The 71,193-nt window shown below is 38.4% G+C and overlaps 5 protein-coding genes, 2 non-coding genes and 1 pseudogene across 8 annotated transcripts in view; 5 read left to right on the top strand and 3 right to left on the bottom strand.

The window, feature by feature from the left end:
• Positions 1-11,561: 11,561 nt before the first annotated feature.
• On the top strand, positions 11,562-15,390 carry LOC145049592 (prefoldin subunit 6-like). Its single transcript, XM_078997978.1, has 5 exons — positions 11,562-11,637; positions 14,663-14,733; positions 14,811-14,935; positions 15,145-15,205; positions 15,319-15,390. The coding sequence occupies exons 1-5, from the start codon at positions 11,562-11,564 to the stop codon at positions 15,373-15,375; spliced, it is 390 nt and encodes a 129-aa protein (XP_078854104.1). The 3' UTR covers positions 15,376-15,390.
• A 5,513-nt stretch (positions 15,391-20,903) lies between these two features.
• TRNAR-CCU (transfer RNA arginine (anticodon CCU)) lies at positions 20,904-20,976 on the top strand. The gene has a single exon. It is a non-coding gene; the product is annotated as a tRNA-Arg (tRNA).
• Positions 20,977-22,857: 1,881 nt separating this feature from the next.
• On the top strand, positions 22,858-23,807 carry LOC145052599 (putative carboxylesterase 6 pseudogene; annotated as a pseudogene).
• A 23-nt stretch (positions 23,808-23,830) lies between these two features.
• LOC145052600 (protein BUNDLE SHEATH DEFECTIVE 2, chloroplastic-like) lies at positions 23,831-25,622 on the bottom strand. Its single transcript, XM_079000440.1, has 5 exons — positions 25,460-25,622; positions 25,266-25,336; positions 25,058-25,124; positions 24,495-24,591; positions 23,831-24,004 (listed from the first exon to the last, which is right to left on the bottom strand). The coding sequence occupies exons 1-5, from the start codon at positions 25,512-25,514 to the stop codon at positions 23,926-23,928; spliced, it is 369 nt and encodes a 122-aa protein (XP_078856566.1). The 5' UTR covers positions 25,515-25,622; the 3' UTR covers positions 23,831-23,925.
• A 7,946-nt stretch (positions 25,623-33,568) lies between these two features.
• On the bottom strand, positions 33,569-33,675 carry LOC145055840 (small nucleolar RNA R71). Its single transcript, XR_013685390.1, has one exon. It is a non-coding gene; the product is annotated as a small nucleolar RNA R71 (small nucleolar RNA).
• A 214-nt stretch (positions 33,676-33,889) lies between these two features.
• LOC145049591 (uncharacterized) lies at positions 33,890-38,485 on the top strand. Its single transcript, XM_078997977.1, has 3 exons — positions 33,890-35,923; positions 37,004-37,947; positions 38,023-38,485. The coding sequence occupies exons 1-3, from the start codon at positions 33,890-33,892 to the stop codon at positions 38,483-38,485; spliced, it is 3,441 nt and encodes a 1,146-aa protein (XP_078854103.1).
• Positions 38,486-49,277: 10,792 nt separating this feature from the next.
• On the top strand, positions 49,278-53,040 carry LOC145052598 (DEAD-box ATP-dependent RNA helicase 15). 2 transcript variants are annotated; one of them, XM_079000437.1, is made up of 12 exons: positions 49,278-49,413; positions 49,541-49,664; positions 50,478-50,578; positions 50,798-50,970; positions 51,049-51,280; positions 51,375-51,493; positions 51,815-51,871; positions 51,967-52,151; positions 52,232-52,376; positions 52,461-52,544; positions 52,631-52,694; positions 52,898-53,040. In XM_079000437.1, the coding sequence occupies exons 2-12, from the start codon at positions 49,543-49,545 to the stop codon at positions 52,906-52,908; spliced, it is 1,293 nt and encodes a 430-aa protein (XP_078856563.1). In that variant the 5' UTR covers positions 49,278-49,413; positions 49,541-49,542; the 3' UTR covers positions 52,909-53,040. The 2 variants fall into 2 exon arrangements, with proteins under 2 accessions (XP_078856563.1, XP_078856564.1); XM_079000438.1 differs by having other exon boundaries at positions 49,328-49,413; positions 50,705-50,970.
• A 14,786-nt stretch (positions 53,041-67,826) lies between these two features.
• Positions 67,827-71,193, bottom strand: part of LOC145052597 (RNA polymerase I specific transcription initiation factor RRN3 protein) — a 4,745-nt gene continuing 1,378 nt past the window's right edge. Inside the window, exons 6-16 of the mRNA XM_079000436.1 lie at positions 70,895-71,131; positions 70,550-70,660; positions 70,342-70,455; positions 70,089-70,214; positions 69,759-69,827; positions 69,557-69,663; positions 69,205-69,288; positions 69,012-69,102; positions 68,751-68,870; positions 68,472-68,656; positions 67,827-68,388 (exon numbers count right to left, since the gene is read on the bottom strand). Of these exons, the coding sequence (XP_078856562.1) occupies positions 68,094-68,388; positions 68,472-68,656; positions 68,751-68,870; positions 69,012-69,102; positions 69,205-69,288; positions 69,557-69,663; positions 69,759-69,827; positions 70,089-70,214; positions 70,342-70,455; positions 70,550-70,660; positions 70,895-71,131 (1,539 nt within the window). The 3' untranslated portion in view covers positions 67,827-68,093. The remainder of the gene's footprint in view (positions 68,389-68,471; positions 68,657-68,750; positions 68,871-69,011; positions 69,103-69,204; positions 69,289-69,556; positions 69,664-69,758; positions 69,828-70,088; positions 70,215-70,341; positions 70,456-70,549; positions 70,661-70,894; positions 71,132-71,193) is intronic.

The raw sequence follows: 71,193 nt of genomic DNA, 5'->3' as shown, positions 1-71,193 counted from the left end.
AGTGATGATCGATAAGGTTTATTTGATTTGTTTTTGAACCTTTTCAAACCATTAAAACTCCCACTGACTCCTTGACATATAAGATTCTCTTGTCAAAACATTTCTTGACAACCAAATATTCAAGAGTTAGTGTAGCTTTTATCAAAACACTTCATAAATTGGTCCTAGTTGGTCTTTGTCTTATCCAAGACATCACAACTTTCCACATTTGATGAATGTTATAAACCTTTCTTAATACTTTTCACTCAATGTCGCAATCTTAACTTTAAGACTTGTTTTGGAACTAAGTATGACTGACTTATTGATTTAACCATTTCTTCAATTCTTGATTCCTCTTCTTAGACATACAATTGTACTAAGACTCACTTAGAGGATCAATTGAGATATGGTTCTTAATCATTAAGACCCATCATAAAGCATAAAAGGTACTCTCCCTTCTTCTTAGAATGGAGAAACTTTTATCTTTCTGCCTACTTGATTCTTTTTATTCGTTCTACTATTGATTTAAACCTTTTTCAATCAATCTAGAATTACACTTAATCTTGTAAGTATAATCACATTTACTAAACCTTTAGTAAATCATGACGAATATCATTGTTACTCTTATGGTGGACTTGATTAACACGCAACTTTGTGTGCTCGATCTCCTAGTCCTTCACTTGACACTTTGTCAATGAATTAGTCTAATTTCCAAAATATGAAATTTCTCATTCATCGTGCAACCAAGTTGCATGATTCCAAGTTTCTGTCCAATTGAAACTTGGGCGATGAGAAACTCTCCCTATTTGGTAAATTCTCGACTTTCCATAAATAACATAATAAGAACCAAATCCATTATAGAAACATTTTAACATCAATTTTTCATACACGCCATTGCAAGGATAAATAAATAAAATTTAAAATCAAAATTTATTTTATTGCGGAAAAAATTTGTCCTTATAATGCAATTCATTGAAAAACTATGCTAGTACATCTTTCTTAGTAATCTAATTCTAACTCTAAGTAGTAGCTCAAGAATCTAATCTTCTAGAAATGCGATCGAAATCCATTCCTTCACGGTTAGATTTTGCTCACTTCTTCCCTTAAGCTTCCTTTCTTTTCTTCGATCCTACAAAACATCAATCGTAATCTTATCACATTATGTATTAAGAATCTAGAATAGAAGCTTAAAAGAGTTAGTTAATGGATTTTACCTAAATTAGAGCCATACGTTTCCACTCTCCCATCTCTTAGATCTCTTAGGTAAATGGGGCAACTTCATCTCTAATGCCCCTTCTATTGGCAATAAAAGCAAATTGACTCTATTGGAACAGGACATGAAACTACTTCAGACATCGCCTTTCTCTTATGATCAAACTTTTCGATCATTGCATGTCTTTCGTTTCCATTGTCTACATCCATAGAACTCTCGAAGGCAGATTCACCAATCAACATTGTTTTTCTATTGCGCCAAACCATTGCTGATTCAACAGCAATAAGCATATAGGTGAGATCTATAAGAGTCACGTCGCGGTTCATCATATAGTACTCTCTTACGAACTCACTATATGAGTTAGGAAGTGACTGAAGAACCCAATCAACAGCTATTTCCTCACAGACAACGGATCCCAACATTCTTAACCTATCAATGTGTGACTTCGTCCCTAGGACGTGTGCACACACCGGCTTTCCTTCTTTATGTTTACTTGCCAAAAGGGCTTGAGTGATCTTGAACTTTTCAAGCCTTTGAACTTGTGGGTTAGGGAGAATAATTGGAGGAGGAGGAGGAGGAAGTGAAGCATGATTTCTTGTTCCTCGATCGAATCGTGGAATATCATCTTTATGTGGAATGCTTGTTCCACGGGATTTGGGAAGACCATACTTGTCGAACTTTGACATCTACAAAATGGGAGAAAACAAATTCAAGTTAGTTGATTGATTGAGTCCTTAGTAAATCACCCAAATGAGATACTAAGGCTAGGACCCAAAACAATATTCTACAACTCGGGAGAGGGATGCCGTAACCCAAATTGCAGAACATTTGAAGGTAAGTGAATGACGATTCACTAATTTCCACCACGAAAAACGAAAAAGAAATTTAAGTTTTAAATCTATGAAAACTCCTAGATCCTTTGAGATTCATTGAACATTTCAATGGCATGTTTAAATCTCGATATGTCCCTCTTGTTTGTGACTGGGATGCCGAGGATCACAAAGCGGGTGTGAATAACCATGCAAACTTACATGGTGCCCTCACATGTTACAGTCACCTATTCGATGTGCTGGTAAACCACACACGCTCCACCAAACTATGACAAACATTGAGTCACCCTTTGCTACCTTTGCTTAGAACCATTTAGTGTGTCGGTAAACCACACACGCTCCACTAACATCTTTGCAAGGGCACAAAGTGTAATTTCATGGAATTGCATCAATTCACTTTGCCTAAGTAACTAAGATTGGGAATTTTTAAAACATTTAGTTACTTTTGTACTTTATTATACTTATAATGAAAGGTTTTGTCTTATCCTACCCGTTCGGCTAACGACCCTCCACTAGTCAAGAGTGCGGTGGGTAAGAGTGGATACCCATTCAATCGCCATTTTATAGGCAATTTCCTTAACACCCCTTATAGACCAGCTTCGTGAATGAGGCCTACTAACGGTAAGACTGACTTTTACTCATACATATATATATATATATATATATATATATATATATATATATATATAATGTTAGACTTTTAATGTTATATATAGTATAGGGTGTATTTTATACTTTCAAAATACTAGGTGGTCTAATTTAACAATTATACTTTTAATTCAATTAAATTGTAAACCTAAACTTTTATGGATCTATTAAACCTCTTTTAATTATACACCTTAATTAATTAATAAAACCATAAGGGTGTGATTTGAACGTTTCAAAACAATACTAGAGTTTTAGAATTTAACATTCCTAATTAAACTTTTAATCAACTTTTAAATTCCAAAACTTGAGGGCAAGTTTTGAAACATTTCAAAACATTAGGGTTTAGAATTTAAATATGCATCAAAATTAAACTATTAATCAAAATTTAAATTCCAAAACTTGAGGGCAAGTTTTGAAACCTTTTTCAAAACATTAGGGTTTTAACTATTTAAATTTCAAAACAACAAAATTATTGGGTTCAAATTTAAACTATAAAACCTAAAGGGGAAAATATGAAACATTTCATAACACAAGGATCAAATAACAAATAATATAAAATTAACATTTAATCACATAATTATCCATATTTGATTTATTTAATGATTTCTTGAAAAACAATTTATCAATTTAATCAAAATAATTAATCAATTATCACATAAGGAAACAATTATCTTATTAATTGATAAAAATCTTCCATTAGATCAAGAATATACTCATATATATCAAAAAATCGGATTTATATTGATCTCATGTGATAAGGTAACAATCCATAAGCAAAAACAACAAGAAATCCCGAACATTGCTCCATCTGACGCTCGAACTCGCCGAGTACCCCCATGGACTCGCCGAGTAGGGGCAACTCGCCGAGTCCACAGTGGGACTCGCCGAGTCCATCAAGCAGAACACCAAAAAACGAATTTTTTAAACATATCAAGCATCAATACAATAGAAACCAAACCAGGCTCTGATACCACTGATGGGTTTTGGTCCTAAGAACATTCTATGTGCTCATACTGTAACACCCCCCTCTGGCACGTATCACAATATTGTCCGCTTTGGGCTACTCGGCACGAGGACTTCCCAGGGGGTCACCCATCCTGGTACTACTCCCGCCCGAGCACGCTTAACTGCAGAGTTCTTATGGGATCTGCTGCCCTCACGGCTTTAAAACGCGTTGTGACAAGGAAGGTATCCACACCCCTTTTATGGAGATCTTTCGTTCTCCTTATAAGGGGTGTGGATACCTTCCCTAACACAACGCGTTTTAAAGCCGTGAGGGCAGCAGATCCCATAAGAACTCTGTAGTTAAGCGTGCTCGGGCGGGAGTAGTACCAGGATGGGTGACCCCCTGGGAAGTCCTCGTGCCGAGTGGCCCAAAGCGGACAATATTGTGATACATGCCAGAGGGGGGTGTTACAAATGGTATCAGAGCTAGGGCACGGGTCGATGTGTTCGACGGGGACGTCGAACCCTATAATGGGGGGTGAAAGTGGGTTAGATCTGATCCCACATCGGCTGGGAAGGAGAACTAAGCATTCCTTATAAGGGGTGTGGATACCTTCCCTATCACAACGCGTTTTAAATGCCGTGAGGGCAGCAGATCCCATAAGAACTCTACAGTTAAGCGTGCTCGGGCGGGAGTAGTACCAGGATGGGTGACCCCCTGGGAAGTCCTCGTGCCGAGTGGCCTAAAGCGGACAATATTGTGATACGTGCCAGAGGGGGATGTTACACATACAAACCCTAATGCTTGGATCTAGGTTTCTCTATTGTACATGCAAGTTATCCAAGACTATAAACCCTAATTCTAGCATTCAAATAATCATATTAACATGAGAATAAGTTTATAATGTTACCTTGATTGTTATGTAGCAATACCTTGATTGTTATGTAGCAATAACAATACCAAAACTCGTGTGAAACCCTAGCAAGAAGCTTGTCCACGTTTTTGGTCCTTAAGGGATCTATATATAGTGAGGCAATTAGGGTTATCTAACAAGAAAACCCTAATTTGGTTGCTTAAGCACTAAGCAACCCATGGAGTCCTTTAATCAAGCCCTTGGACGATTTCCTTATGGGTTTTCCATTAGAATTCGTCCACCCCTTGATTCAAGACAATCCATGGCCCAAATTGCAATTATCTTATAATTACAATTCCAATCCCTTAAGTTTAATTAATCTCTTTTAGTCACAAAACTATTTACCAATTAATTATTGACTAATATTAATTAAACAATATGATTTCTCCTTTAATATATTATTCCCATAATATATTAATAAATCATATTTAATCCTTTCTCTCCATAATTCATCATATCAAGTTGCTTTGGTGAAGGTAACCCAAAAGGACCATGCACCATCGAGTCAAGTACTTACAAAAATAGTTATGGACTTAGACACTAATCCAACAGGAACAAGAGCTGTGGAATCTCACTGTCCAAAATTCCGACATTGACGCATACATATCAAGGTTTAGCGAATTGTCTCTGTTGTGCCCTGGCATGATCACTTCGGAGGGAAAGAAAATCGAACATGTAGAACCCATGACTCTTCCCGTATCCAACTCTATGCCATGGGCAGAGATGAAAGAAATGTTGATGGCCGAGTACTGCCCGCGAGGCAAAATCCAGAAGATGGAACAATAGCTGTGGAATCTCACTGTCCAAAATTCCGACATTGACGCATACATATCAAGGTTTAGCGAACTGTCTCTGTTGTGCCCTGGCATGATCACTTCGGAGGGAAAGAAAATCGAACGATTCATCTGGGGACTAACCTCCCCAATCCAAGGAAATATGATAGATGCAAATCCCGAAACCTTCGACGGTGCCAAGAGATTGGCCAAGAAACTGTACGACCATAACAACAAGAAGGGTGAGAAGCGGGGAAGGAAAGTGACAACAAGAAAGGAAAGAACAACAAGAGGAAGGGACGTCAAGGCTCGAAATCGTCCAAGAAGCAACAAACAGTGACAGTCAATGTTGCAACCACCCAAGTTCCATCCACACCACATGCTCTAGCCTCAGCTGCTCCAAGTGCTCCTAGGCAGTATTCTGGAACTCTTCCAAAGTGCAACAAGTGCAGTCTCCAGCATAATGGAGAATGCAGAGAGATGCATTGCACTAGCTGCAATCGGAAGGGTCACACGTCAAGGTATTGCAGAACCTATCCTCTCCAGAATCAGCAACAAGGAAACAACAACAACAGCAACAATAACCGCAATAACAACAACAACAACCACAACACCAACAACAACGACAACAATGCAGGACTGAGCCACACCTGCTATGGATGTGGAAGGACTGGGAATTTCCGTCAAAATGCCCTAACAACAACAACCTTGAGAATGGAGGAACAGGAAGAGTGCTGACCATGGGTCAGGGAGAAGCGGTTCAGGATCCTGATGTTGTCACCGGTACGTTTCTCCTAAACCACACTTATGCATGCATCCTATTTGATACTGGAGCAGAACAAAGGTTTGTGAGCAATAAATTCAAGAACTTGTTAAAACTAGGGTTGTGCACTATTCGGATAAAACTAAATTATCCAATTGGACAATTTGGATTGGATTATTTGGTTCGGATTTTTGGATTGGTTTTCAACGAAACCGAATTATTATTTTGGATTTCGGATTGGTTTTGGTTTATAAAGTAAGAATCGAATAGTCCAAAAAAACCGAATAAACATTTGTTATTTATCTATTTATAATATATATCTATAATTATTTATTAATTTTGTAATTTATTTTTCAAATAGGTTCAAAACGTTTCACCCGATAAAAAAAAACATTAATATGCATTTTCTCTCAAAAGTTTTGTATCTATAAAATATTTATCTTTAATATATCTTCTTATTAGTTTTTTATACATTTCAAATCACAACTAAATTATTTGTTTTTGCTTCTTGTGTAAAGTTGGGTAATATTATAAGTATATGTCGTTTTAAAATGTTTTGGTTTTTGAAAACTTTAGGAATTACATTAATCGTTCTATCACCCCGCCAATCAAATGTGTACATTCAGATGTACCGTACTTCTCTAGACGTATTGCTATTTTATCAGACGTATTCTAAAGGCAAGATACCTCTCTTATGATATCTTCCGATAGGTATCCTTCACTATCGTAAGCAATCTCATTTCCTCTATTTTCTCAGTCTATCTTGGTTCGCATCACTTTCTGAACTTCTGCCATTGTGATAGGTTCGGGTGCAGGCGCAACGACCGATGCATGACCCATCACATTCTTAGGCTCAGGTTGTCATCTTCCTCGGATATTTCCTAGTCTGTCTTCACCATGACGTTTTGTACACCCAAGCAGACATTCGGTGTACCGAGGCGAGAATTTTAAGATAGGAAAGATTTTATTTACGATAGACGTATATATCTCCTTGTCACACCGAAAAGTTATATGTCAGTTCTAATACCGTAATCATAAGTTTAGAAATCTAAACACATAAAATTTCCAGATCCGGTCGGCAACAGACCATAGATCCGAACAAATAATAGCATATAAGGCATCTTTATAGCTATAACATAAAACATTTAGCACATAAAACATTTTAGGCATCTTTCCTAAAATAAACTAGTGATTGTGTCTAAAATATAGCAGACACTCATCTCACAATCATCGCTTAGCATTCTAAGTTTAAGTCTATAAATTTCCTATAAATTCCTAGTTCGCTTAAACTAATGCTCTAATACCAACTGTGACATCCCCATTTTCACGGCCAGAAAAAGACCGATTTTGTTTATGCTTTATAAAAATCAGAGTATCTCTTTTAATCAAAATGTTGCAGAATTTGTTCCCAGTAAAACATGATAAATACGTTATCAAAGCATTTCCGAAGAAAAGTATTTTTATTCGTTTTAAAACATTTGGGATGTCATTGTCAATACATAAACATAAGCATAAACATAACTTACATTCATTATCACTAGTGATATATATCTCCTTAATCTTTCAGTGTAATGTGACTTCATATCAACACTTGTGATATAAATAAACTGAGTGGGTCAGGTTGGGAAACCTGGTGAGTACATAGGGTTTTCAACCCACAATAATATAATTATTATGTTTAAACAATCAAACAATCAACCCAATTACCCATCCCCATTATATTCCTTACTCTTAAGAGTCTACCCTAAAAGTCATCTATCCTGCATTCTTTCATTCTGAAGTCCTTCGCTTCCAGGGTTATAGGACTGGCACTAAGTCTATAGCTGCCAATGCTCATTCGTAAAGCACTAATTCCATAGCTGCTAAAGTTCATTCATCAGGTACTAAATACATAGCTACCAGTGTCTAGGTACTAAGTCCATTGCTACCAACGTTTATCTATCAGGTACTAAGTCCATAGCTACCAACATTTATTCAATAGGCATTAAGTCCATAGCTGCCAATGATCATTCATATCATCTTTTATCTCTCATCATTCATCTACCCATGTTATACCCAACTTATTTGTAGATATAAAATACGTATATAGTTTAAATAATTTAAAACTTGTATAAAATCGTTCGTCCAACATAGATAGCAAGTATACAGATAATATGCACACATAGCACGTAGTTTATATAAAATACTTCATATCTATGTGTAAGATGAAAGTAACTATGCACTCACCTGATAAGGTGATGACTTGGTACTCGGACAACACTTTGCTACTGTTAAAACAATTTCCCTCGGACAAAACCTAGTATTATTACCACTAGAGTTTAGTCTAACGTTAACCGCGACTAATTAATAGTCTAGATATTATTATTATTATATAATCATTAAGAAACACTCTTATATAACTCATAATAATATCCAAAGTACTTATTATAAGTTCCTAATAACGTTATTATATTAAAACATAAGTTATACTAAAGATAGGGTAGGTATAGCTCACTTACAGCGGGTCTTTCTCAAAACCGGGATCCGATGGAGCAACGTTCTCGAGCCGAAAGGCTCTTCTTCTTGGAGTCGTCGGGCGCTCCGGGGCTTCCGCCTCATGCTAGGGAGTTACCCTAGGCTTTGGGGGGGGGGGGGGGGTTTGGGGCTTAGAGAGATGTTCTAGAGAGAGAAAGAAGTGGGTAAAGATGTGAGGAAAAGAGGAAGCCTTGAGCCTCTATTTATAGGCCTCCAGGAGCGTCATCATGTCGTGGTGGCCCTCACCACGTCGTGGTGTTGCGTAGGCTCCAAGTTTTCACCTGGTGCTGACACGTGGCATCGCATACAGGGTGGAATTAGCCGATTTTCAAAAATTAATAACTTTTGCATACGAACTCCGTTTTCGACGTTATTTATATCCACACGTAGGTAAAAATAATATCTACAACTCTCATTTAGACTCTGTCGGCTAATTCTTGACCGATCTTAAATTTAATAGTAGGAGGAGATTATATTGTTAAATGTCTGTGTAAAATTCATAACTTCTACATACGGACTCCGTTTTCGTCTATATTTTTACCGTTGAGTTCCTATTAATGAGATCTTCAACTCTCATTAAGGTTGCATAAACCAAAAATCGCTCGAACTAAAATTCGAGTTTCGGGCTGTACACTGCTAAGCCGAATCTTAGAAAAATCATAACTTCCTCATACGAAGTCAGATTTGGGCGTTCTTTTTATGGATGTTCTCGGTTTAATTTATACTACAACTTTGGTTTAGATCACTAAGGCTAAAAAGTCCTCCATCGTAAATTCACTATTTACGTCTCCCAGTGTTGTGCCGGTTTTGCCGTAAAACTTTGACGGGCCATAACTTCTTTGCTATAAGTCGGATTTCGGCATTCTTTATATGTACGGAACCCTTGAGAAATATTATACAACTTGGTTAAGATTATTTATTCTAAATAATCTTTTGTCGAAAAGTCATTTTTGACCCCTATTATCTCTAAATTAACTAGCCCGGATCTACGGACGTTACAATTTTGTTGTTGCTATATGTATTATGTGTTGTTTCTTTAGGGGAAAGCTTACTAAGAGTTGGCTTACAATTTTGGGTTATGTTTCAGGTACCTCTGATGATCGCGAGAAGGCGAAGGCGTGATCGTGCACATCCTCGTGTTTTGATTTATGATTATGGGGAAAAACTTTGATATTAAACATGTTTTGAAAACTAAATTATAACCAATGATGAGTTGTTGATTGGTTTTAAAAGTTTAAATTTTTCATGAATTTTGTGGATGTTGCATGTGGGGTGGGTGGTATGAGAGGCCTCACATCAAATTTAGACTAAACTTATAAACAAATGCCAGAAAAGCAAAAATATAGGATATGTTTTATGGGTTTTTTAGGTTACAAAAAAAAAGCACAATGAATTTTACACATAAACTCTTATGGGTACATGCAACCTGGAACATACTATGACATTTTCACTATTATAACAACATACTTTATGAACCAACATTTAAGATACTAAATCCAAAAATTGCAAGGATTAGAATCATACCTTTAGCAAAATTCCAGAAGATGCACCAAGGAATGGAGATCAGTTTAAAACCTAGATCTACAAAAGATGAACCATAAATGTGAGAACTTTAAGACTTAAAAAAGTCCAGAAGATGCACAAAGGAATGGATATGAGTTTGCTAGTTGATCATTGGCTTAACAAAGCCTTCCTTCAACCTTCAATTGACCAAAACACCATCAAAGAGCTTGAAGGACAAGAGAAGAGGCTAGGGTTCGAAATAGGAGAATGGATGCTGGAGAGGGTGCCCTAATCTTGGAGTTAATGTCTTTAAATATGGAAGAAACCCTAAAAATCGTGGGTTTGGGATGCAGCAGCCACCACGTCCTGGCCTCCCTCTTTCCACATCGTGGTGTTTACCAAAACACATGATCTATAAATGTAATGCAATGTCGTGGTCTTCCATACACCACGTCATGGCATAAGGTATTCCATAAAAACCTTATCCTTGACCCCTTTAAGTCTTTAACTGATCCGTTATGGAAAACGGATGTTACACATCAGGTGGAGCCACTTTATTTAAACTGTTTTTTTAATTAAGAACAATACATAAATAATAACAAAAAACTTTAAAAAAATATAGATAAGGGCAATTTTCAAATCAAGAAAAAACTGAAAGCATAACAAAATCAAATCATAAAGATGGTCCGAGTGAAAAAATAAACGATTGTGAATAAACATGCAATTTTACTCTAATAAATTATTATAAATTGTAGTTATGTAATAGATAAATGACAAAACTACAAAAATGGCCCCTATAGTTTTCGAAGTTTAGTCCAAACCTCGACTTTTTTGGCTTCATGATCATTTTGAGGCAGTTTGTTTGTGGTTTTGGTCCCTCGGCAAACTGAAATGACTATAATGCCCTTATGATTTTTTTATGTTTTTTCTATTTAATTTAAGTGAAAAAGAAAGTAATTAATTAATTTGGGCCCACATATCTCTCTCTCTCTCTCTCTCCTTTGTAAACTCACCAGCAATCCAAACATCGTTCATAATCCATTTCAATATCAGATTCTAACAACGTGGATTAACCTACAAAAAACTTAAAGATCTTCACCCACTTTCACTATGAACACCCATACACACACTAGATCGAGGTGAAGAAGACCCATTTCAATGACTATCAAGAAGTCCCTCTCCATTCCCTCTGCTGGTGACCCTCCTCCTTTTCCAAAATCAATTTCAGCACTTTAACTGAAAGGAAAAATTTAAAGCTGAATATCAAAACCCGATTTAAGAGTTTAGTTCCTAATATCCCCGATAGAAATCTCCTTTAAATAAAACTTTTCCAGGAAGGATTATTAGAAATGATTGGGCTAGCGGAGGACTTTTAGGGTGCGATGGATATGGAATGCGAGTAATGGTATTCTGGTTCAGTCTTCCAACAACAATCCTCATCAGTAATCCCTTATCTGTTGATTTAAATTCCAAGCCGCTATGAGGGCATCCAAGACTTTCTTCTCAATGTTCAAAGATTTGATTCCTCACCACCACCTCCAACAAACTGAAAAAGGTAAGGGTTTCTATCAAGATGGCGCTAGTTGGTTGCTTTCTATGTCCAATTTCACCTGGGTTTTCATTGATTTCATCTGGGTTACATTGAGTTTAGTGGTAGATGGGTTATATCAAGCTTTTTGATTTCGTGTGTATAGCGATAGAGGTGGGTGACGGTGGTGGTGGATGGTGTGATTTTTGGATATTGTGATTTTTGGATCAAAACAAACCAGGAACGAAGCATCACAAAAATTAAAGTAGTATAATCATCCATTGATTGAAACATCAATCGATCATCCTTCATCTTCTTTCTAATCTCATTCAGCCAAACCGAACTTCACCGATGGATTGATCATCACTAAGTTGAATCAGAGTTGAATCGGATGCAGATCCCCCTCCATCTCTGGTTGTATAAATGAAGGTGATGGTGGCGGAGTGGGGAGGTGTTGAATGTTGCCGAATTTTTATGTCTAGGGGTTTCCGCCGAGATGAGGGATGAGAAGAACGTATTTCTGATTGGAGGCCAAATTTCTTTTGGATGTAGAGGTGGAAGATGAATTTAGAGAGAGAGGGGGGGATGCGTTTTTTTAATTATTTTAATAGATAAAGAACGAAAGAAAAATTAAAAAAATAAATATATAAGGGTATTATAGTAATTTAAGTTTTCGAATGGACTAAAACCACATATAAACATGGTCAAAAGGACCATAAAACCAAAAAAGTCAAAGTTTAGACTAAACCTCAGAAAAAATGCATACCACAGGAACCTTTTTTGCAAATTTGTATAGATAAATAGATATAAGTTAATATTTTTCGGTATTTAGCCCATTAACTCCATTGTCTGTCTAGGCCCATCAAATCATGAACGCAATCGATCCGTTTTAGCAAGGTCGCCATGGCCATGAATCATGATGCCTGATTACTCCATTAAAATTAAACCCAACTCTTTCATGCCTCCTCAGTCTGCTCCTCCTTCTCCCACTTCTCCTTGTCTCCAAGCTTACACCACGTTGAGTTAGAGGGTGTTTGGCTAAGCTTAAAAGGTAAGTTTTTAACTTATTACTATGGGTGTTTATGGGGTAGTTCGGTTTGAACTGTGAACACGGGGCGGATACCTCATGTGCACTAACCAAAACCGAACCAAATTGGCTAAAAAAAACCAAACCGAATCGAATCAAATCGTTTGAAGGCGGGTAACCACAGTTCGTTTCACGGATACCCACTAAATAAAAAAAAATCAAATTCAATCAAAACTATCAATTCAATTTCGATAATTTCTCTAAATCAGTAAGTCACGAAGTCAAATATATATATATATATATATATATATATATATATATATATATATATATATATATATATATATATATATATATATATATATAACATGAAAACTAATAAATGTAAAATTTTGTTGGGGGCAATGAAGATGTATCATGCCTATGGATCATTTCAAAACAATGCCGATGAATAATACTTTCGGTTTGAATATCTGCGGATACCTATATATACAAACCATAACCGACTCGTAGATAGTCGGTTTTTTCAGTTTTAGTTTTTTTGTTTCAGTTTAATTTGGTTTTGGTTTTTTCTGTTTCAAATTGGTTGGATGGGATCGGTTATTCGGTTTTGTGGTTTTTTTGAACACCCATATTTATTACAAATTTCATACCGATAAAAGTTAAAAAAAAACACGTGTACAAACATTTTTTTAAAAAACAAAATTATAATAAATGACTTTTATAAGTTAGATATCCATTAAATAAATAAATAAATAAATAAAATTTAAAAAAATAAATAATAAATAATAATAATAACTCCTTATTTCACCGTTTGAACCTAAGGTCATCTCCGATGGGAGGTTTAAAGGGGAGTTTAATCCCATTAAACCCAAAATCTCCATTGTAGAAAAATGACTAGGATTCAATGGAATGGGGAGTTCAATCCCCATTGAACTCTATATTCTTTCTCCTCTCTCTCTCTCTCTCTCAAACACACACACACACACACACACATATATATATATATATAATTTTTTATTTTTTATTTTAAATTAATGTTAATTTTAATTGTAGTTTTAAATTTTTAATTTCATGATAATTAATTTTTTATTTAAATAACAATAAATAAAAAGAAAATGATAAATGATGTGACAATCCATTAAATTGTATAGAGTTTAATGGAGTGTAGAGTTTAATGAGTAAAATTGTATAGTGAGTGGAATGTATATGTGTCAATCCATTGAACTCATATGAGTTCAATGCATTGGAGATGGTCTAATAACCTTGTACATACATACAAAATTACAAATCACAGACGTCTCCATCTGTCGATCATTTCTCCAAGCGAGACCTCACCTGTGAAGCCACCCGCCGGAGACCGTCGCATCCCCACAGCATCAGTGGAGACCATCGACCCCACCCCTAGGTTCGTTTTTGTTCAAATTTTCCTGCTATCTTTGTTTTTTTCCTGCTGTCATTAGCATACTTTGTTGGTTCACTGAATCTATCAATTGATTCATAAGAATTGTAAACTAGAAACATCCACTCTGTGTGGTTTTTTTTCTGCTGTCTGATGTGGATTTTTTTTTCTTAGCTTTATTCTTCAATTCTATTAATAATCGATGCATAAGAGCTGTGACAGTTGTTTATCTTCCAATTATGTTATATGATCTGTTAAATCAAAATGTTAAACCATAAGAACAGGAAACAAGACTAATTACCAAACTGTTTGTCAATGTTAAATCTATAACCTATATGTTATATTCATAGGATGCTTATATGATAATAAGCTATAAGTTAATAAGTTAAAAGCTATTTTAATAAGCTTTGCCAAACAGGCTCAATAATGGCTTCGTCACGAGAACTATAAAAAGAGTTGGAGGGAAAAGCAAATGATCTCAGCAAAATCCAAAAGGGCAAGTCATGACTCTATCATCCACATAACATAACATCTATTACTATTACTATTACTATTATTATTATTTTTACTGAAATGAAATAAATCATAAATTAATATTTTGATTTTTGACATTGTACATACAGACATATCCAAGAACCACCAAGTCAGAAAGAAGTACACCATCCAACTTGGTGAAAATGAACTTGTCCTTAAGGTTTCCTTCTTTAATGTTTTCAAATTTGGGTTTCGTTTTTTCTTTTAGCAATTAATGCTTCTCTTTTTTGTTTACAGGAATTGGATTTGTTGAATGAGGATGCAAATGTGTACAAATTAATAGGACCAGTGCTTGTAAAGCAAGATCTAGCTGAGGCAAATGCAAATGTTCGCAAGAGAATTGAATATATTTCAGCTGAGTTGTAAGTTTAAATTATCATATTTATGGGTGCATGTTTTCACAACTCATTATTCGTTTTTTGTGCACAAAACCTCTAATTTCTTTAATTTATATGTTTGTGATCTTATGGAACAATGTTATGTTAAAACAGATGTAGAGGGGACTTTGATTATGATGGATCCAAGTTTATTTTTTAATTTTTGGTTTGTTAATATTAGTTTTGTACAAGAGGAAACGTCTGGATTCAACTCTTCAGGATATGGAGGAAAAGCAAAATAGCAAGAAAGAAGCGGTTAGTGTCGCCTTTTCTCTCTCTTCATCATGAGTTTTTATAATCTAGATGATGCTCATAAATGATATGACAATAGTTATCTAAGAATTGACAAAAAAATTTACTTTTTACAGATTTATAAGTTACAGCAAAGGATTCAATCTCTTCAAGCTGGAAAAGGCAAGGCTTAATTTGCATTATGACAAGTTCATGTAAAATTTGAAAATGTTTGCATGTAGTTTGAGATTCATAGAGTTTTTGCATGATTATATTTTGGAATTGTGGTTTTCGCTACAATTTCCATTTTCTAACTGATTTTGTAATTTTGTTGTTTGGAAAATAATAGAATTATTTTCAGTTTAGAACTACATTTTAAAGACTAAAAAGTCTACAAAATGGTAATTCGGTGTATTTTTTCTGTATTTAATCATTTTCCAAAATCAGGTAACTAGGAATATTGGTTTTTGTGAAATGTGAAAGATTTATGAAGGTTTAAGTTATGTTTGGCAAGGTGAAAAGCTAACTGATTATTGAAAACTGTAATTTTTAGTTGAAAAACTAGTTCCTAGCGTGTACAAGCCAAAAAAACTAGCAAATTGTTGAAAAAACTATATGTTATATGAAAAACTTATAAACTAGTTGATAAAAATAACAAATAGCATTTGGTAAAACTAACTGAAAGATATAAAACGAAATAAGTTGACATTTAGAAGTATATGTTTTTTATAATTAATTAATGATATATGTGAGAAAAAAATTTAAAAAGAAATAAAACTTTTGAAAAACTAATCTAAATAGTTTTTTAAAAGGGGTAATTACAAATCTAGTCTTTTTTCTTAATTAGTTATAAAAAAAATAGTCAAAAAATACCACTTAGCCAAAAATAGCCCATAAAATAATAGTCAACTTATGGTTGACTACAGTCAACGCCGTTGACTACTGTCTTAGGCCAAAAAGTACTCTTTCGTGCTAATGGTCTACTGTTTCACGGGCCCGTTTACTTTTTCGTGGCCCATTAGCCCATAATATATAATGAAAAAAAATTCAGATTAGTCATTTTTCCTATTATTTTCTTTGGTTTGACTACTTTTTTCTCTCAATGGAGCACCCGAAGAACAACCCGGTTTGTCTAATTTTCATCAAAATTTTACCGTGTGTTGTGATTATGAGTAGGTTTTATATATGAGGTTAAATTTTTTTTTTTGAAATTATATATATATATATATATATATATATATATATATATATATATATATATATATAACCGTAGGTTTCATACGAAACCTACGGTGTACAAATGCCCAATGCACAGTTTGTGCAGTGTCGACTTGTACATCTTATAAAAAAAATTAAAAATTTAAAAAAAAAAAATTAAAACCGTAGGTTTTTTTCACAAAACAGTAGACGAAACCCCAAAAATAGTAGATTTAAATATTAAAAAAAAAAACGTATTTTTCCCCCAAAACCGTAGGCTACGGTTTGGGATATCGTAGCTAAACCGAGAGGAAACCGTAGGTTTCCCAAAACCTACGGTTTTGTAGCTTACAAACGAAAAAAAAATTTATACAAAACACGAAACAGTAGACGATTTTAGAAACCTACGGTTTAGTGGGCTATATTTGGACATTTACTAATTTTTGGCTAAAAACTGATAATCACTTCCTTAATTTAGCTAAATTAGTAATTACCCCTTTTTAAAAAGCTACTTTATAAACTACTAGGTGTAAGACTCATGTATTACATGAGTTCATTTTAAAGAAAAAAATATGAAATTCTAAACATTTGAGAAGTTTGAATTTATAAGAAAAAATAGAAAAATATTGAATTATTAAAATTAAATTGTTTGTTTTTCTTTTAAATTAAACAAATAATTTATAAATAAACAAATGAAACTAATGAAACTTTAATTTATAAATTTTGAAATTAGAAGGAAGTCAATTAATGAAATTGATATGCATTTATTATTACATTTATTGCAATTATTACATTTAAATATTATGTGGAAATTAATAAAATGAAAAAAACCATAAAATGTCATGTAGAATAAAATTAATTGAAAATAACCACAAAATGACATGTGGCCGAATCAATGAAAATGTAACATGTGGCAAAAAAAATTCTTTATTTATTAGGGAGGATTTTTTAATATTGTAAAACATGACAACTATTTTTTGTATTGTAAAACATGAAAACTTAAAAAAAATAAAAAAATAAAAAAACTATTTTATCACATACCTATGGTAAAGTAAATCAATAAAATGATAAAAATACATCATACTTTTCTATAATTTTTCCAAAAATAAAACAACATTTTTAATGCAACATAAATTGAATAATCCATCTACACATTCTACTTAGATTTAATTGCACTTTTCTATAATTTTTCCAAAAATAAAACAACATTTTTAATGCAACATAAATTGAATAATCCATCTACACATTCTACTTAGATTTAATTGCATTCAGCAACCTTTACTTCCAACTATTGCAAAATATTCAACAGATGAGCTGATTAATTTTTTTTATAAATCAGCAGTGTAGACTTTTTATTCTTCATATAACTTGGCATTTTCCACAATGTGTCTCAATGCAAAAGTAGTATGTTGCTAATGGACGAATATAAAAATTAATTTTTTTTTTTAATTTCTTTGTTTTCCAAGGCGGCATGAAAGCTCTTCAGCCAAGGCTTGAGCAGGTCCATCATCATCTGTAGCGAATATAATTCGAGATGCCTACAGTAAAAACATAAAAGTTCTTGTTTTTTATTTTTTAGCAGCATTGACTTTGATTTGACTAACATAAATAAAAATAAATAAATTACACACCTTATCCTGATTCATACAGATGATTTAGTAACACACAATTTAATATATAACTGAGTGGTCGTTTTATATGCTTATAAAAAAAATTGGGTTAAATCCAATAAATAACAATATACTTTTATTCATATGTTTATTACAACATCATACTTCATAACATACAGATCTCACAACTAATATAGATAAATAAAATAAAAAAGTAAAAATATCATCTCACATGTTTAATTTTTGACCAACTAGGTAAATAATAATATTCGTGTTCACCACCACACAAAATTAAATTTCACAAAGATATCTTAGAAAAAAATATTTTTAAAATTATAGCATTTTAATTTTCTAATAAGTTTTTCATTCTAATTTTTTTTAACTTGTTAGCAATAATAAGTTTTTATTTATAATCTAATTTTTAAAGACATAACTGCAAAATTTGTCCCTGTGGTTATGCAAAAAGTGTGGATAGAGTCCAAAAAGTTTCCGACTTGCATGGAAGGTCCAAAATCAGGAATTTTCCGTGGTTTTGGTCCCTGGATGAATTGCAAGGACAATTTTGCCCTTTTAATTCCTTTTTTTTCCATTTTCTTATATTCATTAATTAAGTTTTATAATTCACAAAATAAAATAAAATAAAAACGGGCCCACCTTACACCCATTATACCAGATAGTAACCTCTCCTTCTACTTTCGACTCTCTCTCACGTCCTCCTTCTAACCCACCTGTTATGAAAATCAAAGAAATGCAAGCACCATGTTGAGTTTACTCTATGATCAAACAAAAACAAGGATTCCAAGGTCTGATTTTAGAGTAGATGAATATGAAAGCAGGTCAGGTGGAACCCCCTTCTCGCAAATCCCTCTTTGATAGTCGATCAGCCGCTAACCCACATATGTACTTCAACATTTTGCTCTCAACTCCCTGTCGGCCGCCACCTCTAGTTCTCCCTTATCTCAACCGAAAATTGATTTGATGGTTTGGTTTTGTACAATCCATATGATCAATCTCAATTTCCATCGTCCTTCTGTTTCCTGTTAATCGGAGGGGAGGGTTCCATTTCTGTTTTGGGTAATATATGTCGGAGTTGTGGCAAATAAAAAGGGGTTTATGAAAGTGAAACAGGTAGTGTCACCTCCTCAGTTGACGATTCCTTCATGATAATATATGGAAAAGAGATTGCATTTTGTGAGGGAATAGTTGGTTATTGTGATAAATTTCATCATAGATTTTAGGAATGTCAGTTGTGCTCTGGTAATCAGATTTCAATGATTGATGGAATGATACTAGTTTTCGATTTGAAGGTCTCCAACGGTTTCGATGGAGATGCTCTCATAAAGTTTCGATCTTGAAAGATTTTGATCGTATTTGATTTCATGAAGTACATCCAACGATGGGGGTAATGATGGTTTAATTTAATTGATTATCGATGTAATATTGCTTTTACCGGTTAACAAAATCAAATAAGAATCGGGGATATTTCAAAACTGTTGGTGATTTGTTATCATCAATGTTATTTAAGTGTAATAGGGATTACTTTGTTGACTAAAAATGATCTTGATAAACATAAAACAAGTAAGGAAGGTGTGGAGTACACACTTGTTTAAGTTTGATCAAGTATTAAAGTATACTGTCATTTAGGGGCGAAGCCCCTGAACGAACGGGGGTCCGGGGGCAGCGCCCCTGGGAGCGGGGTCCAAGGGGCAGAACCCCTGAATGGATTGTATTGTTGTATTAAAAATGCATCAGAAAATCCAAATTTTGAATATTTGACCCGGTTTTGACTTTGAATTAATCTTTATACAAAACCCGGATTTATGACAGTTTTTACCGTTGAGAAAAACTGTTATATGACAGTTTTGACAGTTTTTCGGATAAGGCAGATTTATAACCAATTTTAGTCACTTTTCTGGTACTCACGGAATTACAACATTTCAATCTCTCTTTCTTTTCTCTCTGATTTTATCTGAGTCTTATCCAATTGAGGATTTGGGAGTACCACCCAAATACTTCGATTTGAAAGTGATTATCACGATTCTCAGATTTCCAAGTGCCACTAAACCATATTTCTAACAAAAACTTATGTCAACAACTGAGAAATATTTTACTGGGTGGGGAGGAGCCATAATCGACGAATTTGTCGGTGATGTTTCGGTTTGTGTTTGAGTTATATGTGTGCGTGTGTTTTTTCTATTAAATTACAGTTGTGTGTGTGTGTGTGTTTGACTTAGAGGGGAAGGGGAAAAGACGATGGACGGGAAATGGGTTTTAAAGGTTTTTGTATGTGTGTGTGTGTGAGAGAGAGAGAGAGAGAGAGAGAGAGAGAGGGAGGGTACCATTGTGGTGGGTGGGCCGTTATTTTGTTTTTCTTTTATTTTTAAATGAGCAATTTATTAAAATAAATATAAAAATGCAAAAAAGAAACATAGAAGGACAAAATTGTCATTTCAACTTTACTAGGGACCAAAACCACGAAAAATACTTGATTTTGGACCTTTTATGCAAGTCAGGAACTTTTTGGACTCTATCCACAATTTTTGCATAACCACATGGACCAATTTTGCAGTTTTGTCATTTTTAAATCACTTTTTATTATGTTATGATTATATAATCACATATTTTTTTATTAATGATACGAAATTAAACATTACAAAAGACAAATTTACCGGTAAGATTCTCAACTTTTTGTAGTGATAAACCGCATACATAATATTTGTTTTATTCAATAGGATGTAATTATATTGGTGGCGGTTATGTCATTAAAATTATAACTTTAATAAAGAAAAATATGTAAAAATTTAATAATAAAAAACTAAGAACTAAAGTGGTAAAGATATGTTGTGTTCTTTTATAATTTGTAAAAGCCAACTTTATGTTAAATAAAAGAGAAAGTAATAAAACATTGACAAATTGCGCCTGTAGCTCAGTGGATAGAGCGTCTGTTTCCTAAGCAGAAAGTCGTAGGTTCGACCCCTACCTGGCGCGAATTCTTTTTGTTTGAGAAAAAAGCAATTATTATATTATTTTTCATCTTATCACTCCCAACCTATTTTATTACTACCGCTTTGTTCAATTTTCATCTTTATATTTTTTAAATGTTGAACCTTTCGACTTCAAATTTTATAAAATATCATTTTAAGATATACGCGGTGGACGACCAGACCTGTGTCGTAGATGAGTCTAATCTTTATATACGACTCATTATAGTATACTAATAATTCATGCTTGAAAACAAAATTGATTTATATGTATCATCGTGAACTATGATTCTCGTCAATCTAAGTCAGAACACGTTATATCACTCTTTCTCTTGAACCTACTAGGTCATGAGGGTGTGTGTGTGTTTGATTATTGATTAATTGATTGTTTGAAAATCAATGCACCATCCGATTTAGAAATCAAAATTGTAAGTTTCAAAATCCAATAAGATCACTCAATTTCATAATCGCTTTTGGCATTCAATTTCATATTATTGATTAATTGATTGTTTTAATTTTAAAAATCAAAATCGAATTTTTGAGAAATCTAATGATCAGCTCTTGTTTCTCAATTTTAGAATTGATTGACTTTTATTGTGGCTTGTGTGCTTAATTGTTTCATTTTCAAATGATTACTTCTTTTAAACAAGATTTGAACAATACAATAACTATGAAAAGAATCTTGGTTTTCTTGCAAAAATTAGAGTTTGATGACAAATATCTTAAGTTGTGTTGTAGTCGTCTTGAAGTCACACTTAAGTACGATGAACGATCAAATATTGCGCCAATAAACTTTATCTGGAGTTAAATATGGTTGACGAGTTCTTACCAAATGAAACTACTTACTCTATCAATGTTTTAAAATACATGAAAAAGTCGGTTGTTTTCCTAATGCATATAAAGTCTTGGTGATTATTCTAGTAACTGTTGCATTTGTAGAAACATTTTTCTCAAAATTGAAGTCATGAATGTCCTACATATAGTCCACAATGTCACAAGACAGTTATGACCCATCAACTTTGTAAAATGTCAGGTAGACTCATTCGGCTTTGAACTTTGTAAAATATCATTTTGACAATCTCAATTTTCTAAACTGTCATATGTTTTGTACGTATGAGTTAGGTCACATATAATATATTTTCATTCGACGGTATAAATTAGAGTTACTAAGGGATACCGACCTAATATATTTATCTATCAACAAATTCAATAGTGTTTAACTTTATCAATACAATCATCAAAATTAACTTAAATCTATTTTTTGCCTCGTACCTTTAACTAAAAAAAACTAAAACTTGAATAAATCTTAATTTACCTCACATAACAATATATATATATATATATATATATATATATATATATATATATATATATATATATTCACAAACGAGTATTAAAAACACATACATAAATTACCAACATCACAATGTATAATGATGATAAAAATACAAAATAAATAGCATTAAACTTGTATAAAAATGAAATAATTTCAACTTCAAACGCTAAAAATAATAATCTAGTATCTATACGTAATTTCTAAGACTTTGACCAACATTTTAGAATAATATTAACTTCAAACTATTTTGTTTTTGTTTTTATAGCCAAAAGAACAACCTTCCAATCATTTTCGATTAAACGGAAATAACACTTTTCATTTCTAATTTACACAAGTAAACAAACCGACTGACATGAATCTTTAAAATTCGGTCGAACATAATCTTCGTGTTATTTTCAAATTAAATCAGCTTCTTTATTCTTAAATATTTATTCCAAATTTTGTAACAAATAAATAATCATAGATTAAAAAAAACTCAACTAACATGATCAACCAACCTCCTTTCCACATAAATTGTAACCACCACTCTATTTATACCAAAACTCTTTCACTTCCTCACCACCACCACCACCATGGAACCCACCATCATAGGAACCTCCGATTTCATTAAAGCCTACTCCGATGGTACCATTGAGCGTTTCATACCGGAAACATCTCCGGCCTCTCTTGACTTGTACGATGGCTACAAGTGCAAAGATGTAACCATAGATCCATCAAAACCAATAACTGCAAGACTTTTCATCCCCACTGCCGCCGTCATGCCACCATCACTACCAATCGTGGTATACTTCCACGGCGGCGGTTTTGCAATCGGCTCCACCACATGGCTAGGCTACCATCACTTCCTAGGAGACCTTTCCGCCGCCACTAAATCAATCGTTCTTTCCGTCGACTACCGCCTCGCACCGGAAAATAGGCTTCCGATTGCATACGAAGACTCTTATGCATCCCTCGTTTGGTTATACAAACAAAAACCGTCCGATTCCTGGCTCCAAGACGCCGATCTTTCTAGGGTTTTCCTCTCGGGAGATAGTGCCGGAGGAAACATAGCTCACCAAGTAGCCATTAGAGCGATTCGGGATACGCAGTGTCCGGTTAGGGTTTCTGGAATACTCTCCATTCACCCGTACTTCGGTAGTGAGAAGCGAACCGAGTTAGAGACGAAAGTCGAGTCAGCTGATGATGTGAAGTCGAACGATATGTTTTGGAGCCTAAGCGTGCCTAAGGGCTCGAACCGTGACTATGACGGGTGCAACCTTGAAAAGATGGTGGTCTCGATGTCAGAATGGAATCGGTTTCCGGACGTTCTTGTTTTTGTGGCGGAATTTGATTTCTTGAAGGAACGGGGAGTGGAGTACGCCGAATTTTTGAAGGGAAAAGGCGTAAAAGTGGAACTAATTGAGACAAAAGACGAAAAGCATGTTTTTCACGTTTTCCGGCCCAATTCCGAGGAGACTAAGTTGTTACAAAGTCAGATGAATGAGTTCATACATAGTTTTTGAACTCTTTGTACTCAGTTAAAGAATAAAACACATAAAATTCGAATAATAAATATAAAATATAAGACTTATTTACATGATTTATGTTATGCTGGAGCATTTTGTATACCTACGGATGAATCTAATGATCAAATCCACTCATGAAACCGCCTACAAAGCCGGCTCCATTACAACCTCCGCATAGCATTTCTTTCCTGCCTCTGCAAGAAGAAAGACATGAAAAATAGCATCAAATATGTCATAAAATAACAACATGCTTTTCAATTTGTCTCACTAGGATACTTTTCTTTTTTCCATACATGCCAAGTCACTTTATTTTTCAAAAAATTTCACTTAGGTCGGTTGGTAACTTGTTTCACGATTGTTTACATGTATTCTATTTATGTTTTGTCATTCATATTTTGTTCATGTACGATGCATGACATTTTGGGTTGTTTTCATGTATTTTATTCATGTCATAATCATTACATCAATATTAAAACCAAATTTTATTAACACCCAACATTTTTTATTGTTTTCATGTATTCCTAATATAAGTAATGTGTTACCAAACTTAGTAAGTGATAAGTTGGACATTTTTTTAGAGCACATTGATTATGTACATGTTCAAAAAAAGAAGTAAGGAAGTCATCAATGTATCAAATAAGTAAAAACAATTCTGAAAAAATGAGGAAGGAAAATAATTAGTACCCACAAAGCCAACACGAGTCCCCAGCTTTAAATTGCCCGTTAAAGAAATCTTCAGGGTTAATACCAACACCTTTGCATTGCGAACATTGAACTGCACCTGCAATTCTCATAAAATTTAGTGATGAAAGTGAAAAATTTTGCTACGTTTTTTTCCCACAAGTGTTATTCGTATAAACTGTTGTCTGGATAAATAATATTTAAGGAATATCTGACAAACTAACAACAAACTCGAGAAAATTGAAGAACAAAAAATGAAGGGTTGGATCAAATTAATAAGATTTGGATTATCAAGTAATATTGAGATAAGTGTAAAACAGTAAATTCCCCACACTATCCCTAGCTTTAAGTAATTTTGGGTATATTTGATTCTTAGCATAATCCCTATCAAAACACATATTCAAACACCTCCTAAGTGGCAAACAAATACAAATTTCTATTATGTCAAGAAATACTAATAAGCATAAATTTTGAGTTTAAACAATCGAATTCATCAAATTTAGTAATATATGAAAGGGAGTTTTTCTACTTTTCTTGAAAAATACATATAAAAGCGATTTACTTACCATTTCCATCACAATCCGTACATATGACACTCTTTACTTTTGGCTTCGTTTCCTTGTCTCCTGTAGCCTGCATATTTGCCAATAGTACGCAATTCGTATATCAATAACTCATAGTCTCCATACCCGAAAAGCCCTAATTGTGAAAGTAAGATTGCGATAATAAAAAAGAAGTTTAGAACATTTGATTGAATGCAAGAAAAGAATGGACCTTAGGTTTCAAAGAGTCAAACTTGACTGTTCTATGAAGCTTTCGATTGCTTTGATTGGCGATAAGAACACCTATGATTGAAAACCCAGAAGCCAAATTGAAGCAGAATCTGGTAGAGTTAGATTAAACAGCATGAAAGTGTAGATTTTTGGTGGGTGGGTGTGAAAACTTGCAGTGGGAAGAAGACAATTTACCTGGGTTCTGAAGAGGTATGAATTGTATGGCTAAAAAACATGAAGATAAAGCCATTGTATTATTCGGAAGTAGGAAGTGAGTTGAGCGATTTTACTTATTTTCTGGTTCGTTAATGATGATATAGGCCACACTTCCCATCGTTCAGTTCTAGAAATCAAATCTGAATTGCCCACAAAAATTTGTAACTACTTACGTATTTATGTAGCTGTTAAATTTTCATAAAAACTCAGTGCGTTTTGTGGGATAAAATGAGAAAAATGTTTTTCGTTTCTTGAAAAAAAAAAAGGTTTTAAGTATAAATTTTAAAAGACGTATTTAGGTAAAAAAAAAATTGAGTTTTATTATTATTATTATTATTGGAAAACTAGTTGTGAGACTCATGTATTATATGGGTTAATTAGAAAAAAAATAAAAAAATAACTTAAAAGGGTAAGAAATTTTCAAAAATGTACAAAAAAGACTATTATTCCCTTTTTAGTGTAAAAAATACATTTAAATTGAAAATTTTGTACTAAAAACACCAACAAAGTACAGATAGTGGCTTGTGGTAACCGGTTACATCAGGTAAAATAATGGTTTGGTTATTTAATGGATATTTACTCCTTCAATAACCAAATTAGGGTTCTTCATCTTCATCAACACCCCTCCCTCCTGCAACGGCTCCTATGACATCTTGATCTTCATCAACATTTCCCAAATCAAATTCACGCATTTCCAAGAGCACGAGTACAATTGATTATGCTAACCCTTGTCACTGTGAGAAGCCTTCCGTAATTTGGACCTTAACTACAAGGGATAATCCGGGTAAAAAGTTTGTGTAACTCAATGGTAAATGAATCTCATATATTTGTCATCTACTTCTCTTACATTGCTGATTTCTGATGTAAATTTTATTATGTATGAGCTGCATGCTAGGACTGCCTAGTCCTCAGTAGGATGGCCTGGTTAGGTAATGCTTGATATGGTTACTCGATGCACAAATGTTGCTTGCTTTGTGCTATAGGGGTCATGGCTAACTTTAACTAACTAGTGAGCGGATATGTAACAGTATATGCAAGCTAGTTAGGGGAGGATGGTAGGGACTCCTGGTGCAGCTGATGGCGGAGAGTAGGTCGGAGAGTGCCCTAGGAAAGCCTATGATGAGAATAGTTGGAAAGGGATATTGGTTAAGGGACTTGGTGAAGTCGAAGCAATCCTTGAGGAACGTACGAATAGATGTGGAAGGTAGTATGGGCCCGTATTACTGAAAGCAGAGGATCCGTACTCGAGTCAAGGAGGGCCGAGATGGAACCAGGAATCTGGGATAATGTGTGAGACCTCTTGGGGTATGTTTGATTCTGACGTTTACGTGTTTATTTTCAGTATGGTGACCACACGACATGGAGCAGGAGGCTCAGGATCTGGGTTAGGATCGGGATCTTTTTTTTTTTGGGTTTTTGGCCCTACTCGTCGAGTAGCAGCGGGTTGGATCGCGAATTAAGTGGCCTACTCGGCGAGTCCTTTGTTGGACTCGACGAGTAGGAGCTGGAGAGTGAAACCCTAAGTTCCGGGGTTTGCACCTCTATTTAAAGAAGCTCAAGCCTCTTTCAGTTCTTTTGCAGCCCCCCTTTGCATCTCTAACTTGTGTGTGTGTGCCCTTTGTGTATTGAAGTTGAGAGAGGATTTTTGGTGGAAAAGTTTGGTGAATCAAGTGATTTTGGCAAGGAGCTGGGAAGGGATCCGATTTCTTCTTCTGTGGACATCTCTTGGGAAGGTGGTGGAGCCGGTGACAAGTGATCCGATAGTTGGAGTTACCTTTCGAGTCGACATCTGCAAGGTGAGTTATCCTCACTATATCGATAGGGTCTACGGCACCAAGGCCGACCCTTTAGTTGTTATTGTTATGGTATGCTACATGTGATATGATCGGTTTGATCGGAATCAGGGGAGGCAGTATGTTATGCTTTTATGATCCGTAGGGATTGGTATGTCAGTGACCTGTTAAGTCAGCGCTCTAGTTACGAGAGAAGTCTATGATTGATGATCAGTGAGATAGATATGCTTGATGTTTGTATATGCTAGTATAAGATAGTATGCCCACATGGTTACTTGCTTGTTGGTTGGGTTGAGGCGGTCCTGCTTTGTGCTGAAGGCCAACATACCCTATGAGCGGTCCGGGGAGACTGTAGGCCCACGTGGCGGACCAGTCATGCCGAAGGCTCGGGATAGATTCAGATAGACTGTAGGCCCAGAAGGGCGGACCAGTCAGGCCGATGGCCCAGTATGCATGTTGAATGATTGATTGTCATTGATATGATTTCTGTCTGTATGGTATTGGTATTTTGGGGGTAGCTCACTAAGCCCTCGGGCTTACAGTTTTCAGTTTATTGTTTCAGGTACTTCAGGTGATCGAGGGAAGGCGAAGGCGTGACCGTACCGCTCCTCATCCTTATGATCTATTTTGGGACACTCTTATGATAAATGAATTGGAAATGTTTTGTAAAAACAATTACTATTTGTTTCTTTTGTCAATGTTAAAAGTTTAAATTTGGCGTAAATTTTATGGATGTTACAACAAGTGGGGTAGAGCTGATGATCCAGGGCGAGAGGCCACAACGAGGACCAGCTTTATGTTCAGCAGCGAGAGTTAGGCGCTACCTTCAGCAGGGTTGCGCAGGATTTGTCGCCTATGTTACGGATACCCGGGAGGCGGGTAAGGCGACGGTGGGCGATGTGCCCGTGGTACGAGAGTTTGCGGATGTGTTCCCCGAGGAGTTGTCTGGGATACCTTCGGAGAGGCAGGTGGAGTTCAGGATCGACCTCGTCCCTGGTGCGGCTCCGATAGCCAAGGCACCGTATCGATTGGCTCCTCCTGAGATGTAGGAGTTGTCTACACAACTGCATGATCTGTTAGACAAGGGATTCATCAGACTGAGCAGTTCACCCTGGGGAGCCCCGATTCTATTTGTGAAGAAGAATTACGGGTCGCATCGGATGTGTATAGATTATCGGGAGCTGAATAAGGTAACTGTGAAGAATCGTCACCCACTTCCGAGGATCGATGACCTCTTTGACCAACTACAGGGAGTATCTTGGTTCTCCAAGATTGATTTACGTTCAGGGTATCATCACATGAGGGTCAGAGATGAAGATGTGCAGAAGACTGCTTTTCGGACGCGTTATGGCCACTATGAGTTCGTGGTGATGCCCTTCGGGCTCACCAATGCTCCTGCCGCGTTCATGGATCTCATGAACCGCATGTGCAGACCGATGTTGGATCGGTCTGTGATAGTTTTAATTGATGACATCTTGGTTTATTCCAAGACGCGAGAGCAGTATGAGGAGCATTTGCGGGAGGTTTTGGATACTTTGGGGATGGAGAACTTGTATGCTAAGTTCTCCAAGTGTGAGTTCTGGTTGCGCGAGGTGCAGTTTCTTGGGCACCTTGTTAATCAGGACGGGATTTTGGTGGATCCAGCCAAGGTAGAGGTCGTGATGAGGTGGGAGGTTCTGAGGTCTCCATCTGAGATTCGGAGTTTCCCGGGGCTGGTTGGCTACTATCGGAGATTCATTCAGGACTTCTCCAAAATAGTCGTACCTCTGACCAGGCTGAAAAGGAAAGTCGTGGTCTTTCGTTGGGGGCCTGAACAACAAGCTGCATTTGAGACATTGAGACAGAGATTGTGTGAGGCGCCAATTTTAGCCCTGCCGGAGGGCATGGAGGATTTTATGGTGTACTGCGATGCGTCCATCTCGGGTTTGGGCGCGGTATTGATGCAGCGAGGGCATGTTATTGCTTACGCTTCGAGGCAATTGAAACCTCATGAGGCGAATTATCCGGCACATGATTTGGAGCTGGGGGTTGTTTTTTTTGCCCTCAAGATTTGGCGTCATTACCTCTATGGGGTTCGTTGTACCATTTACACAGACCACAAGAGCCTGAGGTATCTCATGGACCAGCCGAATCTGAACATGAGGCAGCGTTGGTGGTTAAATGTGGTGAAGGATTATGAATGTGAGATCCTTTACCACCCGGGAAAGGCCAATGTGGTGGCTGATGCGCTTAGCTGCAAGGCAGCGTCGATCAAAGATATCTGCATGCGGATGACCATGGTGACTCCGCTGTTGGAGCAGATTCGAGAGGCCCAATAGGAGGCTATGAAGGAGGAACATCAGAAGCGAGAGCGTATTGTGGGTCAGGTTTCCTCCTTCGACTATGATAGACGAGGGTTGTTGACCCTCCACCGTAGGTGTGGGTTCCCTATCATGGAGGTGTGCGTCAGACATTAATGGAGGAGGCGCACAAATCCATGTTTTCTATCCATCCCGGGGCGACAAAGATGTATAGGGATCATTGTCATGCCTATTGGTGGCCCTGCATGAAGCGAGATGTAGCATGGTATGTGGAGCGGTGCTTGACCTGCTGGAAGGTCAAGGCCGAGCATCAGAGGCCTCATGGAAAGATGCAGTTGTTGGATATTCCCATGTGGAAGTGGGAAGATATTACCATGGACTTCATCACCAAACTTCCCAGGATCGCGCGGGTAGTGGATTACATATGGGTCATCATGGATCGGTTGACCAAGAGTGCCCATTTTATACCGATCCAGGAGAGTATATCGGCCGAGGAGCTGGCCGACATCTACATTCGAGAGGTGGTGGCGCGGCACGGGGTGCCAATGTCAGTGATTTTAGACAGGTACGTACGGTTTACCTCCAGGTTCTGGAAGAATTTCCACGATGAGTTGGGTACTCGTCTCCGCTTTAGCACCTCTTTTCATCTGCAAATGGATGGTCAGAGCGAGCGAACCATCCAGACTCTGGAGGATATACTGCGGGCATGTGTGCTAGACTTCGGTGGTAGCTAGGATACTTACCTCCCATTGGCTGAATTCTCCTATAACAACAGCTACCACACGAGTATCGATCATCCTCCCTTTGAGATGTTGTACGGGAGGAAGTGCAGGACCCCGATATGTTGGGGTGAGGTTGCCCAGAGGGTCATGGGGAGCACCGAAGTGATGTTCAAGACGACAGAGAGGATTCAGCAGGACAGGAGTAGGCTCCAGACTACACAGAGTCGGCAGAAAAGCTATGCCGACAAGCGTCGTTCAGACCTGGAATTCCAGGTCGGGGATATGGTTCTCCTGAAGGCGTCGCCTTGGAAAGGTTGTTGGATTAGTTTCTAAGGCTGTAACTATGTTTGGTAAGTACTTGACCCGATTGTGCATGGTCCTTTTGGGTTGCCTTCACCATAGCAACTTGACAAGATGATTTATATAGAGAGTATAGATATTATTATTGTTAATGTATTATAAGAGTAATATGTTAAAGGAATAATAATATTATTTTATTAATATAAGTCATAAATTAATTGGGAATTAATTTGGTTACTTAAAGAGATTAATTGAATAAAGGGACATAAACTGTCAAATGTGTGATAGTTGTATTTTGGGCTAAGAATCCTTATGGATATAGGGGTGGACGATTTTAGGGATAAGGATATCCTAGAAATCGTCCAAGGCCTTATCTAGAAGGATTATTGGATTGCTTTGAGGCTAAGTTATCCAATTAGGGTTTAAGGTGAAACCTTAGCAGCTCACAGTATAAATAGGCCCTTAGGGTTGGAGAAATCGGCCACTTGTTGTTGGAGGAAACCCTAGAGCCGATTTCTCTCCTCCTTCCCTCTCTCAAATCATTTTCTTGCTAGTAGGTGTTTGTAAGCCATTAGAGGAGTGACAATTGTGACTCTAAGCTCCAAGAAGAAGAAGTTTTCAAGCAATTAACTCAAGGTATTTGATATGTGCATAATTAGCTAATTATTTAACATATATTCTTGGTTATTTTTGGTTAGTTATGAGAATAATATGGAAAAAAGGTACTTAAAATGCTTTGAATTGTGTTTTCAGTCCAAAAGATATGCTTGGAGGCAAAAAGGAGAAAAGGGAAAGCAAGTGAAGGTTAAAGAATGGAAAGAGAGACTTACTCGGCGAGTAGGTCGGCATTACTCGGCGAGTACGCGATGAGATGCCAGGAGATATGTACGACTGCTGATCTAGAGACGGATAAGTATTGACCTACTCGGCGAGTTTATTCTGCTACTCGCCGAGTACCCTCTGTTTGAGGATATCTATAAAAGACGAATCCTTATTCCATAAGAAGGCATTCCTGGCGAGTTTTAAAAGAGGGAGCTGCGACTAAAAGGTTCAGAATGCGCTAAGGAACCCTAGGCTTCAAGAGTTGGAAGAATTCAAGCAATTAGGTTAATTCTACCACTTAGACTTAGGAATTAAACATGTTTGTTTTCATAAACTTTGTTTTTATGCTTGTTCCTACTGCAACTATGAGCTAAACTCGTTTTTGTTTCTGTTTGGGGAATACCAAAGAACTCCTATGGTTTAATTATTGATTCTTGTTTAATTGTCTATTGGTGATTTATTAAATTAAGTTTGTTAAAGAACCTTATGTATTAATCACTACTATTTTCTGTTAATTGGAAGGCAATTAGGTTGCATGAACATCACTTAATTGTTAACCTCATATGTCTATGTGAATGCTAAAATATATGCTTAGAATTAATGATTATGAAACTAAGATTAATAAGAAAATAGGAAGATTAATGTGTGAGCTTGTTTGAGAAACCATCAACAAGAGGTTAATTGAATTAATAACTTAATTGACCATTACAAATCTTATTTAATCCAAATAATTAATCTAGGGAATTAATTAGTTTAAACACTTGATCAACGCTTAAATTAGTTAATTGTCTAAGGGTTAGGAGTAATGAACATGAACCTAACTACTATCATTGGTAACCAATAGCAATTAATCTACCTTAACTTAAATAACCATAGGAGTGAATTGGTTGAACCTAAATAGAAACATCTTTATCAAATTTGGTGAATAGTTGTTGCTTTAGTTAATTAGTTAAATTTAGTTTGTTTAAGTTTCTAGTCTTGCAAAACTAGAGAAAAAACCATTTACTTTTATTATTTGTTTTAGTTAAAATTAGCTATTAGTTTAATTTTCGTTCCCTGAGTTCGATACCTTACTTATCAATCTATACCACTTAAAGACAGGTTCACTGCCTTTGTGTGCTCAAATTATTAATAAAAAGTAGGGATAAAACTAGTTGAATTTACACACATCAAGTTTTTGGCGCCGTTGCCGGGGAACGGTTCTAAATAATTAAGCTAATTCCTAATTTTTTCGATCCTTTGTGTGAGTCTACTTGCATAAAGTTCATTTATTGCAATTTAGTATCCAGTAATTAGGTTTTAGTATCTGTTTTAGTTAAGTTAAAACTTAAATTTTTTTTTTTTGAAATATCACTGATACTCGCCGAGTGCACTCGCACCTACTCGGCGAGTAGCAGTTCAACCAGCAATTTTTTTTTTCTTTTACAATCTTTTTGTTCTTTTTACGTTTTTTTTTATTTGATTAATTTCAGGACTCTGATGACCAGAGGAGCAAACACACCACTGGTACCTCCGTTTGAAGATCCCGAATCCGAATTGAAAAGAAACAAAGGGAAGGACGTGGAGAGTTAAAGCACACCAAAGAAATCACCATTGTCCAACTTGAAGACTGTTTTTGGGAAAAAGAAGAGCAGTAAATCAGGAGCTTCTAGCGCTTCCTTGACAATTGAGGAGCCAATCCAAGAAGATATTGGATACGAGACCGAGGAAGAAGAGGAGGCAACGTACGAACAAGAAACCGAATCGGAGGAAGAGTTAGCATTCACTATGGCTAACATTGATGAAATTCCCATGGGGGAATGGAAGAAGAGGATGCGCGACGACCATGGCCCGGGACTTGTGCAACCCGCAATTCCCGCAACTGCTACCTTCGAACTAAAAGGTCATATCCTAGCTGCGCTTAAGGAAATACCTTTCTATGGGAAAGATCATGAAGATGCCTACAAACATTTGGATGAAGTAAATGATGTTGCTGACTATTTCAACATTCCAAATGTAACCCGCGAAACTCAACTACTTCGGATGCTTCCGGTAACCTTCAAGGGTGTTGCTAAAGACTGGCTCAAATCACTTCCTCCCGGGTCAGTCACTACTTGGGCCAAAATGAAGGAAGAATTTATAGATCACTTTTGCCCACCATCCAAAATAGCCAAACTCAAGAAGGCCATTGCAAACTTTGAACAACAAGCTGGAGAATCTTTATATGAAGCATGGGAGAGGTACAAAAGTTTACTACGAAATTGCCCACACCATGATCTAAACAGCCAGCAAAAAGTTTCCATCTTTTATGATGGAGTTAATGTCACAACCCGGCAGTTGCTAGACTCACAAGGCCCACTTACAAAGAAGCCACCCCCGGTGATTAAAGAACTAATTGAAGAATTCTCTAAACACTCTAGAGAATACCACAACCCTAGGAATGATGTCACGAGGGGAGCCGCGTACGCTGCTACTGAAGATTTATCCGCGGTCATGGCCATGTTAAAAACCATGGATAGGAGAATGGACAAAATGGATCAAACTATCCATGCCATACGGGTGGGTTGTGAAAACTGCAATGGACCTCACCTCACTAGGGATTGTGATTTAGATGAGCACGGCAACAAAAAGGCACAAGTATGCTATTCGAGCGGTGACCGGTATGATGAAGACTGGCGAAAACAAAAGAAGGAGTGGCTGCCTTACGAAGAGTACAAGAAGGCCAAGGAGGAGAAGTATAGACAAAAAGGAAGAGGCTTTTACCAAAAAGAGGAGCCGGTGCAAGAGAAGAAGCCAAGCTTGGAAGATATGCTAACTAAATTTGTGGCTGCTTCCGAGAAAAGACACAGTGACCACGATGCTGCTATCCAAGAAACAAGAACAATGCTCAGGAACCAGCAAGCATCCATCCATAATATAGAAACTCAGCTTGGGCAACTCGCTCAACAACTAAACCAAAGGTCACCGGGAGAGCTTCCTAGCAAAACCGAGAACAACCCACGAGGCGCACAAGTGAATATTGTTACCACAAGAAGTGGGAAGATTATTACTCCCTTGGCCCCCATTCGAACTGAAGCGAACAAGGACTCACAGAAGGAAGAAACGGAAGTACAAGTTGAAAACCAACATTCACAATCTGAGAGCCCTACTCGCCGAGTAGGACCGATGGACTCGGCGAGTACATCTAAAAAAACTAATGATCAGCCACCCTTGAAACCATACCAGCCTCCAATGCCATACCCAGCCCGAGCCAAGAAGGAGAAGCAGGAAGAGGAATATCAGAAGTTCCTTGATCATATTAAAACTCTTCAAATAAACATTCCTTTCATTGAAGCCGTTATGCAAATGCCCAAGTATGCAAAATTCCTTAAGGAACTCCTTACTAATAGAAGAAAGATGGAAGAGGTGCAGAAAGTAGTATTGAATGAGAATTGCTCCGCCGCCATGCTAAACAAATTACCAAAGAAGAAGGGTGATCCGGGGAGCTTAACTCTACCTTGCCAATTTGGCAACTTGGCAGCAATTCATGCTTTAGCTGATTCTGGAGCGAGTGTGAACCTTATGCCGTACTCGTTCTTCAAAAAGCTGGACCTCCCGGAGCCAAGGCCAATTCGAATGGCAATACATTTGGCAAACAAGACGGTTACTTTCCCAAGAGGCATATGTGAAGATTTATTAGTGAAAGTAGACAAATTTGTCTTCCCAGCTGACTTCATCATTCTCGACATGGAGGCGGATCCGCAAGTACCAATCATCCTTGGAAGACCCTTCCTCAACACCGCTAGCGCCATCGTAGATATGAGAGATTCAAAGCTCACATTGCGAGTTGGGGACGACTCAGTAACATTCGGGGTAGACCAAGCCATGAAGTACTCAAGGACTAGTGACGACACGGCGTTCTCAATCGACATGCTTGACGAGTTATGGGAAGAAGACATACCTGAAAATTCCAGCAAGTTTGCAGCTTTGGAAGAAGTATTTGATCCAGAAAAAGATTTAATAGAGATTGAAAGACTGTTGGAGGAAGCAGAGTATGAAGAACTAAAAAACCAAGCTGAAAGCCCTACTCGCCGAGTAGACCCGATCTACTCGCCGAGTTCACCTGAAGAAATGTCAGCAGTCGCGAATACCGCCATCAACTCGCTGAGTACCACACCTGCACTCGGCGAGTCCGCCACTATGCAGAATAAATTGGAGCTCAAAACACTGCCGGACCATCTGGAATACGCCTTCCTGGAAGAAGGAAATCAGAAGCCAGTGATTATAGCCTCAGATCTCTCCAAGACGGAAAAGGAAGAGCTTGTACGGGTGTTAAAGACGAGGAAAAGAGCCATCGCATGGAGCATCTCCGACATAAAGGGAATAAGTCCATCCTACTGCTCTCACAAAATCAACTTAGAAGAAGGAGCCAGGCCGGTGGTGCAGCATCAAAGAAGATTAAACCCGAACATGCAAGAAGTCGTCAAAAAGAAGGTGGTCAAGCTTTTGGATGTAGGAATCATCTATTCCATCTCCGATAGCCCATGGGTGAGTCCGGTCCAGGTGGTACCCAAAAAAGGAGGAATGACGGTCATTACCAACGACAAGAACGAGTTAATTCCAACGCGAACGGTAACCGGTTGGCGAGTGTGCATCGATTATCGCAAGCTAAACGATGCCACTCGCAAAGACCATTTTCCCCTTCCTTTCATAGACCAAATGTTAGAAAGACTATCGGGCCATAGCTACTATTGCTTCTTAGATGGGTTTTCCGGGTATTTCCAAATACCCATAGACCCAATGGACCAAGAAAAGACCACCTTTACATGCCCTAGTGGGACCTTCGCCTATAGACGCATGCCATTTGGACTATGCAATGCACCTGCGACATTTCAAAGGTGCATGACCGCCATATTCCATGATATGGTGGAAAAATTCATGGAGGTCTTTATGGATGACTTTTCTGTATTCGGATCTTCTTTCAATGACTGCCTCACAAATCTTGACTCAATGCTTGCTAGATGTGAGAAAACCGACTTGGTCCTAAATTGGGAAAAGTGTCATTTCATGGTCAAAGAGGGTATAGTATTGGGACATAAAGTCTCTAAAAAAGGAATTGAGGTGGATCGGGCAAAGATAGACACCATTGCTAAATTACCCCCACCAACTAATGTGAAGGGCATTAGAAGTTTTTTGGGACACGCAGGTTTTTACCGGCGTTTTATTAAAGATTTTTCCAAAATTACGAAACCTCTAACACAATTATTATTAAAAGATGCACCCTTTAATTTCACTAAAGAGTGTTTAGAGGCATTCGACCTTTTAAAAGAAAAATTAACTAATGCCCCAATCATTATAGCCCCAAATTGGAATTTACCCTTCGAAATCATGTGTGATGCTAGTGACTATGCACTAGGAGCGGTCCTTGGATAAAGGGTTGATAAGCATTTTCAACCCATTTATTATGCAAGCAAGACCTTGAATCCTGCCCAAGAGAATTATACCACTACTGAAAAAGAACTGTTAGCCGTAGTTTACGCTTTTGATAAATTTCGCCCTTATTTGGTTTTATCTAAAACCACTGTTTTTACTGACCACTCGGCTATCAAGTATTTGTTTTCCAAACAGGATGCCAAGCCAAGACTGATACGATGGGTGCTGCTTCTTCAAGAATTCGATATAGAGATACGAGATAAGAAAGGAATGGAGAACGTAGCGGCCGATCATTTATCTAGGCTCGAGAACCCGGCATTGCAAGAAGATAAGGATGGAGACGACTTTCCGGATGAATACATTATGGTGTCCGTGGGAGAGGAGCCATGGTTCGCGGATATAGCTAACTATTTAGCTACCAAGTACGTCCCGAAGGATTATAGTAGTCAGCAAAAGAAGAAATTCTTTTCGGAGATCAAATATTACTTTTGGGACGATCCATACCTCTTCCGAAGCTGCGCGGATGGAATTATACGAAGATGTGTGTTCGGAAAGGAGAGTCGAAAAATACTAGAGCACTGCCATAGCGGGCCCACAGGAGGACATCATGGACCACACTATACCGCGAAGAAGATCTTTGACATTGGGTTCTATTGGCCTACAATCTTCAAAGATGCAGCCCAATATGTCAAAGAATGCGATGCTTGCCAAAGGGTGGGAAACATTTCCTCCCGTAATGAAATGCCTCAACATAGCATTCAAGTGTGCGAGGTGTTCGACGTGTGGGGCATAGACTTCATGGGGCCATTCCCCACATCCAAAGGAAACAAGTACATCCTCGTGGCGGTGGATTATGTGTCAAAATGGGCGGAGGCACAGGCTTTACCTACAAATGACGGACGGGTAGTGGTACGGTTCTTGAAAAGACTATTCTCCCGGTTTGGTGTTCCAAAGGCCCTAATTAGTGACCGTGGCACACACTTTGCCAATGATCAATTGGACAAGGTGCTCAAGAAATATGGGGTGACCCATAAGTTCTCCACATCATACCACCCGCAAACGAGTGGGCAAACGGAAGTTACCAATCGAGCTTTGAAGCGTATCTTGGAGAAGTCGGTGGGAAGCAATCGCAAGGAATGGTCGGATAAATTGGATGACGCGCTATGGGCGTTTCGTACCGCTTTCAAAACACCTATTGGTACTACACCATATAGGTTAGTTTATGGAAAGCAATGCCATTTACCGGTTGAAATCGAGCACAAGGCATATTGGGCGCTAAAAAGATGCAACTTTGACATGGAAGAATTGAAGACCAACCGTTTAATGCAAATGAATGCCCTTGAAGAACTCCGAAATGAGGCCTATTCTAGTTCGTGGCTCTATAAAGAAAAGACCAAGAGATGGCATGACCAAAGAATCAAAAGCAAAGACATCCATGAAGGCCAAAAAGTACTACTCTTCAATTCCCGTCTAAAACTTTTCTCGGGCAAACTCAAATCAAGGTGGGATGGTCCATTTGTGGTTAAGACGGTGTTTCCTCATGGGGCTATTGAATTGATCTCAAGAGATGGCACTCCATTTAAAGTCAATGGCCATCGAGTGAAGAAATATGAAGAAGGAGTCCCCCGCAATGAAGGAATGGAGGAGCTCCTGCTGTGCGGAATTGCAAAAACATAGAAGGGGCGGAGTCCAGCTAATGACTCCATCAAAAGAAGCGCTTCTCGGGAGGCAACCCGAGTTTCACGTTTGCATTTTCTTTCCCTTTCTTTATTTTTCGTATTGTTTTTTTTCATTTCTCTTCATTCATTCTACTTCTCTAAGTGCTTGAGGACAAGCTCTACTGAAAGTGTGGGGGTGGAAAGGCTAAAATAAAGAAATTCACAAAGTAGCATTGGCAAAAACTTAAAATTTTTCAACCTGAGACATCTACTCGGCGAGTACATCGGATATACTCGGCGAGTAAATGTTCGCGTACAGCCAAAAATTCATGACACGCGTGTCTACTCGGCGAGTAGATCCATTATACTCGGCGAGTAGACGGTTAAAACTCAGTAAATTCAAATCTGTAAAAACTACTTTTATTCAACATTTCAACCCCCACACTCGCCGAGCATCTTCTCTCAGCCATCTCTCAAGAGTTCTTCAAGATCTAGTCAATTTCCTTTCTCTTTCTCTTAATTCAACCACCAAGATATCATGGCAAGGAGAGGACAGTCATCACGTGGAGGAGGCCATGGTGATATGCCATGGTTAGCCTTTCAACAAATTACCTCTAAATCCTCCAAAACTCGAGCCCTAAACAGGTTGGAAGCGCTGCGACAGAAAGAAATTCACTTGCCCACTGCAGTGGATTGGGGATGGATGGGTAATGTCGGCTTGGAAGAGGAACTTACTCCATATTTGGTAAAAGATTGTAACTTGGGTTATGCCAACATCACTTGTAATGGTTGGCTGCAATTATTTAAAATACAAGAGCCAGTATATGCGGAGTTGTGCTGGGAATTCTTTGCTACTATTTCATTCCGAGGTGGGAGTGAATATTACAATCCAAACACGATCTCGTTTTCTTTGGGAGGAGAGATGCGACAATGCAGCATGGTTGAGTTCTCTTGGCGGTTGGGCATCTACGATCAAGATATGGCGATGACGGACTACTTTGAAGCCTTCTTGGAAAATACCTACAAAGAACTTCCCGAGGGGGTGGTGGCATCAACATGGTGGAGTACAATTGCTAACCGGGTCTATATACCTTCCACTGCTCAAGAAGGGCATATTCGTTCTCCAATCCATCGACTTATTCACCGATTCGTTGCAAGCACGATCAACATGCGAAAGGATGGGGATAAAGTTCCCACCCTTGATATCTTTTATATGTGGAGTATCATCACCCCCGATGTTTTCTGCAACCTCCCATATTGCATTGCTAAATTTCTTGCGGAGGGAGCAGTTAAGGAAAAAATCAACTCGAAGATCAATGGGGGTATGTTCATTACTCGGCTTGCGCGATCATTTGGAATCTTGGGATTACCGCAAGCTCAAATGCTGACGATTATCCACCCTCCTCCATTCAACACTGCACTTTATAGGAGGGCTCGGATAGTGGAAAAAATTGGTGATTCTTTTACTATTCCGAATGAGGACGAGCCGGCGGTCCCCGAGGAGCCGGGAAGGCGGGTTAGGCCGAGAAACGAGCGGGTACGAGAAGACCCACCGGTGATTCCGGTGGAGGATAACGAGGGATGGAATCAAGTGGAGTATCGACGATACTTGGATGATATAGGGCGAGGGGTTAATTACACCAATCAATCCTTCGACTATCTTTTCCAACAAATGCATATTGCCCCGCGACCGGGACCCGGCTATCCTTACATCATGAATTGGGACGAAAGGATGCAAAGAAGGGGTGGAGAAGGAGGTAGTGGAGCTGGAGGAGCATGGATGGACGAGGAAGAATGAAGATTTTATTTTGTTTGATTATGATGTTTGTTTTAAGGACAATTGTGGACATGTAACCTTGGTTAAGTGGTTTGAATTTTAGTGTTACTTTTAGTTTTCTTTTCAGGTGTTGAAGCTAGGATGCATGCTATTTAGGAATGGTCAAGCGAGGAATGAGGGCCTTTAGGAGTGCTTATGGAGTTTTGTTCCTAGGATCGAGTCCGTACGAATCAAGAGTTTATTAAAGTGTTGCTGTTTAGAAAGTTTCTTGGAGAGTGCATTTATATTTGCATGTCAACACTAGAATAAAGAGAGCCAGCGTTTAGAAAATTTTTGGAATTTTATGCTCTACTCGCCGAGTGCACTAATACTACTCGGCGAGTACGTCTGCTTCTGCACGATCTGCTTGTCCGACACCTTCTACTCGGCGAGTTTAATCGCCTACTCGCCGAGTATCCTGCTGCGAGAAGAATTTCTGATTTGTTCTGGATAGTATTTCTGAGCCATTCATACATTCTTTATGAGTTACTACTGAAAATTGTGCAACAACCCTTTTTCCTTGGAGTTTTCGAGCTATCAACCACACGAGACTTATGACACCCGTGCCATGGATGAGCTGTTCCCATGGTTAAAGTCATTAGAAGAAGGAGTTGAAGACGAGGGTGTCAACCTAGCGACTGCTACCCCAGGGGAGTTTGTTCCAACTTTCTCTCTATTTGCATTTTTTTTAGTTGTTATAATATGCAATGAGGGCATTGCATAAAATAAGTGTGGGGTAGGGGGTTAGTCACATCTTAGAACACTTAGAATCTTAATTTAGGCTAATTTTTAATGCTTAGGGCTTAAATTAGAAAATTTTGGTAAAAATTAGGATTCCATATTAGATTTATGTTAATAATTGCATGAGAACCCAAATGTTTAGTTGAGCCTATACACGTTCTAGTGCATTTGTGGCTTCCTTATTTCAGTGAAATCATGAGACAAAAACACGACCTTGCTCGGCCTGAGGGATGCAATATGTTTAGCAGCCTAAACCTGAAATGTATCCAGGAAAGTTTTTATCATTAGCCAATAAAGGTTGAGATTGAGCGTCCCTGCTTAAGCATGTAGGGATTTTAGAAGGAAAATTAAAAAAAAAACAAAAAAAACAAAAAAAAACAAAAAGTTGTAAGAATTTTGGAGCAAATAAAGATCAAATATTCCAAGAAATCCAGAAAAGTTGAAGATACCAAAAATCAAACAACAAGGTGGTGAATTCGAAGAAATTAAAGATCTAATGTCAAAGAAGTGAAGAATTCTAAAGAGCTCCAATGTGGTATCAAAAGTTGTAATTTTAGAATATGTATGCTTGGGTTGCTCAATTAAAAATACCTTGAGGGTAAAGAGATTTTCTGAGGATGGATTCGGAGGGTTGCATAAGATGAGCATAGTTCGGGGTGAGTGGGCGAATGTTTATGAGGATTGTGAGTATTTGAAGTATGGGGGTTGTTAGGAATTTTAGACACAAATGCATGCGTTGCGGTCTTGGCATAATGGCTGGGAAGGATTGGAGTTATTAATGTGATTTTAATGTGTTTAAAATTTAGTTTTGCTTGGGGGCAAGCAAAAGTCAAGTGTGGGGTATTTTGATATGTGCATAATTAGCTAATTATTTAACATATATTCTTGGTTATTTTTGGTTAGTTATGAGAATAATATGGAAAAAAGGTACTTAAAATGCTTTGAATTGTGTTTTCAGTCCAAAAGATATGCTTGGAGGCAAAAAGGAGAAAAGGGAAAGCAAGTGAAGGTTAAAGAATGGAAAGAGAGACTTACTCGGCGAGTAGGTCGGCATTACTCGGCGAGTACGCGATGAGATGCCAGGAGATATGTACGACTGCTGATCTAGAGACGGATAAGTATTGACCTACTCGGCGAGTTTATTCTGCTACTCGCCGAGTACCCTCTGTTTGAGGATATCTATAAAAGACGAATCCTTATTCCATAAGAAGGCATTCCTGGCGAGTTTTAAAAGAGGGAGTTGCGACTAAAAGGTTCAGAATGCGCTAAGGAACCCTAGGCTTCAAGAGTTGGAAGAATTCAAGCAATTAGGTTAATTCTACCACTTAGACTTAGGAATTAAACATGTTTGTTTTCATAAACTTTGTTTTTATGCTTGTTCCTACTGCAACTATGAGCTAAACTCGTTTTTGTTTCTGTTTGGGGAATACCAAAGAACTCCTATGGTTTAATTATTGATTCTTGTTTAATTGTCTATTGGTGATTTATTAAATTAAGTTTGTTAAAGAACCTTATGTATTAATCACTATTATTTTCTGTTAATTGGAAGGCAATTAGGTTGCATGAACATCACTTAATTGTTAACCTCATATGTCTATGTGAATGCTAAAATATATGCTTAGAATTAATGATTATGAAACTAAGATTAATAAGAAAATAGGAAGATTAATGTGTGAGCTTGTTTGAGAAACCATCAACAAGAGGTTAATTGAATTAATAACTTAATTGACCATTACAAATCTTATTTAATCCAAATAATTAATCTAGGGAATTAATTAGTTTAAACACTTGATCAACGCTTAAATTAGTTAATTGTCTAAGGGTTAGGAGTAATGAACATGAACCTAACTACTATCATTGGTAACCAATAGCAATTAATCTACCTTAACTTAAATAACCATAGGAGTGAATTGGTTGAACCTAAATAGAAACATCTTTATCAAATTTGGTGAATAGTTGTTGCTTTAGTTAATTAGTTAAATTTAGTTTGTTTAAGTTTCTAGTCTTGCAAAACTAGAGAAAAAACCATTTACTTTTATTATTTGTTTTAGTTAAAATTAGCTATTAGTTTAATTTCCGTTCCCTGAGTTCGATACCTTACTTATCAATCTATACCACTTAAAGACAGGTTCACTGCCTTTGTGTGCTCAAATTATTAATAAAAAGTAGGGATAAAACTAGTTGAATTTACACACATCAGTATTCTTCTAGGTCTGGTTTTATATGTTTTGATTGTTTGCTTACATTAGATCTAGCCATGAAAGTCTTGGATATATTGCATGTTCAATTAGAGAAACCTAGATCCAAGCTTTAGGGTTTGCGTGTGCACATAGGAAAGTTCTTATGGCTCAAACCCTTGAAGGTTATTGCCTGGGTGGGCAAGGTGGCATATCGGCTGGATCTGCCAATCGAACTCAGTCAGATCCACAACACCTTCCACGTCTCCTAATTGCGAAAGTGTCTGGTGGACGACTTGGCGGTGGTGCCCCTAGAGGATATTTAGGTTGATGACAGCCTAAACTACATTGAGCGACATGTGGCGATCCTCGATCGGAAGTCGAAGGATCTGAGGAACACGAAGTCTAAGATAAGTAGGGGAGATTTGTAGCACTCGGTTCCTGGTATGTATTTCATTCAAATATTTTTCGCAACTTGGTTTGGGACTCGGCGAGTTGATGGCCCAACTCATCGAGTAGTAGTGACCTGGACCCGAGGAATAAGTGGCGGACTAGTCGAGTCGGCAGCAAGTCTCAACGAGTAGACCTTGTCTGGACAAAACCCTAATAAAAGGGTTTTCACCCTATTTAACCTTATACAGCCTCCATCGCCCCTTTACACTCCTAGAGTACTCCATACAGAACCCTAATCATGTTGTGAAGATCTAAAGGCCTTTTGGTGATTCTTAGTGGTTTGTGGTGGCAAGAAGGAAGGAAAAGCTTGAGGAACCAAGAGGAGACCAGAGGAGTCAAGCTTGTGCATCATCTACAGTTCTTAGAAGGTATAAAGTCTAAACCTTGCTCCTTCTTGTATTAGATCCCTTTTTGGGGAGATTTAGGGCTTGTATAAGCCATTCTTGGTGACTAACCGTGATTGCAAGCATGGTTGGGGGGTTAAGGTTTCAAATCCAGACTCATTAAGGGGTTAGAAGGCAGAAAGAGACTGCCTTAGCACCAATAGAAAGTCCCATGCAACTTAAAAGCTTCTTTTAGGGTCTTTTTAGCTTATTATCCCATGCATACACGTAAAGTTTATAACTTTACATGCTAGATCGAGAAATGAGACTTGGACAACCTCGACTCGGCGAGTCTGAGGCTTGAATCCCCTTTTCTATTGGGGTTCAAATGTAACGCCTTGTTCCGAATTGACTTCTAGTCTAAGGACGTGGCCTGAAGATCGGTCATCATAAGGATTACGACTTTTGAAAAGGTAGGATCTAGGCCACTTGGGTGCGGGTGATGTATTATAAGTGATTCGGGTGTCCGATTCGTGTTTTGGAGCCGCTGGTATATCGGTAAAGTGGCAGTTCAAGCTCTTTATGAAATTTGGATTTTTTGTTCAGAAGGTTTTGAGGTGAGGATAAGTTTATGGATGCGCACCTTTCCGTGGATATAGAGTTCGTTAGAAACGGACTTAGAACGAAGAAGTTATAGTACTTTGAAGATATTGTAGTTATTGGTCCCTTAATGGAAAAGTTGGCAAATTAGGACCATGCATGCAAAGAAAGGGACGCGTGGGTACGCCCAGCGTGAGCTGGGTTACGCCCAACGTATAAAGGGAAAGGATCACGGGTGCTTGGAGGCGTACGCCCAGCGTACGAGGAGTACGCCCAACGTACACTCAACATTCTAAAACCCTAATTTTTTAGGGTGAGCCTCTATATAAAGAACATAACACCCTGGTTACCAGCCTCCCTCTCATCTTCACTCAGCCACCACGAAACCCTAAACCCTCTAAAGTGTTCTTGGAGATTGTAAGGCCATTTTGAGTGCATTTTGGTGTTCTTGGAGTGAAGTGACCATCTTGAAGTCTCATTGATCAAGGAAGAGCCTTTGGATCCAAGTTCTATAACTCATTTGCAAGCCCCTGAAGGTATAAAGTTTCTAACTTTCCTCATAGAAGCTTAGATCTATATTTAGGGAGCTTTGGGATCTTTTTAGGTCGAAAGATTGGACATTTATGATGTAACTTCGTCTTTAAGCTTGGGATTGCCACCCTTAGAGCTAAAAGTGCCCCATATGTAGTAAAGTCTCGATATTTATGGTCCCAATGAGCTCATGCATGAGATCTAGCCCTTGTCATGGAAGTGTATTGTCACATTTTGAGTTTGGGTGTATTTGGTGGATTGCAAGTCACCAAGTTAGTGACTTTATGGATTAAGACATCAGTAAGGACCTACATCTGAGTTGGTGGTCTCTGGAGTGGAGTATTAAGCACTTAATGGAAAAATGTCTTAATAGGAGGATTAAGTCGAGCGTACGTACAAGTACGCCCAACGTACTTACTAGCAGGCCAGTACGCTTAGCGTACATTGGAGTACGCCCAACGTACTCAGCAGAGTTGGGCTTTGCGCATATTGGGCCTCGGTGTGGGCTGTGTTTTGGATTTTGGGCCTTTGGGCCATAGTGGGCCATCAGGTGTCAGTTAATATGGGCCAAGGAATATATAATTGGGCTTAGGGTAGGGCCCATTAAGGGATTGGGCCCAATGTAGCAAATTGGGCCATTAGTGGGCTTGGGAAGCTTACCTAGTATTGGACCTTAAATATGTATCAAGTTGGAATAGGAGGGGTAGAATGGTCATTCTAACCTATGAAGGATTATTGTTTTGGGCTAAGTATTATTATGGTATTGATAGTTCGGGGAGCTAGAGGAGCAACAATGCGGGGATTGTTAGATAGCAGCCAGAAGCGTACCAGTAGGGCTTCAACAGTGTGAGGTGAGTTACCTTCCAGTAGTGGTGGGTCTACGGCCACAATGCCGGTCCACCAGTAGGAGTTGTATGTTAGATGATTGTCTTTTTGATATTCATCTAGGTTTGCTACTACCTAATATGTTATATGTTGGCATGATATGTTATATGTGATAGAGGTAGTAGGGGGAGAATAGTCCCCAAGTTCGGTTGTTAGGACCGAAGGGTAGTTCGGACACCCTAGATATGTCTGACAGTATGATATGATATGTTTATATGTTGACATGATATGTTATATGTGATAGTGGTAGTAGGAGGGGAATAGTCCCAAAGTTCGGTTGTTAGGACTGAAGGGTAGGTCGGACACCCCAAATATGTCTGATAGTATGTTTGAATATGTTTGTATGCTGGCACAATATGTTATATGTGATAGTGGTAGTATGAGGGGAATAGTCCCCAAGTTCGGTTGTTAGGACCGAAGGGTAGTTCGGACACCCCAGATATGTCTGATAGTATGTTTTTGTTATGATATATGTGATAGTAGCAGTAGGGGTGGAATAATCCTCGGGGGTCGGTTATTAGGACCGACAAGTAGGTCAGCACCCCATAATGGATTGACACAGGTAGGTCAGCACCCCATAATGGCTTGACACGGGTAGGTCAGCACCCTATAATGGTCATACGGGTAGGTCGGCACCCCAGAATGGTCGTAACGGGTAGGTCGGGCACCCCAGAATTGCCCGACAGTATGTATGCTATGTGATTGTATGGTATGTGTTATGATGGGGGAACTCACTAAGCTTTGTGCTTACGGTTTTCAGTTTTGGTTTCAGGTACTTTGTTTTCAAAGGAAGGGAGCCAACTCGATCGCAGTGCATCACACTATGTTTTCCACACATGAGATCTTTGGGGATTACGCTCTGATATGGTTTTATGATACTATGTTTGGATTACTGTCACTTAGGTTTTGACATGAGACTTTATTATGAATGTTTTTATACTTATGGTTTTATGTAATAACATAATTAAAATGAAATTTTTGGCCTGTATTTTTGGGATGTTACATCAAAGGAACCCAATGAGTGTTAGAATGGTCTTAGAAGGGTCCGGGGGAGTGACTCAACTCATTGGACTTAGCCATAGATCTGGAAATCATAGGACTCGGCGAGTGCATGAGCAGACTCGGCGTGTCCAAGGCAATCTCCCAACTTTTGAAGATGAACTCGATGAGTTGTTCATACAACTCGACAAGTCAAGGACATGATTTGTTTGAAGGACGAGGATGAACTCGACGAGTTGTTCATACAACTCGGCGAGTCGGATGAAGGTTCATTCGAGGATGTTTTAGAAAGAGAACTCGTTAAGTCGTTGCTAAACTCGACGAGTAAAAGCGTGAAGAAGGACAGATGAAATGATAGGGACTCGACGAGTTGGCGGCCCAACTCGGCGAGTCAGGTCAACTGGAAGTTGGCTTTGACTTTGACTTTGATTTGGTCAGGGGTAAAATAGTCACTTTGCCCTAAGAGTAGTTATCAGTGTCTGACTAAGTGTTTTATGGGAATTATAGCCGGAGGATCACCGGAACAGCAGTCAGACATCTGCCAATCAAGTTTTCAGCAGTCAGCCTTGCAAGGTGAGTTACCTTTCAGTAGGGGTGGGTTTAAGGCACCAATGCTGGCCCACCAGTAGGTGATTATGGTTGAGATGGTTATCTTTGTGGCAATTGTCTGGTTGCTATATCTGTGCTGAGTATGTGCTAGTAGTAGTAGTAGCGCGCACTAGCCCCTGGTTACCGGTTGAAAGATACTGAAGACGATTACTGGTTGAAAGATACCGAAGGGGTGGACAAAACCCACGCATGCATAGTAGTATGATTGTATGTGACTCAGTATGCTTATGTTATGTTAGTATGAAACTAATATGTTTATGATATGCAATATGTGATAGGGGTAGGGGTGAAATAGTCCCCAGATACCGGTTGAAAAATACCGAAGGGGATGTTAGTTCCCGGATACCGGTTGAAAGATACTGAAGGGGAGAGTAGCTCCTGGTTACCGGTTGAAAGATACCGCAGGAGAGGATAGTTCCCGGTTATCGGTTGAAATATACCAAAGGGGAGGATAATTCCCAGTTACCGGTTGAAAGATACCGAAAGGGGAGGGTAGCTCCCGGTTACCGGTTGAAAGACACCGATGATTATGTGCTATGGGTATGAAGGGGGAACTCACTAAACTTCGTGCTTACAGTTTCAGTTTTGGTTTCAGGTGCCTCTTGTCTAAGGGGAAGGAGTCAGCGGTGTAGCAGCGCATCACACACACACATGTTTTCCACATGGAGTTTCTTGGGGATGTACTCTGATTTATTTTACTTTTGACAATATGGTTATCAGACACATTGTTATGTTTCTTTTACAAATGATATGACATGGGAAATGATTTAGTAAATTTTGTTGTGATTTACTTAATTAAAAATGAAATTTTTGGCCTCGGAAATTAGGATGTTACATCGTCTCTCTCTCCCTCCCCCCCCCCTCTCTCTCTCTCTCTCTCTCCCCTCTCTTATTTTTCTCTTTTCTTGGCCAAACACCACATACACATACACTATGATTAAATTTGGGTTAAGACTTAATTAGTTGAGTTTTAGCGGCTAGGAAGGGTCAATTAATGCATGTACATGGGTTCGAACATAAGGGGAAAAATCTGTAGAATCCTGATGCATAAAATCCAAAAATTACATAAAAGGTGCCTACATTTCCTCGCAATTAATTAGTTAGACCTTCTATTAAAAGTCTTACATTCTAAGTTTTTTTAGTCCCTCCAAACTATTATCTTTTCATCATATGTTTTTGTTTTGACAAATTTCAACCCCTCGTCTTTATTTTAAATAAAACACAGGAATTAAAATAATTAAATTTGAAAATATTAATATAGAGAAACACGAGATGTTATAGAAAATGAAGACCCTAATGTATTATAAAATAAAAATATAAAATTACAAATATAAATTATGAAATGAAATTAAATGAGGATACATACAATAACAACAATCAATCTGAATACCATCATTTTGTACAAATGAAATAAAAAAAAAGATAAAATAATCAACGCTCTTTAAAATATGATAAAAAGATAAAATACAAATAATTAAAATACATACACACCGAAATGATACGTGCATAATAATATCCATGTTGACATGAAGTAAATACAACTTTATTATATAGTTGTAAAAGTTGTAAAGTTGTAATGTAACGACCAGTTTGAAAAATATTTTTGAATTGGTAGTCAATTTACTATAAAACTAGTGTTGGAGGGTTGAAATAAAAATATATGTATCCACTTGCCAAACCCTATCTCCCCCGTTCCTCAAATAGGTCGCCCTACCTCCTCTATCGGTGCTTCTTGCTCATTTTCCGAATTTTGCTAACATTTTTCTCTGCAGACGATTCAAACCCTAAACCCTACCTCCATCACAGATCCAAGGTCAGAACAACCCTACTGCTTGAAATTATTTCTTTGTTATTGTATATGTAATTGTATCTGATTTGGTTTGCTTCAATTGTGAAACCCTAATATTTGAATTATCTCGATCTGTTTGAAATTCCAATAGAAATGGGCGAAACAGAGATGAAGGATACTGACGCTTACGAGGAGGAGCTTCTCGACTACGAAGAGGAGGACGAGAAGGCCCCTGATTCAGCCGGTGTTAAAGTCAACGGCGAAGCCGTTAAGAAGTAAGTTCCGTTAGGATATTATGCTTGTAGTATAATTTTATGATAAAATCCGACATAATTATAATTAATAATTCGTGGATCTGCTATATGTTTAAGCTGTGGAGCTCTTTTTGTGAAGTGTTTGGGAGGATAGAAGTTAATATTTGGGCTTTGAGTGTTTTTTCTTGATTGGTTTGAAAGTTGAACTTATTATATCTCCAGTTTCGATTCTTAACCATGTTTTTGGAGTTTAAATCACACCCTGGGTGGTTGGATTGCTTGAAGTTTTGGTTTTTTACTATTTCATCAACTGTTTTTGTTCCTCACTTCAGACATCTGTAAAAAAGAATATATTTGTGTATGGATGAGGAGAAGATACTAATTTTAAGATAATCTATTGACATGGAGTTGAAACTTTTTGTAGAGGTTTATTTGGAGTAGGGATCTGAGCTATCTTGGTTACAAACTATTTCCCTGATTAGTACAAGATAACAATTTAACTCTAGATATTGTTACAGTTAAACAAACTAAGTTCTCTTTAACTTACACAAAAGTGAATAAATTTTTGATGAACAATATGTAAATTTCCACATGAATATATGGTTATATTCATATCAGAACGAAAAAAGACTATTGTCAAACATTTACTTGGTAGTAGCTCAACTGGTTTACTCTTTCAGAGGGTTGATTTGTCATGTGGTGCTTATTGAATTTCAAGAGCATATTTGAACAAGTAATTTCATGTTACATTAGGGATTGATTGCAGCCATACATGCATAATCAAACCTTTTTATTGCAACTGATCCATTTTTTTTCAATTAATTTTAATTTCAGGGGCTATGTAGGAATTCACAGTTCCGGATTTAGAGATTTTCTTTTGAAGCCAGAGCTACTTCGTGCTATTGTGGATTCAGGATTTGAACATCCTTCCGAAGGCAAGCTTTTTTCTAACCATTTAAAAGACACTTCACTTCACATATGGTCTCATTTCATCTTTCTTTAAATGGGAAACTACTTGCATTTTTTAAGAATCTTTAATAACATTTGGTGTCTATTTGCAGGTAAATAACAACTATCACCCCTATCATTTGGAGAAGTGGTCAGATTTGGTAATTTTTTTTAATTGAGGATTCAATTTCTTTGGTCTTCATCAGTGCAACACGAATGCATCCCTCAAGCTATTTTGGGCATGGATGTCATTTGCCAAGCAAAATCTGGTATGGGAAAAACTGCTGTTTTTGTCCTTTCAACCCTGCAACAAATTGAGCCTGTAGCTGGTCAAGTAGCTGCCCTTGTTTTATGTCACACAAGAGAATTAGCTTATCAGGCATGTGTATTATATATTTATTTATATCCACAGCTTCTACAACTATTTCTCTCCAATTAATTACTGTTTACCTCACAGATCTGCCATGAGTTTGAAAGATTCAGCACTTATTTAACTGATATCAAGGTAGCTGTCTTTTATGGTGGTGTCAACATCAAGATTCACAAGGAGCTTCTCAAAAATGAATGCCCTCATATTGTTGTTGGGACACCTGGAAGGATTCTTGCACTTGCTAGGGACAAAGATCTTGCTTTGAAGAGTGTGAGGCATTTTATACTTGATGAATGTGACAAGATGCTCGAGTCACTCGGTATGCTTTCATATACTTATTCATTTCAATTTCAATTATTGTTTCAAGATTTGAACTTTGTGTTTGTTTATACTTAATATTGATCTGTTGATAGACATGAGGAGAGATGTGCAAGAAATTTTCAAGATGACACCACATGACAAACAAGTAATGATGTTTTCAGCAACTTTAAGCAAGGAGATTCGACCAGTCTGCAAAAAGTTCATGCAAGATGTAATGTCCCATGGCCAGCTCCTCTACTTCAACCTTTTCATAATGTCAACATCTTTTCACATATTAATTGAGGGATTGGAGAGAGGGTGTGAAAGTAGTGTTTTTTTTTTTTTTTTTTTTTTTTTTTTTGGGGTGGGGGGTGTTTGTTAAATATGTTTGATAGTAGATTTAGCATAATGGTGATGGAGTCTCTGATTGAAAAGCATCTGGAAAAGGACCAATGGGGATCTTGATTCAGAGGATGTTGATGGTTGTTTTGGTTAGCTTCTGAAGGGTTTCTCTCTCCTAATACGCTTTTACTATGATATTTGTTCCTTTCAGCCAATGGAAATTTATGTGGATGATGAAGCCAAGTTGACTCTTCATGGTCTTGTACAGGTAATCAATCAATCAATCAATCCTTCTTTCCAATTCCAATGGAATTAACCATTCCATTCCATTCCTTTTCTTGATTCCACTAACTATTGCTGCAGCACTACATCAAATTGAGTGAGCTGGAGAAGAATCGAAAGCTGAATGATCTGCTGGATGCGTTAGATTTCAATCAGGTTGTGATATTTGTGAAAAGTGTAAGCAGAGCAGCTGAGCTCAACAAGTTGCTTGTGGAATGTAACTTTCCATCAATCTGCATCCACTCTGGCATGTCTCAGGAAGAAAGGTAGCTTCATCTTTCTTTTTCTTTTTCTTTTTTTTTTTAAATTTTGTATTGATAATATTAATTTGGTCAAACTTTTGAAGGTTGACTCGTTACAAGGGCTTCAAGGAAGGACACAAGAGAATCTTGGTGGCAACTGATTTAGTTGGAAGGGGTATTGATATTGAACGTGTAAACATTGTCATAAACTATGACATGCCAGATTCTGCTGACACTTATCTCCACCGTGTATGTTCTCTCTCTTCAATTCATTTTCATCTCTTTTTTTTTTTAAAAAAAACCTGAGGGAGGTGTATTTTGGTCATTTGTCAGGTGGGTAGAGCTGGAAGGTTCGGAACAAAAGGTCTTGCCATCACTTTTGTGTCATCTGCAGCCGACTCTGATGTTCTTAACCAGGTCTGTATATGCTTGTATAACCAGAATAATTAACAATACCAATTATTAGTTGCTGATGATTATTTCTTGATTTTTTGTGGGTTTAGGTTCAGGAGAGATTTGAGGTTGATATCAAAGAGCTTCCTGAGCAGATTGATACTTCAACATATAGTAAGATCCTTTTTTTTTTAGAATTTGTAAAATGTCAGAAATGTAATCAGGGAGACATCATTTTTCTAATTTTATCTCAATAAGAAACACTTTTTTATATTATCAATAGCAAAAGATGAAAACACCCTTGTAGATGGATGAGGGTATTTTCGTCTTTTGTAATTTGATGGTATTTATACTGACTTGCAATGATTTGGTTGCAGTGCCATCGTAGAGCAAAGAAGCAAACCATGGGATGGGATGATGTCAAGTGTGCTCAACAGTGATGATGACCATTTTGAAGAAGAAGATGAATGATTGCTCCTTATGTCTTATTATAAAACAATTAGAAACATTGTTGTTGGGAGTGTCAAGGGGATATCTTATATCACAAAGATTGTTGAGTTTTGTAACATCTATAAACTTGTTTTCCTAGTTCTTATGTAGCTTAAGTAGGGAGAGTTGTTTGTTGTTGACCTATTTTTATTTGCTGAATGGTGCAACTTATGATGCGTGAAGTACAAGTTGCTGTAGCATTAAAAATATTTTTCTTGTTTGATTAGTCGTAAAAAATTTCATGATTGTGAACGTGTCTTGTCTAAATGACTGAACAAATTGCAAGTTATTTGGTCATATGATGAGATCATAAGAGAAACTTGGGTAAACTATGAGATAATGTTAGTGTTGGAAGCTAAATTATAAGAAAAAGGTGATGATTAGAGTTGCCACGACTATTATAAGAACAAATTATAAGTTGTTCATGCATGTGAGGTCGTGCACAAGGACAATTCACATTCTTAATACTCCTTGGAGAAATATAAACAAAAAAAGTATGGACGTTCTACACCAAAATGAGGGAAATAAAGAACTACAATTCATTTTAGAATCAAAAGGAATTGGTGATGCGACACTATTTATGAATTTCATACAACGTGATTTTTTTACCTAAGTATTCAACAATATTTTCCTTCTTTTACAAATTTATACAGCCATGTTTCATCTTTTTATCAACTTGTGTGCCCGGTCTTTCACTTTTTATTTTTACCAAATTATGCAAGGATGTTTCACCTAATGTACAAATTCATGCGCTAGTGTTTCATTTGTTTTACCAATTGATGTAAATGATCTTTTTTTGTTTTTGTTTTTTTTGTTTTTGTTCTTTTTGTTTTTTTTTTTGTTTTTTTTTTTTTTTTTCTGAATTTACACAATGTTTCATTTTTCTTGAGAACCACAAAAGATTAAGTATCGTAAAAACCCCATTCTATAAGTAAATATACACACAATATTTATTAAACATGTTAAAATCCGTTTTTTTTTTGGTATTTTTGGTACGAAAAGAGTAAAAATTATAAGTTTTGCAGTCTAATATTTTAATTCATACACCGATTCATTTTGTAATATATATATATATATATATATATATATATATATATATATATATATATATATATATATATATATTTCAAAACAACCATAACAAGTTCAATTGTCATCGTACAATGAGTGAGATGACAAATGTGCAACAAGCTGTGCCGCTAAACCTTTTTGAATGGAAAAACTAATTCTTTTAAAGACTACATCCGAAGATCTAGGGGGTATAACATTACTATGCATGATTCGTTGTACTCTTTTAAGAAGTTCTACCGCATCTGGTGCGAGGAAACCAAACGTATCAAATGCAAATGATATGAACCCGTGTTGATTTTCCATGCACGATCTCTCATGTTTGGTGACTTTGCTTGTGGCTGCTTTTAAAGCAGCATGTCCCGCTGTGAAACCCCCAGCCCTCAGGAGTCAGGCCCACGAGAGGGGATACCCCTGTAAGATCGACACATGCGTGTTTCCCTCCGACCCATCCAAAAATCAAAATGTCAGCCGGTCTGAGGGTTGACCTTCCTTTTGTCGGATCAGTCATGAAATTAACAGGTGCCTCTTTCTTAGCAGAAACCCCAACACGCTTAAATATGTCAAACAAAACATCCCTAACCATATCGTGCCTGTATTTGAACCCCGGGAGTTCTTTACAGTGAACTGTATGCTCTCCAAAAGAGTCCAAACATGCCTTGCGACACACATGACATATCTCGTCAGCTGGGAAAATGGGAATCATGAGTCGATATTTGAGAATAGTACGATACTCCACGGGAGACATGTGTTGGCCAAGCCCATCTATAGGGATAGCCAGAAGAAAATGTTGAGCATGTGGTGCACGTAAGCACTGAAAAACCGCTTTCTGCCGAGCCGTCATGTCGAAATGCATTTCCATATCTTGGACAATTTTACAAAAAAGGGCACTCGCCAGTGTATTCTGGGATTTAGGGGGGGCGGTGTCTTTAGTAGTAAAATTGTTAAGGTCAAAATCTAGAAGCTTGTTGCGAAGGGATGCCAAGGCACAATCATAATCAGAATCCATACCATGTATACCGCTATCCCGTAAGATATGGTCTTGCAATACCCAAGATTGGGCCCGTGAGGCAACAAAAGCATAGGAGGTAGCCTCTACTGCCGAGTATAAACCCAAACCCCCAAACCTAATGGGTAAGGAAGCAATTCGCCATTGTATGTCACCAAAGAAAGGGCCCCCACAAACCACAATGTCCTCAATCGCCCCGCGCAATCCATTGTCAAAGAATATTGCCGCCTCTTCCATGTGAACGGGTTGGCACGTCCTCAGCCCAAAGAAAAGCTTAGCAATACCCATACAAGACCGAAGAAGAAGGAGCTCACTCTGGGGGTCAGACAATTGTGGAAGAAGGCGCATCAAATTCACAGCGTTTTCGGCTCTCTTTATGGCTAGACTGCGAATGAAACTAGCATCTCTACTAACAGCTCCCCCAAGAAGTTTCACCCCCAAAGGCGGCCTCCCAATGTCTGCCGGAAATAGCCCCTCCCGTAACTTCCTACCATCACACGAGGGCCAAAAGAGCTCGGTGTTCTTGATATTCAGCTGAAGGCCCAATTTTGGGCCAGTCACCATAATGGTGTCCAATGCTTTGGCCACCTCCTCCGAATCTCCGATAAGTGTGCCATCATCCAAGTACCAGGCATGGAGAAGAAGCTTGCAATTGTCCTAATCTTATGCAAGAGCGGGTGCAACACAATGGCAAAGAGAAGTGGTCCCAAGGGGTCTCCTTGTTGAACCCCAGTAGAAGACCTGATATGTGTGTTGCCTAGATATAACCTTGCTGCTTGACCATATAGGAAGTCGACCCACAAAGAAATAGATGGACACCTCAATCTGACCTCATGAAGTAATGCGGATCTGTCTACCAGGTTAAAGGCATTAGAGAAGTCTACAGTAAGCATGGAGAGAGATTTGTCATCGTGGCGCTCACTCAACAACCTATTGGCGCTATGTAAAATGGCCTCAGCGCCACCCGACACCCCGACTCCGAACTGAAAATCATTGAGATATTTGGCCATTTCTTTACCAACCCCTTTCATGGCCAACTTGGAAACCAAACGTCTCCATATAGTACCTACTGCAATAGGTCGTATTCCCTTGTCAGGTTTTAAGAGCGGCGTGAGAGGAGCAGAGGCAACAAATTCTGCCAAGCTCGAAGGGCATCTCCCTCCTAGCCATAGATTAACCACATAAATAATAGCACGCTGGAGGTCTTTGGCTATAGCCGAACCTTCTCCACAAAGGGCATCTAAAATGTGTTGAGCTCTTAACCTATCCCTCCCACACGAGGTGCCTTTAGGGAAGGATTTAATTCCCCCAAGGACATTGTCAACATCCACTACCAGGGGAGGTTCTGAAAATATGGTGTTGGGCATGGAAGGCGGTGGCTTGTATGGATGCTTATCCTCCAATTCCTTCGTGGTATCACCCCCATATGGAGCAACTCCCGAAGAACATAAAACTTTCACTGCTGCTGTAAAATGTCCATCGGCAACCTTACGAAGACATTGTCTGACATTGGTGCTTCCCGGTGTTCTTTTCTCCCGAATGTACTCTTCTTTTTTTATCTTGTTGCTCCAGTCTTGCATTGTCAACTAAGTTTTTAACTAGCTTGGCGATACCGCCTTCAGTCCCCCAAGTAGCTAAAGCGCTCAAGATATTACGATGTTGCAAAATTTAATATAATTAATTCATAGTTTAGTATATAAAATTCACAATTTAATACAATCATAATATCACTAATTCACTAATTTAGGAAAGTCAAACCCAAACCCTACCACTACCAACTACCATATATCAACACTATCCATCTATGTCAACGTCGTAACCATCATTCCTTTCAAACCAAATCCGTATATAAAATCATACATTGTTAGCTTAATATTATATTCATAGTTTAATAAACATATTAATTCACTAATTTAGAGTTTAATGCAACAATTATAAAAACTTATACATTCCTATATATTTACTTCACAAAAAAAACACTCACAAGAAAATTAATACAAATGTTTATATTTTAACATAAAATTCATAAAAAAATCACAATTTAATACAATCAATTCACAGCTTAATATATTAAATTTACAGTTTAATACACAAAAACTATATATTTACATCCATATTCTGTACTTAGTAGTTATATTTATACCTTCAGATAGGTGGGCTAGTTTTTCTTTCAAAATTTATATTTATATAATATTCACTGTAACAGCCCGGATTCCCAGGTATTGGTTATTTGTATTCTATTTGGTGTTTTGTGAGGAGACTCGGCGAGTTGGAGCCTAAACTCGCCGAGTAGGATCGCGGTTATGGACGCGGGTTCGCGTCCGGACTCGACGAGTCCACGCTGTTTAATGAAACCCTAATTTCCAGGGTTTGAGACCTATTTAAAGGGACTTATGGCCGTCATTTGCGGCCACCAACCCCAGAGTGAACCCTAAAGAGTCCTTGAGCGTTTTGTGAGAGAGAAGAGGAAGATCCTTGATTATTTGTGGGTGTTTTGCTCATAGAAGAGGACCAAGGCAAGAGGAGACCAAAGGAGGTGCTAATCCAGTGACTTCTAAGCTCAGAGACTTCATTTGAGGTAACCATTCGTTCCTTCTCAATCTTGGTCTAAATCTTGGAGATAAGGGTTTCTTTGAGACCTTTTTGGAGTGATTCATGGAATAAGTGGCCTCCTCTCCTGTTGATGCTTTAGATCTAGACCCAAAGAGGTCCAGAGACCCGTTTCCCTCAAGATTTATGAGTGTTAATGGAGGCCATGAGCTTAGAATAGCATTCTAGAGACCATATCTTCAATTAAGGCCTTTGAACCCTTGCATGAGCATCAAGATAGTAACTTTACGTGATAAATGAACTTGGAAGGACTGGATCTATGATTCTTTGGAACGGATCTGACCTCAGAAGCGAGTTTGAGTTGTTGCATGGCATGGACTCGCCGAGTCTGAAGAACAGACTCGGCGAGTAGCATGAAGATTGCCCAGAACCACTCAACGAGTGGTCTTGCCGAGTTAAGGGATTGACTCAGTGAGTCAGGGAGAGTTAGAGCGGGTTGACAGGTGGACTGAGTCAAGTTGGAACTCGCCTAGTTGTCCTTGAGACTCGGCGAGTTGAGTCGTGGTGGCCCCACAACTCATGCCAGGTGGAACTCGTCGAGTTAGGAGAGTACTCGACGTGTCGAGAGAGGATCCAAGGGAGTCCGTGGACATGCATAGACTCGCCGAGTCACTCGAGTGCACTCGCCGAGTCCAGTCAAAGATTGACCGTTGACCATTGACCAATGTTGACCTATGTTGACTTGATAGAGTTAGTCAACCTTAGTTGTGAAAGTGTTAATTAGAGATATATTGTGTTATAGGAGGACTATAGCTCGGGAGAGTGATTTCAGGGATTTGCGAATTACCGAGATACGCGAGGTGAGTCTTCTCACTATACTTTACCTTGAGTAGGTAACTAGAGTTATGTGCTAGAGTATGTGTATGCTATGTATGTTATGTGTTGCACTGCATTATTTCTATGTGATTTATGCTATGCATGTTATCAGAGTTAGAACCTGAGGGTTCACAGAGTTTGGGTGCACGGACCCACAGAGTTATAGCCTCGAGTGGCTACTATGTGTTATGTGTGTGGTATTTTGGGAAACTCACTAAGCTTTGTGCTTACAGTGTTTGGTGTTATTTGTTTCAGGTACTAGTGATGATCGTGGGAAGGCGCCGACTTGATCAGTACACACACGGGATTTTTATGCTATGAGATCTTGGGATTATTATATGTCATGTATTTGAGTTTCAAACACTGATGCTTTTATGAAAATTAAATGAATTATGCTTTTATGAATTGCGAAAAAAAAATTGTTTTGAAATTCACGGTGTTACAAGTTGGTATCAGAGCCTTGGTTTGAGGGATTCGAGTACACCTTCGGGCATATTTGAACTCAAACTGAGGATTTGAGAAATATTTTCAAAAAGAAAAGGGTAAAAGATTTTTGAAAACACAGAGCAGAGTTGTGTGTACGATCATCCAGCGCCCGAACGGTGATTTCCCAGAATACCCTCATGATAAGTGATTATCAGAAATGTTATGTTATGCTATATGATGAGTACGATATGCATGCTAGAGCAGACTAGGTATTCTCATTAGGATTAGGGTGGCCTAATATGTGATGCTTTAGTCTAGGGGTTTTGCTGCTAGGGATGCTAAAGAGTGATAGGGATAGCAGTGAGATGCTTATGAGGGATTTGCTAGTGAGTAGCACATGATAGAGAGAGTAGAGTACTTGGGATTTGGGGCTCAAGGAGGAGGACTTGGAATGAATGCCGATGCGGTATTGACGGTAGTATTGGGCCCGTACTACTGGAGATACCGGATTGGTGTACGGACCAAGTAAGAATCCTTAGGGCACTAAGGAGTAAGTTGGGTGGAGTTATCGAGTGTGGTCATACTCGAGGAGGTCTCTAATGTATCGTATGTTGTTTTTCAGAGGGAGATCATGGTGAGGACACGCCAAGCGCCAGAGAGCAGTGGGACCAGTGATGAGGAGATCCGCTAGATCATCCATGAGGAGGTGGCTGCGGCCATCAGGGCAGAGATACCGGAGATGTTTGGGTCTATTAAGACCACGCTGATTGAGATTTTTGACGAGCGTTACGCCGCTCTTTCTGAGGCTGCTGTTGCAGCAGCCACCACAGCTATTGCTGCCACGAGGCCGCAGGGTGGTGATTTGCTGTTGTTCAGGGAGTTCAGCAACATGAAGCCACCAGAGTTTGATGGGATGCAGGACCCGGTGGCGGCTATGAGATGGATTTCAGACATAGAGGGGTGTTTCTTCACTTGCTCATCTCCTGAGCATTTGAGAGTCCGGTTTGCGCTGAACCAGCTTCGCTTGGGAGTGAAGGACTGGTGGAAGTTTGTGACGACGCACTTTACGCCTGCTGAGCTTGTGGCAGTGACCTGGGAGAGGTTCACTGCCATGTTCCGAGATGAGTACGTTCCCCAGGTGGAGAGGGAGCGTTTGGCCCAGGAGTTTCTGACCCTCAAGCAGGGTACTGAGTCTGTTACGGTGATTACCAGGATGTTCCACGAGAGGGCGATGTTCTGCCCTGAGCACGTATCTTCTGAGCAGGCACGTATGAGCCGATATTTGAGTATCTTGAGACGAGACATCTGGGAGTTCGTGGCGAACTCCTCGTACCGGACATTTGCCGAGCTTCAGGCAAATGCCCGGAAGAGGGAGATTGAGCTAGAGACTCAGGCTAGGGAGGAGGCGGAGTCTCAGGGGAGGGGTCGGCGACTGACACAGTCTCAGCCGGCAGCCAAGCGGGCCAAGCCCGCTGATCCCAAATCAGGGAGCCAGAAGGGCCGCACTTGTGGGAAGTGCGGCAAGGGTCATGATGGAGTTGTAGAGCGGGATCTTGCTACAAGTCTGGCAAGGAGGGGCATATGGCCAAGGACTGCCCCAAGGGGTTTGCGGTGTGTTTCCACTACAACCAGACCACCGGACACTGGAAGGCAGAGTGTCCGAAATTGCGGGGATCATCTCAGGGAGCACCTAAAGGATCTGCCCCTGCCGCCATCAGAGCTACTGAGAGTCGGCCAGTGAAGGCCGAGGCGCCGAGAGCACGAGGGAGAGCCTTTCAGTTGACCGCGGAGGAGGTCCGCGCAGCGCCCGATGTCGTGGCTGGTATGTATTCTTTCGTGTATTTATTTTGATGTTGAGATATCATGCTTATATTATGTTATGTGTAGGTACTTTTCTTGTGAATTCTGTACCTGCCTTGGTGTTATTTGACTCGGGTGCGAGTCAGTCTTTTGTGTCTTTAGCTTTTAGTCAGCATATCAGTCTTAGTCGTGAGGCGTTGAGTAGGCCTCTGAGAGTTTCCATAGCTGACGAGAGGGTGATATATGCCACGGAGGTAATCCGCGGGTGCGTATTCGAGATCTTCGGGGTCGAGTTCCCGATTGATCTGGTTCCTATCGCGATGGGCGACATTTGTGTCATTGTGGGCATGGACTGGTTGAGCAGATTTGGTGCGGTTATCGACTGCGAACGACAGCTGGTGACCATACGAGACCCTAGTGGGGGAGTTCTTACAGTGTACGGCGAGGGTACCCATTCTGGGTCAACATTTTGTTCGGCCGCTAGGGCGAGACAGTGTCTACAGCAGGGTTGTAAGGGCTTTGTGACGTATGTGATGGATTCGAGGGTTGATTCAGAGAGGCCGAGGTCAGTGGACGAGGTTCCGATAGTACATGAGTTTCCGGATGTATTCCCCGAGGAGTTGCCGGGTGTGCCTCCTCTGAGGCAAGTGGAGTTCAGTATCGATTTGGTTCTGGGAGCCGCGCCTATCGCCAAGGTGCCTTATCGCCTTGCACCTCCAGAGATGCAAGAGTTATCCTCGCAGTTTCAGGAGCTGTTGGGAAAGGGGTTTATTCGGCCGAGTAGCTCGCCATGGGGAGCGCCTATCCTTTTTGTCAAGAAGAAGGATGGTTCACACTGGATCTGCATTGATTACCGGGAGTTGAACAAGCTGACGGTCAAGAACTGTTACCCATTGCCAAGGATTAATGATATGTTCGATCAGTTGCAGGGAGCATCTTGGTTCTCCAAGATTGATTTGAGGTCAGGATATCATCAGGTGAGGGTTCGAGATGAGGACGTCCAGAAGACAGCTTTCAGGACGCGTTATGGGCATTATGAGTTTGTGGTGATGCCTTTCGGGCTCACCAATGCCCCTGCAGTGTTCATGGATCTCATGAACCGAGTGTGCAGGCCGATGTTGGATCGGTCGGTGATTATATTCATCGACGATATTTTGGTATATTCGAAATACTAAAGAGCAGCATAAGGAGCATTTGCGGGAGATCCTCGGAGTTCTGAGATCGGAGAGGCTTTATGCCAAATTCTCCAAGTGTGATTTCTGGTTGCGAGAGGTCCAGTTCCTAGGACATCTCGTTAACCAGAAAGGGATATTGGTCGACCCGGCCAAAGTCGAGGCAGTGATGAGTTGGGAAGTGCCGAGGTCACCTTCTGAAATCAGGAGTTTCTTAGGGTTGGCGGGTTATTATCGGAGGTTTATCATAGATTTCTCCAAGATCGCGGTGCCACTCACCAGGTTGACCCGGAAGGGTGTCACTTTTTCATGGGGCCCCGAGCAGCATGCCTCCTTTGAGACGCTTCGTCAAAGGTTATGTGAAGCCCCGATGTTATCCCTCCCGGAAAGGATGGAGGACTTTGTTGTCTTCTATGATGCATCGATTATGGGGTTGGGGGCGGTGCTAATGCAGAGAGGGCATGTGATAGCATATGCATCGAGGCAGTTGAAGCCTCATGAGACGAGATATCCCACCCATGATCTAGAGCTGGGAGCAGTGGTGTTCGCCTTCAAGATTTGGCGTCATTATCTGTATGGGGTTCGGTGTACGATATACACGGACCATAAGAGTTTGAAGTATTTGATGGATCAGCCCAACCTAAACATGCGCCAGAGGAGATGGTTGGATGTGGTCAAGGATTATGATTGTGAGATCCTGTACCACCCAGGCAAGGCTAATGTTGTAGCTGATGCACTGAGCTGCAGGGCGGAGAGCACCCCGCTGCGGGATGTATGTTTGAGATTGACCGTGATAGCTCCAGTGTTGGACGCCATTCGTGGGGCACAGGCCGAGGCTGTGCAGCCCGAGATGCAGAAGAAAGAGCAAGTTGTTGGACTTATTTCGGAGTTTGTTACCAATGGTCGGGGACTTATGACATTCCAGGGGCGTGTCTGGGTGCCATTTGTGGGAGGGACGCGTACTATTTTGATGGAAGAGGCTCATCGGTCGAAATTCTCGATTCATCCTGGAGCCACTAAGATGTATTTGGACCTGAGGAAAGAGTATTGGTGGCCCTGTATGAAGAGGGATGTTGCGTGGTTTGTTGAGAGGTGCTTGACCTGCCGTAGGGTTAAGGCCGAGCACCAGAGACCGCATGGTAAGTTGCAGCCGTTGGAGGTTCCCGAGTGGAAGTGGGAACAGATCACCATGGATTTTATCACCAAATTGCCAAGGACTGCCAGGGGAGTCGATGCAATTTGGGTGATTGTAGACAGATTGACGAAGAGCGCTCACTTCCTTGCTATCAGCGAGAGTTCTTCAGCAGAGAAATTGGCAGAGGTATATGTGAGGGAAGTGGTGTCACGACACGGAGTGCCGATCTCGATCGTTTCAGACCATGATGTGCGTTTCACTTCCAGATTCTGGAAAAAGTTTCACGAGGAGTTGGGTACTAGACTGCATTTTAGTACCGCATATCACCCCCAGACAGACGGACAGAGTGAGCGGACGATTCAGACGCTCGAGGACATGCTTCGGGCATGTGTGTTGGATTTCGGGGGAAGTTGGGATACGTACTTGCCCTTGGCAGAGTTTTCCTACAACAACAACCATCATTCGAGCATTGGTATGCCACCCTTTGAGTTGTTGTATGGGAGGAGGTGTCGGACCCCCATTTGCTGGGGAGAGGTTGGACAGCGTGTGATGGGCAGTACAGAGATCGTGCTTCAGACGACAGAGCAGATCCAGCAGGTCAGACAGAGGTTGTTGACCGCTCAGAGTCGTCAGAAGAGTTATGCAGACAGACGCCGGTCCGAGCTTGAGTTTCAGGTCGGCGACCTTGTGCTCCTGAAGGTCTCACCTTAGAAATGAGTGATTCGATTCAGGAAGAGGGGCAAGTTGGGGCCCCGATATATTGGTCCATTCCGGGTGGTCGCGAGGGTAGGCAGGGTAGCCTATCGTTTGGATTTGCCAGCAGAGTTGGGTCAGATTCACGACATTTTCCACGTGTCGCAATTGCGGAAGTGTATAGCCGATGAGTCGGCAGTGGTTCCATTAGAGGATATTTAGGTGGATGCGAGCCTGAATTATGCTGAGAGACCAGTGGCAATCAAAGATTGGAAGGTCAAGGTTTTGAGGAGCAAGGAGGTACCCTTGGTTTTGGTTCAGTGGCAACATCGGAAGGGGTCCGAGATGACTTGGGAACCGGAGCTTGAGATGCAAGAGCAGCATCCGGAGTTATTTGCAGAGCGAGACTTCGAGGGCGAAGTCTAGTTCTAGTGGGGGAGAATTGTAACAGCCCGGATTCCCAGGTATTGGTTATTTGTATTCTATTTGGTGTTTTGTGAGGAGACTCGGCGAATTGGAGCCTAAAATCGCCGAGTAGGATCGCGGTTATGGACGCGGGTTCGCGTCCGGACTCGACAAGTCCAAGAGTGGACTCGGCGAGTCCACGCTGTTTAATGAAACCCTAATTTCCAGGGTTTGAGACATATTTAAAGGGGCTTATGGCCGTCATTTGCGGCCACCAACCCCAAAGTGAACCCTAAAGAGTCCTTGAGCGTTTTGTGAGAGAGAAGAGGAAGATCCTTGATTATTTGTGGGTGTTTTGCTAATAGAAGAGTACCAAGGCAAGAGGAGACCAAAGGAGGTGCTAATCCAGTGACTTCTAAGCTCGGAGACTTCATTTGAGGTAACCATTCGTTCCTTCTCAGTCTTTGGTCTAAATCTTGGAGATAAGGGTTTCTTTGAGACCTTTTTGGAGTGATTCATGGAATAAGTGGCCTCCTCTCCTGTTGATGCTTTAGATCTGGACCCAAAGAGGTCCAGAGACCCGTTTCCCTCAAGATTTATGAGTGTTAATGGAGGCCATGAGCTTAGAATAGCATTCTAGAGACCATATCTTCAATTAAGGCCTTTGAACCCTTGCATGAGCATCAAGATAGTAACTTTACGTGATAAATGAACTTGGAAGGACTGGATCTATGATTCTTTGGAACGGATCTGACCTCAGAAGCGAGTTTGAGTTGTTGCATGGCATGGACTCGCCGAGTCTGAAGAACAGACTCGGCGAGTAGCATGAAGATTGCCCAGAACCACTTAACGAGTGGTCTTGCCGAGTTAAGGGATTGACTCAGTGAGTCAGGGAGAGTTAGAGCGGGTTGACAGGTGGACTGAGTCAAGTTGGAACTCGCCTAGTTGTCCTTGAGACTCGGCGAGTTGAGTCGTGGTGGCCCTACAACTCATGCCAGGTGGAACTCGTCGAGTTAGGAGAGTACTCGACGTGTCGAGAGAGGATCCAAGGGAGTCCGTGGACATGCATAGACTCGCCGAGTCACTCGAGTGCACTCGCCGAGTCCAGTCAAAGATTGACCGTTGACCATTGACCAATGTTGACCTATGTTGACTTGATAGAGTTAGTCAACCTTAGTTGTGAAAGTGTTAATTAGAGATATATTGTGTTATAGGAGGACTATAGCTCGGGAGAGTGATTTCAGGGATTTGCGAATTACCGAGATACGCGAGGTGAGTCTTCTCACTATACTTTACCTTGAGTAGGTAACTAGAGTTATGTGCTAGAGTATGTGTATGCTATGTATGTTATGTGTTGCACTGCATTATTTCTATGTGATTTATGCTATGCATGTTATCAGAGTTAGAACCTGAGGGTTCACAGAGTTTGGGTGCACGGACCCACAGAGTTATAGCCTCGAGTGGCTACTATGTGTTATGTGTGTGGTATTTTGGGAAACTCACTAAGCTTTGTGCTTACAGTGTTTGGTGTTATTTGTTTCAGGTACTAGTGATGATCGTGGGAAGGCGCCGACTTGATCAGTACACACACGGGATTTTTATGCTATGAGATCTTGGGATTATTATATGTCATGTATTTGAGTTTCAAACACTGATGCTTTTATGAAAATTAAATGAATTATGCTTTTATGAATTGCGAAAAAAAAATTGTTTTGAAATTCACGGTGTTACATTCACAACTTAATACATTTAGTTCACAGTTTAATAAAATATATTTACAACTTAAAAATAACATCTGATGATGTTTGGAGTTTGGAGGTTATATTAGATTATAGTCAACACATTCATCACAATTCACAACTTAAAAAACTTAAATTCACATTATTTGAGAAAACATTAATATAATAAAAACACGTTTAAATTTACATTAAAACTTATAAAAAATCATACATATATTGCTTAAACCTTAAAAAAAATTCATTTAATCGCAGCTGAAACTTACGAAAAAAAATCATACATTCACAAATTAATACTTACAAAATATCATGTATTTACAACTTAAGACTTATAAAAAATCATGCATTGACACCTTAATTTTTTTTCCTAATTGATACAATCAAATATGTATAAAATCCATGCATTAACTTAATAATTATATAAAAAAAATGTTTATTCATAGCTTAAGAAACTAGTTCAGAAACTTATTCATATTATTTAATGTTTAAAAACATACATTGTTTTTTGTGAAACATTTCATCAAACACGTTCAATGCATCTTATATCCAGGTCTGAGATTGTTCCTTTGCTTCAGATCCATGAACATTGATGGTAGGCAGCAACAACGGTGGTGCGGCGTCGGTTGTTGTAGAGGTGGAGTCACATTGACGATGGTAACATCAGATCTGAATGTCAGATCTGTTGGCAGTGATTTCCGTTAGATATATTGTTCCGGCGAAGCAAATTGGAGAAATTTTCTTGTATTCCATCAGATGTGGAGACGAACTAGATCTGGACTTCAGAGCAAAGTGTGACGTTTTTTGGTGTTCCAACGAAGCACAATAGCTGATGTTAGGTGGTGGTCGGTGGTGATAAGGTCGACTATCAGATCTAACCAAATTGCACCAGATCTAATATTTTTTGTGTTTTAGAGAGAGAAAGTGAAGCTGAAACAACTTCTTGACTTCAGATCTGAAACCAAATAGCGATCGACAGTGATGGAGGAAGGTGGTGGTTATCACCGCTCGCCGGTGTTCATAATCCGGAGGAGAAAATCGAAGATTTGAAGTCGAAAATAGTAGATCTGAAGACGAAAATTGTAGATCTGAAGAGAAATCATAGATATAAAGCTGAAATTGTAGATCTCAAGAGGAAAATCGTAGATCTGAAGCTGAAATTGTAGATCTGGAGCAAACCGAAACTTGTGGATCTGATGGCGGTGGTTTGTCGGCGGTAAGAGGCGTCGGCGGTTCGCTGACGGTAGGAGGTGGTGGCAGTCAATGGTGGTGGCTGGTGGCTAACCGGTGGTAATGTTTGTGTGTTCTTTAAATTTGAGATGAGAGAGAAAATAATCATGTAAGAATGTATTTAGTTTGTTTAGATCTTGTTATAAAATGGGGTTCTTATCGTTTTTAATTTTTAATGGCAAACCTATATATATATATATATATATATATATATATATATATATATATATATATATATATATATATATATATATATATATATATATATATATATATATACCAATTTAAGCAAGAATATTCTAAAAAAAATTCGCCATATGATTATGCAATACAATGTTTACCTTTTTACCATTTTATATAGCAATGTTTCACATTTTTACCGATTCACGAATAATGTTTCACCTTTTCGCATATTTATGCAAAATGTTTCATTTTTATTTATTTATTTATTAATCTATGCAACAATATCCGTTTTTAGTATGTAATCCTTTTCTTGTTTTACCAATTGCAACAGTAATCCAAAAAATTTCGTCATATGATTTATGCAATAGTAAAAGAAATATAATTCAACCAACACTTGGTCTACTTTTAAATAATCCAATCAATAGGAGCACAATCAAATCTTTATTTTATTCAAGTTTTAGTTCAAAATTTATCTTTATAAACTATAGTTTGCCTACGTATAGAATTTATCTAAAACTTTTCCTTCATTAAAAAAAATACAACAGAAAACGATAATCCTATTTAATCATTGTTTTGTTAAGTAATAGTACCAAATCAGATTACATTCTTTAGTGTAAATTCCGAGCTAAAACATCTAATTACCAATTCAAACCCATTGTTCTTGATCACTATAAAACAAAAATATAACTAATCTATCAAATATTACAACCACACATTCAACAAAGCACAATCACAGTGTGTGCTACTCAGCCACCAAAGGGTATTTATGTCATTTCCTTCATGGAGAAAAAAAAATAACACAATTTATAAAGATTCTGGACTTGTGGAAGGTCTGATTCTCGATGGCATCCGCATTCTTTGATTATCTTGGTTTCCAAACATGAAGGTATTGTTTCGGGGCGTAATGGACATTTTACTCAAATTCATATCAAAATCATCATCATCATCATCATCTTCATAGCTCATGGGCCCTCTTCCATTAGAGACCCCATCATTGGCTTCATCATCATCACTAACACCTTCCTCATCATCATCATCATCTTCATCATCATAAGTTGTTCTCACCATTGACCAGTATATGAAATTTGGTCGGATGAAACTGTAGGTTTAATTGAAATTTATTATAAAATATTTCTATTTTATATATATATATATAAAAAAAAAAAAAAAAAAAAAACTAACCTGTCAGACTTTTTCAACAAATAAGGATCAAAAGGGAAGAACAAATCAAGCCTTTCAAATCCACCAAAAGCTCGAGATAATTCGGATTCAAGCAAATCATGAAAGACAAAAGTACCCTCAACATGAAACAAGCCAGCTGCTTTAGCTTGACTCAAGAACTCCTCTACTATAGATGGTAAGCACACCTACATATTTAAGAAAATTGATCAAGGGGTTGAATTTGTAGTTTGATGATAATTAAAGGGTTGAATTTGTAGTTTGATGATATTTTTTTTTTACCTCTAACGGGTTCAATGCATGCTTCAAAATTCTCTCTAATGGCATGTTACAAAGCTGAGATTTTAGCCTTGGGAAAGCCAGAATTGATCTCATACGAAAGCAAAGCACATACATAATCGCCTGTGTATTATATAAAGATATTGCAATCACATTAACAAGAAATAGCAATGTACTTTCGTTTCTTCCTTAAGAAGAAAAAAGAAATACATTAATATATATAAAAGTATGTTGCTATTTCTTGAATTTAGCCTATTATAATACCTGGCATCCAGCATAAAAAACTCGATGAACTTTTGGATTTATTTCACCACTGCTCAGGTTTTCACAATATTTAGAAAACCAATCCACCATACTGAAACAACAAACAATATACAAAATTTGTTTGTTAATATACTTAATACAAAAAATATAAATGATAAAAGTTAAAAAAAAAATAAAAATAAAATAAAATAACCTTTCCAATACGATTGTGACATAAGAAGCAGACAAGAACTTTGCACGAGACAGGTAACTTGCAAGATAAGCAACAGCACTCATTCTGCAATGCAAAAAACAACATATTATAATTTTTATTGTTAGCTAAATGCCACATCAGCACCTTTGACCAAGTCAAAAGCTTCAATGACATATGACTTGCAATCAAAAGTTTAGTACAAAATATAAAATTTTCATTGCCATTTCATGACATTAAGCCATATATTAAATATGATCATAAAATTTGTGAACTCTTTGATTATGACATTTGTGAATTAACTGACACAATTTTCACATAAATTGCTTTAATAAAAATTTGTAGGATTACAAACCTCCAATCTTGAGGATAAATGGTGCTTTTAAAGATTTCAACAAGTCTGCTCACGAATAGGGTCCCACAATCTTCAGGGTCAAGTGAACAAGCATAGAACATTACAAACTACAATTTTAAAAAACATAAAATTTAATTATAAAAGGATGGATTAAAAAAAAAACAAGAAACAATCAGAAAAAAAAAAAGGATTAGTTTGTTACTTGAGCAAACTTTGACTTGTATGCATTCAACACAGTGCTCTGAAATGACTGAAGAAGCACCTCGAATACCTAATTCAAAATTCAAGTTATAGATAATAGAATATATAAATAGTTTAAGTAATGTAACAATTTTTTTTATCTTGTTGAAAAGTTGTAATTTGAATTATAACATTCTACTTTCACCCTTTTTCTTATTTTTCAAAGTAGAATGTTGTAAACATGAAGGTAGAATGCTATAATCAGTAAAATAATGAAGCATACATTGTTGTTTCTTTCATTAAAATATAAATTGTAAAATAAGTGGTTGCATAAACAGAAAAAATGAAGTACCTGAACCAATCTGCCATTTTTGAAACATGATTGAAGGTGATCAAAGGTAAGAACCATTAAAGTATCCAACTTTTGAGCAACTACATTTCCCCAAAGAACTTTTCTTCCAGAATATTCTCTCTGAGGCTGAAGAAAAGTCAATGATATATAAGTCAAAAGAACTCAAGAATATTGTAATCAAACACTAAAAACTAATACTTATCCAATAAACAATTCAATTATTTGGATTCTTGAAAGTTAATATTTAAATTACCTCATCCATTTCAATCTCAGTTTCATCTACAGGTCTAGCCATATCTTCAAGCTCCATTTCAAAGATGCCTTTACTTGGATCATCAAGCAAAATTTCATCCCATCCTATCTCCACCTAAATCAAATTCATTCAATCCCATTACTTTTATACTCAATAAACAGTTTTTAAAATCAACTACTGAAATATATATATAAAAAAAAAGACTCACATCTAGGTCTATAAGCCTATTCACCAATTCAAAAAGCATAGCATTTCCAACAAGCTCTCCCATATCACCACTCTCCAACATTAACATGTTCTCAACATACACAACCATTTGCTGCAAAAACAATAAAGTTTATAAACATTCCCACCATATCACATTATCAATAAAAAAAGGAAACTTTTAACTTGTAGAATTGATAACAAGTGTTGATATTTGATTTCCTTTCGAGTTTTGGCTTATGTGGCATTCAGACAACGATGATGTGGTGTGTAGATCAAATGTAAGTATGGGTAGAAAAGGGTTGGAAATTGATCTATCTATAAATAGAAATATGTATATTAGACTCACAGCTTCTTTGGAGAAGACATTTGGAACCCTTTCTCTGACAATTTGTTCCAATCTTGAAGGTGCTAATGGCACTAAATCAGCAATCCCTTTGAGTGCAGAATGTACACGAGTAAGAACTTGATCTTTTTTTGCTAATCCACGTGGCTGCTTCAATATCTCCAAGAAATTGTAAGGTGGAATGAAGTTGCTTACAAGCATATCCAAACACAAATCAACATATTTTCCACTTGAGGAAGCCTAATTTAAAGTGTAACATTAAAAAGTTAGAATTTTGAACAAGAAAATGTTTGTTTTAGAAA

The sequence above is a fragment of the Lactuca serriola genome, chromosome 5 (genome assembly GCF_051521515.1).
Source record: "Lactuca serriola cultivar US96UC23 chromosome 5, Lser_US96UC23_V15, whole genome shotgun sequence".
In the NCBI taxonomy this organism is placed as follows: domain Eukaryota; kingdom Viridiplantae; phylum Streptophyta; class Magnoliopsida; order Asterales; family Asteraceae; genus Lactuca; species Lactuca serriola.
This window is presented reverse-complemented; position numbering and strand designations above follow the sequence as displayed.

Excerpts from the sequence above, each read along its gene's own strand:
- LOC145049592 (XM_078997978.1), top strand. The coding sequence starts at position 11,562 with ATGAGGGCATCCAAGACTTTCTTCTCAATGTTCAAAGATTTGATTCCT. Across the intron at positions 14,734-14,810 it reads AAAATGAACTTGTCCTTAAG|GAATTGGATTTGTTGAATGA; the intron begins GTTTCCTTCTTT and ends TTTTGTTTACAG. Across the intron at positions 15,206-15,318 it reads AAAATAGCAAGAAAGAAGCG|ATTTATAAGTTACAGCAAAG; the intron begins GTTAGTGTCGCC and ends TACTTTTTACAG.
- LOC145052600 (XM_079000440.1), bottom strand. The coding sequence starts at position 25,514 with ATGGCTTTATCTTCATGTTTTTTAGCCATACAATTCATACCTCTTCAG. Across the intron at positions 24,592-25,057 it reads TACGGATTGTGATGGAAATG|GTGCAGTTCAATGTTCGCAA; the intron begins GTAAGTAAATCG and ends TGAGAATTGCAG. Across the intron at positions 24,005-24,494 it reads GACTCGTGTTGGCTTTGTGG|AGGCAGGAAAGAAATGCTAT; the intron begins GTACTAATTATT and ends TTCTTCTTGCAG.
- LOC145049591 (XM_078997977.1), top strand. The coding sequence starts at position 33,890 with ATGGCCATGTTAAAAACCATGGATAGGAGAATGGACAAAATGGATCAA. Across the intron at positions 35,924-37,003 it reads CCATCTCCGATAGCCCATGG|GATGCCAAGCCAAGACTGAT; the intron begins GTGAGTCCGGTC and ends TTTTCCAAACAG. Across the intron at positions 37,948-38,022 it reads GGAAGCAATCGCAAGGAATG|GTTAGTTTATGGAAAGCAAT; the intron begins GTCGGATAAATT and ends TACACCATATAG.
- LOC145052598 (XM_079000437.1), top strand. The coding sequence starts at position 49,543 with ATGGGCGAAACAGAGATGAAGGATACTGACGCTTACGAGGAGGAGCTT. Across the intron at positions 50,971-51,048 it reads CAAGAGAATTAGCTTATCAG|ATCTGCCATGAGTTTGAAAG; the intron begins GCATGTGTATTA and ends TTTACCTCACAG. Across the intron at positions 52,377-52,460 it reads CTGACACTTATCTCCACCGT|GTGGGTAGAGCTGGAAGGTT; the intron begins GTATGTTCTCTC and ends GTCATTTGTCAG.